The sequence below is a fragment of the Notamacropus eugenii genome, chromosome 7 (assembly GCF_028372415.1).
Source record: "Notamacropus eugenii isolate mMacEug1 chromosome 7, mMacEug1.pri_v2, whole genome shotgun sequence".
NCBI lineage: Eukaryota > Metazoa > Chordata > Mammalia > Diprotodontia > Macropodidae > Notamacropus > Notamacropus eugenii.
Window position 1 is genome coordinate 136635224 of NC_092878.1, and position 69861 is coordinate 136705084.

At 37.9% G+C, this 69861-nt stretch overlaps 2 protein-coding genes across 4 annotated transcripts; one reads left to right on the plus strand and one right to left on the minus strand.

Moving 5' to 3' along the window:
- Nucleotides 1–6627: 6627 nt before the first annotated feature.
- On the minus strand, nt 6628–52766 carry EIF4E (eukaryotic translation initiation factor 4E). Of its 3 annotated transcripts, none has more exons than XM_072624220.1 (7): nt 52590–52766; nt 23175–23281; nt 19928–20023; nt 11571–11634; nt 11090–11203; nt 10098–10237; nt 6628–7753 (listed from the first exon to the last, which is right to left on the minus strand). In XM_072624220.1, the coding sequence occupies exons 1-7, from the start codon at nt 52605–52607 to the stop codon at nt 7639–7641; spliced, it is 654 nt and encodes a 217-aa protein (XP_072480321.1). In that variant the 5' UTR covers nt 52608–52766; the 3' UTR covers nt 6628–7638. The 3 variants fall into 3 exon arrangements, with proteins under 3 accessions (XP_072480321.1, XP_072480322.1, XP_072480323.1); XM_072624221.1 differs by lacking the exon at nt 52590–52766 and adding an exon at nt 52089–52190; XM_072624222.1 differs by lacking the exon at nt 52590–52766 and adding an exon at nt 51703–51783.
- Nucleotides 52767–52798: 32 nt separating this feature from the next.
- On the plus strand, nt 52799–59756 carry LOC140514141 (malignant T-cell-amplified sequence 1). The gene is made up of 2 exons (XM_072624223.1): nt 52799–52886; nt 58761–59756. Exon 2 carries the CDS (start codon nt 59108–59110, stop codon nt 59651–59653), a length of 546 nt encoding a protein of 181 aa, XP_072480324.1. The 5' UTR covers nt 52799–52886; nt 58761–59107; the 3' UTR covers nt 59654–59756.
- Nucleotides 59757–69861: the final 10105 nt, after the last annotated feature.

A 69861-nucleotide genomic window follows, 5' to 3' on the forward strand; every position in this document is an offset into this window, starting at 1 on the left:
GCCAGAAAAAAAAAATACATAGCTGTGCCCCTAATACAATCCCTCCAACAAAGAATTAAAAATGTGCTAGACTTGAACCATGGTTGGGTAATCGAGGTAGGGAAAATATCCTAGGGAATCATTTCCCAGTCCAGGTCAGCATAAAAAAGAGCAGCAGAGAGAGCTGGGGAAGAGGTCTGGACAGAAGCACCTACACAGAATTCCAGCACCCAGGGACTGACTGAAAATGTACTGGACAGAAAGGTCCCAGAGACTCCCAGGCTCTAATGCAAGGTGTACGAACAGATGCCAAATGACATCTCTATTGCTAACCACTAGTTTCTGGGTCACAGATCTAAGGCACACTGAGGAAGGGGTCTGTGCCTGGCAGGGTTCAGAGTGTACTGAGCAAGGAATAAGTTAGGAACAAGCCACAGCTATGGTTCAAGGGACAGAGTAAGAGACTCAGTTCCATCCTCCAGTCCAAGCTAAAGACTCAGCAAAATAACCAGGGTTATTCTGCTCAGATAGCACAGACCCCACCCCCCTCCTACAGGTAATAGAGCCCGCCCTAACAAAACATCTGAAGTCTGGAACCGGGTTGGAATAATGAGCCAAGAATGCCACCATAAAAAGCAATTATTGTGAAAGGAGCATTCAAAACGAGAATGACTCCAAACATGGACAAGAAAGCCTCAAAGAAAGCATGGCTTGGATACATACAGATTCAACCAGAATTTCTGGGACAGACAAGACAAGAGTTTTTAAAAAGTTATAGAAACTTGTGTAAAAGCCTTACACAATAAATCCCTGAAATTTGAGAACTGATCAAATAAAAGCTAGTGACTCCAGAATATATCAAGAAATTTCAAGATAAAGCCAAAAGACTGAAAACATATAAGAAAATGTACAGCAGCTTGGAGAAAAAACAATAGAACTGGAAAACATCAAGGAGATAATTTAAGAATTGGGCTACATGAAAGCAATGACCAAAGAATGAGTGCAGACATTGTATTTCAAGAAATTCTAAAAGAAAACTGTCCAGAACTCTTAGAATCAGAGGCCAAAAGGGAGAGTAAGAATCTAGCAATCACCTCCTAAATTTTCAGAATGAAAATTCTCAAGATGATAACCAAAATACAGAGCAGCTTTCTGTGCAAAGAAAAAATATAGCAAGCAACTAGAAAGAAAAAATTGAGCCAGGACCACGCAAGACTCAGGAACCACTGCAAAAAGGAGCAAAGAGCTTGGAACACAATATTCCAGAAGGCAAAAGATCCATGCTTACAGCCAAAAGCAACTTACCAGCAAAAATGAAAATCCTACAGGGGGGAAAAGTTACTTTTAATGAAACAGGACTTCCAAGCATTCCTGCTAAGAAGACCAGAACTGCAGAGAAATTCTGAAACGCAAACATATGATGTCAGGAGAAGCAGAAGATAAATAAGAAGCTAGCACAAGGATAAACTATTTACCCTCTTCTATGGGGAGATATTTGTCCCACAAATTATCATGAGGAGTCATGGAGGAGTTTACTTACAGGAAGTGTTATAAATCTCTTGGATTCTGACAATCTTAAAAGAATGAAGAGAAGAGAAATATGGTAAGGGGGGAGGAAAATGAAGAAGAAGGTTGGAGAAATTATCTTATAAAATTGGGGTTTCCACATAAAAGTCTGTATACTGAGGTGTGGGGTGCAGATGACACAAACCTCACTCTCATATAAACTGGTCAAAGGGAGGGGAAAATATGCGTACACATATACGTGCAGACACACCTACAGAAATACATTCCACAGGAAGGAAAGAGGGGAAACAAAAGGAGTGTAGATAGATTAAGGCAGGGATTAGTCAGAAGCAAACTCATAAAGAGGGGCCAAGGTAACAAAGAGAAATGTAAGAGAACAGGATGGAAAAACATAATTAACAATCAGAAATATGAATATGAATGGGAGGAATTCACCTCTAAAAAAGAGGGTAGCAGAAATCAGAATGCAACAATGTTGTTTACAATAAACACACTTGAAACAAAAATATACAAGCTTTTTTTTTTTAAAGAAGCTACAGCAAAAATCTATAATGCTTCAGCTGAAGTAAAAAAGGCACAGGTTGCAATTATATCAGACAAAGCAACGGCAAAAGTAATCTTATTAGAACAGAGAAACAGGAGTACTATAGTCTACTGAGAGGTACCACAGGCAATGTTAACATAAATACTAAACATGTAAGCACCAAATGGCACAGTACCTAAATTTTCAGAAGAGTTACAGGGATAAAGACAGCGGAACCTCAATTTACTCTTTTAAGACTTTGATAAATCTAACCCAAAAAAATAAGCACTCAAAAAATGAAGTATCTGAACAGAATTTTAGAAGTTAGCTATGTACAAAATGGACTAAAAATCAAAATCAAAGTAAGCTCCACAAAGAAGGAAAAGATGAGAAGACATTTGAACTAAAGAAACTCCATCCTGATTTAAGCAAACAGCTGAAAAGAGGGAAATACTTGAGAGTACTTACTGACAGATATCTTCTAAAGAAATGTGAAAAGCCTAGAAACCACCTGAGCCAAATACAATCTCTTTGCCAAGTGGCAAAATATGGCAGCCAAGGGCAATATCAGTTTAGAACATAAGCTCTCTTTGAAAACAATGGTAGTAATATAATAGCATCATCTTGTAAAATAACAAAAAACAGTGAAGGGAAAACCAGGTTTTTGGTTGGCTAAGAGACACCAGTAAGCATAATCACCCCAAGGGCATTTAACTGAAAGAGGAACAGATGAAAAACAGAAAAAATCTATAAATATTTCTTTAACTCTTTACCCATCAAGGACAACAGAACTACATTTAGAGTCTAGAATCCATCTCCAATGTAGTACATGTATTGATAACATTAAAGAAAAAAATGAGGAGAGGTTAACTAGATAAAAGTATACATAAAGGCTGTGAGGAGGTGACAGAAGAAAGCGTCAAGGGTTGTTGCACTGGAGGTGGAGGATCACAGTACAAATCCTATCAACCTATGCCACTTAACATCTTTGGCCTCAGTTTCCTCATTTTCAAAATGAAGGTGTTGGATTAGATGACTAAGGTCCCTTCCCTTTTCAAGCTGAAAATTTATGATCCAATTCTGTTAACTGTAAAAGGCACACACACACACACAAATCTAAAAACGAATAACTATCAGCCCACATTGCCACATTCCTATATGCATGTGTGGAGGCTATGATAATGGGAAGAGAAAGTCAAAAGCAAGTTTTCGCAATCATTATTCTATAGCAGACCACATCTTTAAAATAAAAATAATTCGAAGGTGAATTGAAAACTACGTGCTCATTATTTGAATTAAAAAAGAGATTTGGTAGAGCAAATGCTACCTTAAAGGCTTTTCAACAAAGCAAAATCATAAACACTCCTAAAAATATGCAATAGTAGTAAATAATGAGCTAAGCCATATAACAGAAGATGTGTTAGCCAAAGGAGTTTGCTGCTGTCACGGAGTGTCTAGGGCAGAGTATAAACATGTCTCCACAATCTCCTTTTGGTAGATGATATTGTATTAATTGCATCAAGACTGGAAACACAAATGAGCTTCCTAAATAAGACCCATAGTGACTCAACAGTTTTTTTATTAAGCCTCCTTTATAAAATCCACAGCAACTCAAAAAATGTTTTTGTTCAACTATTCATATAGGAAAAACCAAGGGAATAAAGACCTACTGTATACATATGATAAAGTTTAACAGACCTTGGACAGACATGCAAAAGATAATGAGCTGTGTCCCAAATCATAGAACAGGCGCCTTTGGGAAAATGTATGTTTTTTTTTTTAAATGATCTCAACCTCTTTCCTGAAACAAAGGCTTAACACTAATATCCCAATACTAATATATCCCTGTATTTTGGAACACTACAAGCCCCAAAGAATTAAAGTTAACGCTTAACCAAAGGACAATAAAGAGGTGTATGTGGGGCTGTTACCATTACCAATCAAGAACTAAGTAAGAGAAACAACACAGAATCAAAACAATGGGTAGTCAGGTGTCAAGAGGGACAATCGTCACACAACTTCCATACTCCATTAGTATTCATGAAAATGTCATCTCTCTAAGAGTAAGGCCCATGAAACACGAGGTGGAACCCTGTAGTAAATTCACAACAGAACACGTCACCCATCACTGAGAGAGTTTTGATGAGTTGCAATCTGCATTGTTGGATCTACCAAATCAGAGATTCATCAAAATAAATGAATTACCAGCAATAATTCTTCTGCAAATCAGGTATAGGTGTGAAAAATAAAAACTTAATTTCATCTCGGCTTGATGCATGCCCTTATTCTTACTGGTGAATGTAGATAACAAGCAGAGACAATGTCTTGTGTGAAGTTCATTGATGTATGTTCACCATTTTAAAAAATGTGCCAACAAGGCAGATTCAATGTTCTATATCAAAGGTTGTAACTTAGAACTGACTTTTTAGAGGTGTCTTTTTTCCCAAATGACACCTTAACCTTAGTAAGGGAATTCAACTACTCACTCCCTACTCCTAAGTTTGTAATGGGAAAGAAACATTAGCTATGCATTAAAATGCACTATCCTAAGTTATTTGGGTTTGAAATACTGCTGGGTTTGATAGAAGCATGAATATAGTAACAAGAAGGGGCATAAAATAATTAAATACTGAACAACAATTTCAATGAGAAGGCAAAATTTTGCAGCTACTTCTGACAGGATATTTTTTGCTATATCTCATTTTCAAAAGGTAACATACGCAATCCTCATAAATTCTCATTATCAACTCAGATGCTTCTTTTTAAATTCAACTGTACTTTTAACATTGTCACAACTGTTCTTAGAATGTTACAACTGTTCTTACTCTGCATCAACTTTAAAAAGTCTGTTTCTACTTTATATCATGGGACATAAGACAATTCAACAAATAGCTTAATACATCTGAAATAGCATACAAAAAACTTAACTCATCAACCTATACTTCTTGTGAAAGTGCCTATCTATTAAAACTAAGCAACCAGTTGCTAGTAGACTATCCACTTATGCTGGAATCTAGATGAAATCTCAGCAGCAGTAAGTGCCATTATATAACAACTTTTTCCCCCTAACTTTAAAGGCTTGCAATAATGGGTCAATAACTGCCACTATAAATGTTGCTTCTCAATTCCCCTAAAAAGAATGATTACTTCAAGTAAGAGCTGAGCAATTCAGTCCTAAGTGGCATCAGGATTTCAGCATTCCCATACACTCAGCCTAACCTTTTAAACAACTTACTCAGCATTTCTGATATATCATATTAAAACACTGAAGAATAAGCTAAGATCACCTATGACCCTATGAGGGTCACAGTCCATAATAATCTGAACTTTGACCATTATGGTAAAAGTCCATAATAAACTTCAATGCTAACAAGATATTTAACTAAGTTTTACATATAAAAGAATATAGGGATCCAGAACTGGAAGAAATCGCAGAGGTCATCAAGTCCAACTTCTTTATTTTATGAAGAAACTAAAGCCCAGAGGTTAAACGACTTGCCAAGGCAACACAGGTAGCAAATTGGAAGAGCTGGGATTTGGACTCAGGCCTACTGCCTTGAGATACAAGGCTGTTTCTATTGAACCCAGCAAGTCTAGAACAGAAGCTAAGTTTGAGGCACTGGCATAATTTTTCTAGCATACATTATTGGAACCATGGTCTCAAATTGTGTATCTATTATGTAGTACTCATGTATTTATGCCAGCATTATTTAAATTCTTTGTTTATCTTCACAAAGAAGTCTTAATTTTGAAAATTATATATTTGTCTGAACAAGGGGATGCAAACTGGTATGACCCTGGGTTTGAGATCCCTAATCCACAGTATTCTTTAAAATCTTGAAACATTTTTAAAAAATTTAAAAGGCTTATCAGTCTACTAATTTCGTATTAGTTTCAGGTATACAAGAAGGACCTTTATAAAGTCTATAAGTAATTTTATGATTTTTAACACTTTAAGTTATAAATTATACTTAAAGGAACATAATTTTTTTCATTTTAATTCAATAAAGTTTATATTCATTACTGGCAGCCATATTCAATTTCATAGGCTCAGAAATAATTGCATTACACTATCTTAACCTGTGTAATGCAATAATATTTATTTTTACAGATATTTTTTAAGTTTTCAAAGTATATAAGGATTTTACAATACTCCACGTCATCTTTTAAAAAACCAAAATCCATATATTTATTTATAATAAACTTAATGGACTGAAAAATATTCCTATGCTATCACTGTTCAACAAGTAGTCATTTTATATTAGCTACTGCCTCAAATCAATGACAATGATGCCCTTAAGATTCAAAATATTCATACAAATTAAGTGCTAAACAAATAGCATCAAAATATACTGAGTTAGTTCTGAAAATTACCTTGATTAAAAAAAAGATAAGCCACATCAATTTAATTCCATATATATGGTACTACCTATTGGATTTATTAAAATGTTTAATAAACATAATAATCAAACTAGAGCTCCAAACTTACGCTTTTTTCTTGGAAGACACAACAATAAAAGACACAGTAGAGACTGTCTTATAACAAAAAAATACAAATACTGGCTGTAAAGATGGAGAAATAAAAAGGACAAATCTAGTTGTCTAAAAGACAATTCACTGTACACATTTTATTTACAGTTTTGTACACTGTCTTAATATGAATGGGACCGCTTTTCTATTTGAGCCATTTTTTAACCAAAGCAAAATATAACCTAAGTAATACAAAGTGTTAAAATACAGCATAAGATACAAAAACAGACACACTATATCTAGTTAGGAATGTAATTATGATGTTACATTTTTTAAAATCCACAATTATGTTTAGGAAATCACACAAACATAGATCACTGATTTGACTGAAATGCATAAATTTGTAGCAAAGCTCTAATGTTACAAAAAAACAAAAAAATTACCAAAGAATGCACAAAATTAATGTTTATTCCACCTTTATGTCATATACCCAGATCCTTCACCAATGTTACATGAGCAAAAAAAAAAAAAATAATAAAACAAACAAAAAACCAAAACAAAACAAAAAAAACCAAATGAAATCAGAATCACTAATGTTATCAAGTAGGGAAACAAATAAATTAAATCTAGCAGCCATCAGCATAGATTACAGCAATAAAATAATGCTGTAAAAAAGAAACAAAGAAAATTGCTAGAAAATGGTATGCATCATACTCTTCCAAACCAGTAAAATATGTTACTGCATACAATGCAATGTACAACAAAAGTAATTCTCTGTAAGGTAAAGAAATGCAAGTTCTTTTCTGAATATTGTGGATAGATACATGTTTTTGTAATAGTAATGCTTCTACTGAAAGCTATTACAGAGTGGGCCAGGAACACATTCATGGATTCTGGGGATGATGTGTACTGTAAATTCTTTGATTGGGATAATAGTTACTCTAGTCAAAATAGAAAAAAATTTGAACACAGAAGTACAAGACAAAGGCGAATGAGACTTCTCATATATCTTAGCAACATTTAGATGGAAATCAAATTTAAATGCAGTCCACTCTGCTTTTGAAGAGGCTTTGGTTCAGCTCCCAAATCTCGATTGCTTGACGCAGTCTCCTATGAAAGAATACTCAGAAGGTGTCTTCTTAAACAACAAACCTATTTTTAGTGGTGGAGCCGCTCTTAGTAGCTGTGTCTGCATGGGACTGATAACCAATCACTATCTTTGGAGGAAGTCCTAACCTTTCCTTGTATACCTTCCTGAAAAGGGGAAAAAAAAAAAAGGATGTCATTACTTTTGTATCCACAGACAGGCATTTTATGTATCATTATTCTTCCAGGCAAGAATATATACTAAAAACAGAGAATAAAACAGACAAATGCATGCATTTTCTTCTTTCATTTATTGATTCATGTTTATACTTTAACTTCTCATGCTGATTATTTCTGTTTCATATCAATCTGCTCAATTTTATCAATAGGTAAGAACAAGCAAGCAAAATCACAGTGCCCTGGAAGATGTACAGAGTGCTTTTTCCTCACAATAATCTTGTAAAGCAGGTAGCCCAAGTATTATTATCCCTCTTTCACAAAAGAGGAAAATAAGGCAGCTAATAAGTGACCAAATTTAAACCCAGTTTCTTGTCTCCAAATTTAGTGCTATGATAAACACATCAGCAGAGTAAGCAATACTCTAGACAAGAATTTATTTGTATGAAAATGATCTATCAGGGAAAAATGGACAGACAAAACAGCACAAAGAAAAAATACATATGAGCCATCAAGTGCTTTATATGTGGTTCAAAATACAAAAATTCTTAAAATATTGCTCCTTGACAAAGCACCTTCTGAAGAACTAGATTAATAATTTTGTAAAACATTTTGTTGAAACAAAGGTCTTTTTCATTGCCATATGGTATGACACCCATCTTCTTGAGAAAAGGTGTATCTCTTGAGAAAATGTGGCTATTTGGAGTATTGTTCCACCATACCATACCTCTCATATTTAAGGTTCTTTAGCTACAGAAGAAATATATGTCTTAGGTTTTACTAAATTTATTAATGTATCAATAAAAAAGAATACCATCAAACAATGAAAGATGAAGAACAAAATCTTTCCTTGGAAAACTAAACTAAGAAGTTCATATATAATCAGTTGAATTTCTAGGCAACTTGAAGGATCAAGAATTGGGGGAGAGGGGAAGCGTCACAATTATTCAGTTTCAAAAAAGCCAAACTGAGACGTCAGGAGGTTTAAAAAAAAAAAAAACCCAAACAAATAAAACAAAACAACCCAACTACTGCCATTTATTCAATTGTGATGGGACTTAATTATTTGTGAGAAACTTAACATCATTTACTAGGCATGACTGAGGAGGATGAAGGATTGTTACATTTTTAGGTTACTTTTACAGGATGGGAATAAAAAGTTTTTTGCTTATAAAATTTGAAAATTTCTGGAATCCATGAGGTCAATTTAAACTAAGTGAAAAAAATTTACACACTAAAAGTATAAATAATATGCACAAATACAAAATACTTCAATGATACTACCACAATTTTTAACAAGATATATGTATAAAAACAAAAACTAAGACATATTCAATACACATGCAGCAAATACATTTATTATAAGGAGAATGTGGAGCTATGATTCTTTCAGTGTATGGAATGACTTGCATGGGAAGTGCCTTCACCTACGCAGAATGGCAAGTTGTTTATAACTTAGAATCTAAGAAAGGTGCATGAGAAACCAACTTGAACAGCTAGTGTGAGTCAGAAGCATAGCTCAAACCCAGGCCCATCTCACTTCAAGGCCTCTATGCATCAAGCCATACTGCATCTCATTTACTTATTACTGGCTGTAAATATAAAAGGCTAGCCTAAATAAATATTCTTATTGAATTTTTAAAAGCTAATAGTAATAAATTTAGTAATATAATAAATAGCAATATTCAATATTTAATAAAGTAATAATAGTATTACTTTAAATGTGTCTATAACACAGAATGCCCAAAGAGATAGTTATCATCAATCTATAGCAACAATCAAAACTGAAAGTAATAAGCATTCTGAAGGAAAATCTAGCATGAAACCTGTCCATATTTTGGTCTCCTTGATTACCCCCCTTACTTTCCCCTCTCATTCACCCTTAAATACCCCCAAACTAAGAATCATGTTTTGTGTGTGTGTGTGTATGATTTTTTCAGAATATCAAGAGTCACTGACTTTAAAAGCATAATAACTGATACTAAATATAAGTGTGGAAAAGCATTGGTGAACAAAATTTTGTTATAACAGCACTCCACACAGTGGCAGAACATTATAGTGAATCAAAGTGAAAGATTAATGTTTTATTACTGGACACAGAGAAACACTACTTATAAGAGTCAGAACAGTCAAGAGTGAGAATAGAGCCATGTACTAGTGAAAACAAGAATGCAAATTCTTAAAAATTTAAATGAAAATTGTTCATGAAAGCCAATGGAAAGCACTGACATACTCCAAGGTCACATATCTAAGTTAATTCTCAAGGGACAGATAAAAATTTGCTTCCTCATCCTTTAATAACCTAGCAATATTAATATTTTGAAATGTGGCTTACCCTATATGTGTAACAGCATCTCTGTTTTCACACTCAGTAGTCCATATTGCTATCTTATCGCCTTTAGCTCTAACATTAACAACAGCTCCACACACATCATCACTGTAGTCATCAAATGACTCCCCAATAAGGCACAGCAGCTAACAAAGAAAAAAAGTCCATAACAAATTACGCCAAGATCAATAGGTCTTCAAACTTTAAGCCAACTTTTACCAAGTGTCTGCCCTGTAAAGAGCAAAGCTCACTTGATAGATACTCTGATACTCCACTGCTGTTAAATTAGTCCTTAATTTTGTCATTCAGTGTAATTCTTCAGATGACTAAGAAACAGATGAAATTCAACTCGCATGAAAACCTGTTACAGATAAACTACTAGTTTCTCTGACTCTTTAAGGAAGAGTCAAGAACATTTATATTTATGTAGCAGGCAAGATAGTTAACATGTTTCAAAACTTTTACTAGGTAGGTTACAAATTAACATAAGAATATGCTATTCCCGTGATGTTAGAAAAAGTAAAAAGTTTGTTTTTTTTTAAACTGGGGTTTAAACTGCTTTCAATTGATAAGACTCTTGGCTATCTCAACTACGTAACAAAGAAATAATTAGACTATGAAGTGAAAAGCCAAGAGCTAAGACCAAAATGTCTAAATATGCAAATTACCTATCATGACGCCCTAACTACATCTCTTAGAAAAAAAAAAAGATAAGCTATCTTTGTTAAAGGCAAAGTATATTCTCATCACTTAGAATACTTAGGGTGATTCACTAATCAAGCAAACATACTTCCTAAAATGTATTAGCTCCAAGGATTATATTAGCCAATATACTGGTATATTAGCAATTACTCACATTTTCCCACATGCATGTTTCTTATTATCTTTTCAAGCAAGGGAAAGACACAATTTAATGAAAATATTGTTTCCAAAGCATTGAATATCACCAGTACTCTAAACTGCCTCTTGAAAAATTATCTGTAATTTAAAAATCTTACTGTCTCTAGCCAAAAGCGATCAAGGTCACTTCGTCTCTGCTGTTTGTTTAATGTAATTAGCCATCGTCCTCCTCGTTTGTTTTTTTCATCTTCCCACATAGGCTCGATCCCATCCTGTGAAATTAAAGGACAGATTATCAGACACTATTTCAAAAAATGATTACTGGAGTTCAAACCAAAAATAGCAACTCCCTGCCATGTAGTTTTGCAAACAAAACCTCCTTTTGTCTCAATCTCAGTAATCTCCATAAATATTCCCATCCATTAATGCACAATCCCTTGAAACTGTAGCACCATTATATACTACCATTTAGGATAAAGATATTAGTTCCTTATTTCTAAACTATACCTATAAAAACCACGTGGCAACGCATATGTGCATAATATCAGCATATTGTCAGGTCAGGTTTCAAAGGAGTTCTTAGCTTAAAAAATGATTCATGTCCACTTAATTTTAAAGTCAGCAATTAATAAGTCATACCTTAAACAGTGAGTAGTCACAGCCAGGCATTAAATTACTAGACAGCTGGATATGGTTGTATAAACTATGTAAAAGAAAATGACAGTTATGAACAAAAGAAAATGATACATAGTTAAGTTTTAAGTACCACCTTTATAGACTATGATGAAAACACAGGACAAAAAGACAGATATTTAAAAATTCATACTTATCCATTTAAATGGGTTTATTAATCAGATTTTCATTTCTGAATGAAGTTCAAGAATTTTCTTTTGATAGTATGAACCGTTCTTGATGTAAAGTGTCTAATGTTTCTTTAACACCAAATATCAACTTATCACAACTAACCTAACTTGATTTACTGTTATAGGAACAGTGGGGTATATGAGTTTATATGACTATGAAGGCTTAAAGATTTAAGTAAAATGAACTATTTAGCTTGGAGCAGAAGAGAGTCACACAGTGCCTTAATTCCTGTTTTTAAATGTGTGATGTAGAATCAAACTCTCACCAGATGAAAGAGATCTCAGAGCCCATCTAATTCACAGATGTCTAGCTGGGAACCCCTGCTACAATAGCCCTAACAAATAGTCACCCAGATTTTGCTTTGAAAACCACCCCTTTGCTGAATGCCCCTTCACACCTGCCAAATCATCTAATTACACCTCTGAATAGTCTTACTTGTTAAGAAGTTTTCTCTTTGAAAAATGAGACATTAATGCACTATTATTGGTGGGGTTGTGACCTGATTCAACAATTCTGTACGACAATTTGGAACTATACCCAAAGGGCTATAAAACCTTGCACGCCCTTTTACCTAACAATATGACTTCCTAGGGCTGTATCTAAGAAGATAAAAAGCAAATAGGAAAAGGACCTTTACATACAAAAACATGTATAGCAGCTTTTTTTCTGTTGACAAAGAATTGGAAATAGAGGGGATGTCATCAATTGGTGTAATATGTGATTGTGATAGAATATTATTGTGCTATAAGAAATGATAAGCAGGATATTCTCAGAAAAACCTGGAAAGACTGAAGCAAAGTGGCATGTATTGTGTACAAAGTAACAGCAATAGTGTACGATGATCAGCTGTGAATGACTTAGCTATTTCAGCAATGCAAGGACTTAGGATGAGAATGCTGCCCACTCTCAGAGAAAGAACTGGTGGTGTCTGAATATGGACTGAAGCATTTTTTTTTACTTTATTTTTCTTAGGTTTTTTTTTTTTAGAACAACATGACTAATGCACATAGCTGGTGTGCATGACTACACATTTATCACCTATATGAAATTGCTTGCCTTCTCAATGGGGGGAGGGCAGATGGAAGGGGAGAGAATCGGGAACTCAAAAGTTTTAAAAACAAATGTGTTTTTACATGTAACTGAGGAAAAACAAAACACTAAACATGAAGGCTTGTTTCTAAATTTGTTTCCGCAGCATTCACAAATTGTTCCGAGCTCTTTCCTGATGCCTGGACAAATCTGTCCACAATCTCCTTCCATATGGCAGTCTTGCAAATACTTAAAGTCATTTCCTGACCAAATCTTCTCTACTTCAGGCTAAATATGTTCAGATTCTTCAACTGATCCTTTATACAGAGTAATCTCTAGGCCCCTCACCATCCTTCTCAACCTTTTGTAGATGCTCTCTAGGCTCTGTCCACGTTCATCCCAAAATGTGCCACATGGAAGTGAAAATGATCATTTCTACGTAGCCTGACCAATGGGACATAACAGAACTGTAGGTAATCTGCATTATTCTGGACACTGGTGCTCTTCATGTAGCCTAAGTCTGCATTCCTTTTTGCCTGTCACGTCATACTGCTGAGATAAGGATTAACTTTACAAGAGGACGCTGAGTCCTAATTTAGCAATACTCTATGTTAGGAGAAAGCGCAAGAAATAGGACACAAAATGAGGTATTTTGATGGACATAAGGAAAATTATCTTGAAAGTAAGGCAATAAGAACACCGAAATAGCACTCAATTCCCAAGGATATCCCAAACCAGAATAGAGAGTAGCCATCTGCGATGATGCAGGTACTCACTTCACTGGGAAAGAGGGGTTGGACTATATGATCTCCTGACATCCCCCTTTCAATTTTACGATCCTGTCAATTATGGACTCCTACATGACAGTTTTGGGGAGGACATATTTCACACAAATTAAAAATACAAGTTATGCAGAAATGATGACTATAATATTAGGTTCATAACTTGATCTTAAGGTGGAAACTCTACATAAAGCTTTCAAACACTTAAATAACCTAAAATTTTATTAGTGGAGACAGTCAACTCCCTCCACCGACAGAAACTGATCGGATGGTTGCTACGGCCTTAAATGACTCTTTGGTAAAACTGTTCAAGCATCTCTCTACCCCAGACAGGCTGGTCCATGAATGAGGGACAGAAACGGTCTGTCACCAGGCCTGTATTTTCCACCTTAATGGAGTCTGCTGGAACTTGCCCCTGCCAAATGAATCAAGGTTACCTCCATGTCAGGATGAGCCAGCACTGAAGAATCAGTTTCAGGTGGGTTTCCTCCAAAAATTTAACTTAGAGGAAAATGCCTCCAGGAAAGAAGGAACAGACACTGTTCTATTTGTTTCTCTAGACAGTTTAGACAAGTCTAAGACAAGAGTTTTGGCAATTTATGGTTCCTATGTCACTTCTGGGTGAGATGTTGTCCTGGAAGTGATAGGGCCCTTGTAACTGTGACAGGCATAAACACTGCTACGCTTTCTAACAACCTCTATCCTTTTTCCTCTGCCACACGAACTGAGCAATAAAGTGTTATCAGAGCACTGTGTCCAAATTAACACTCTACCTTTCTAAGTAAAGAACTACATTACTTGCTACAGTGGCGCTCCTCAAGTAGCTTAAGGGAATAAAATATATTCCCCTTTCTTCTACCTGCCCATTCATGAGTATGAACCTTCTTACTTAAAGGAATCTTGGAAAACCCACCACAATCTGAGAAAGTCAACTGCTTGGTCCCAACAATACATGGCCCTACGGCCACACCTGCTGGCCTCTCCAGTTGAGTAAATTAATGAAAAGCAGAGAAGGAAAACTATGTGGTTAACAGATAAGTCATCAAAGGATATAAAAGTTTCCAAAAGAAGAAATATAAACTATCAACAGCCACATAAAAAAATGCTTCAAATCTAGCAGAAATTAAAACTCTTTGGATATCCATCAAAATGGCAAAGATGACAACACACAGAAATAGTCAATACTTAATAAATACAAGTTAGTGAAACTGTGGTTTGGTCCCAAAGTTTTGGGGGGGAGAAAAAACTGAAATTATGAAAAAACAGGCACTGAATTTTGACTTTCACTCAGTATTTTTATTCCTAGGTACATACCCTAAAGGAAGTCACGAACCAAAAGAAAAGTTCATATACACACACATCTATATATATATGCAAGTATATGTATGTATATCTCAAAATATTTGTAGTAGAATTTTTGTGACTGTGTGGTAAGTGAGGAAAAAAAAAATCAGAAAGTGTTAATAAATAGAGGAAAGTGAACATGGAGGAGGACTGCACCAAGAGAAACCCCTCAGTAGCTAAATTCCTCCAGAAGACCATTTACTTGCTCCCTCTCCTCTCCCTTTTTAAAAAATTTATTTGACTTTTCCTCTCACTTTCTTAACTCTCAGCATTCTGGCTTCTGACCTCATCATTAAACTTTAAATTGCTCCCTCCAAAATTATCAAAGATCTTTAACTAACACATCTAGAAGTCTTTTCTCAATGCTGATTCCTCCTCTTCTTGTTTTCTTGATACTGCTCTACCTTGGCATGCCTTCTATCTGTCTGACTGCTCCTTCTCAGTCTCCTTTGTAGGATCTTCATCCAGGTCACACCTGTGAATGGTGAATGTCCCCTAGGGTTCGGTCCTGGGCTCTCTTCTCCCTCTATATTATTTCAGATCCCATCAGCTTCCATGGATTCAATTATCATTTCTGTTCAGGTGATTTTCAAATCTCTATCTCTAGTCCTAACTCTTGTCCTAACCTCCAGTCTCTCACCTCCAAATATCTATTAGACATGTCCACAGTTGGAAGTCCCACAGATATCTTGAACTCTCAACATGTCCAAAACTGAACTCATTATCTTTTCCATTTCAAATGTTTCTCTTTTCCTAACTTCATCATTGTCGCCCAGACTTAAAGCCTGACTCTCATCCAATCAGCTGTCAAAACCTGTCAATTCTGCTTTTGCAAAACTTCTGCTATAAGCCTGCTCTGCCATTGTTGCCATCTTGGCATAGGTCCTCAGCATTTCATGCCTGGACTACTCTACCAGCCCTACCTCAAGTCTCCTTGACTCAGTCTATCTTCTACTCATGTCCCTATTCAATAAACTCCAATAGCTCTCCATAGCTTCCTGGATCAAATACAAAATCCTGTTTCACATTCAGAGTTCTTCCAAACCTGGCTGCCTCTTACCTTTCCAGCCTTTTTATACCTTACTCCCACACACTCCGTGATTCAGTGTCACTGGATCCTTGCTGTTTCTCACACAAGACACTTCAGCTCCCAAGTCTGTTATTTTCACTGACTGTCCAATGACATAAAATGTTCTCCACCTTCATCTCTGCTGACTGTCTTCCTCTAATCCCGGCTAAAAGCCCATCTTCTACAGGAAGCTTTTCTGATGCCCTTTTAACTCTAGTGTCTTCCTTCTGTTGTTAAATTTATCTTTTTCATATGTAGTTGTCTGCACATTATCTCCTCTTCAGACTGAGCTTCCTGACAGCAGGGACTATCTTTTGTCTTTCTTTGTATCTCAACACTTACCATAGTATCTAGCACATACAGGCATTCAATAAATGCTTGTGGTAGAAGGGGAGGGTCAATGGAGTGGATTGTCAAGAAATAAAGAAGATTTAACATAAGACTTGGCTTAAAGAGAAAATGATGATAAACAGTTCATTTTCAAAATTGTTTTATATACTGAAAATGGAATGTTGCTTTCTATGCAGATATGGATCTGAGGAAAACTTTGGTTACAGCTTCAGAAAAATTGTATACTTGCACTGAACAGGTCAAAATATGAAAATAAGTTTAAAGGCTCTTATTTAAGATGCTCTGTAGTTTACAAAGATTTTCCTCAACAATTCAGTGAAATATTTAGGGAAAGTATTCTCACATTAAAGATAAAAAAGCTAAAACTCAAAAAGGCTAAGTATTTTGCCTAGTCAAACAGGATGCAGGTGGCAGAACAGGGCCTAGCACCAGGTCTTCAGGCTCCTGTACTTCTTCCATTATGCCACGATGAGGAGAGAGAACAGTGAGATAAAAAAGACGCTGAGTTTATTTGGAATAAATGGTATAATAGCAACATGGTATAATAGCAGCGAACTTTTCAAATACTTTTTTTGTTTTCTCTGCATAAGTAGAAAGAGCCTTTCAGGCTAGGAAAGACAGAATACAAATAAATGGTTAGCAGAGAGAGAAGAATAGTGGTTAGGTGGGTTAAGAACTGTGTCACAAACACAAAATTTTGACCTCTCCAGATGGTGGAAGTAACACAGGGATTTTCCTTGTCCAAAATTTTAAACAATGACTTGGATGACAGCATGTGTGACGTGCTCATCAAATCTGAACATGACAAGTTGTGACTAAAAGGTATCATTTCAAATGAGGCAATCAAGAGAGAAAAAAACATCCTGACAGGCTAAAATGACAGGATGACGATAACATGTGAAGACATGGTTAAAGAGTGAAATCCAGTATCTGGATAAAAACAGTAACTGTACACTATAACAGCAAGATAGTTAGAAAGCACTATGTGAAAAAATACCTAACTGAATAAAAGAGAAATACTATACATCCACCAAGAATTGTAGAAAATATGTCCTTGATAAATCAAAAGAAAACAGGATAAAGGGATTATTATTTACTACATAAACCTTGAATGTGTCTAAGCAATTTGTTGGGAAACTTATTTAAAAGGGGAAGTAAAAGGAATAAGCATTTACATAGCACTCACTAGGGGCAAAGCAATGTGCCAAACACTTTATCAATTCCATCTCATTTCATTCTCACACAACAATGTAGGAGGCAAATACTGCTAAGTTCATTTCACATTTGAGCAAACTGAAGAAAATGGAAATCAAATGCGTTTCCCAGGGTCACAAAACTAGTAAATACTGGAGGTCAGATTTAAACTCAGGTCTTCCTGATTCCAGGTCAGTGTTCTAAACCTACAGCTCCTCACCTTAAAACAAAAACAACAAACTACATAAAGGAAAGAAAATGGACTAGGGATTAATTATGGACAGATTACTTTATTCTACTGAACAAACAGAGGAAAAGTAATAAGGAATGTATCAAAATAAATCTGTTTTAAAACAATCCAATGGAAAGAAAACTAACAAATGGTGAAAAGTTTATGGTAAATGTCAGATTAAAAATTGGGCAACTAACACAAAAGAATTATTAAAAATATGCAAAGGTAAATTTCTTTAAATTTTTTAAAATAAATTAATTCTTTAGGTAGTCAAATGATATAAATGAAATGATCAATCACTCAAGAGAATACAAATTTTTAACAGTCATTTGAAAACATACACAATCTCAAAAATAATCAGGAGACAATTAGACTTCTGACATTCTATCTTACACATCAAATTATATGAAATATAATGCTGGCAGGGTTATAGCCTTATACATTCATCCACTAAGAGTACAACTGAAAATCAATATTAATCTTTTGGGGGAAAAAAGTTGTTATAAAAAAAGGCATAAAAGTTATAATTAATCTAATAATTTTATTGCTTAAACTATTGTTAAGATCCTGAGTTTTAACAAAATCAAAACAAAAAGGAGTTGCTACAAAATTTTCACAGGCATATTATTTCTAACTGCAAGAAAATTAGAAGAAATATACTATAAAATTATTATTTTCAAATACAAGGAATTGAGCTATGAAATACTACAAAATGGAAAATCAAAACCAAATGAACTATACATAAGATTAGGTATGACTATTAAAAAGGGGGCGGGGAGCAATAGAGGAACTATCCTGATAGTCTTAAAAAACATGACTGAGAAAACTTATGAAACTGATACTAAATTAATTTCACAATAATAAACATTTAGGAAATATTTATTTTTAAAAATGTTCATTTACATTAACTTATCTAAATGTAAATAGTTGTGCCTCACACATAACCCCCATGGAATTATTAAGAAAAAAAGAAAATATCTAAGGATTTTAATGGACTATAAGCTCAAAGAGTTAACAGGGTCACAGGGCATTTAAAAGAGCTATCTGATATTAGAAGCACTCAAAGAATACAGCAGTACAGTTAACAAGGGTCACTGACAAGTTAGAAATTGTTCCTGGGTGAGGGATGACCAGGATCCTGAAGGAGTCAAAATATCCCACATGAGCTTGATGGAGCTGAGAATGTTAAGCCTCAATAAAGATGAGAAGACTTGGGAGGAAAAGGAAAGCTGTCTTCAAACATGTGAAACATTATTGTGTAGAAAACAGATGAGGCTTATTTTTGCCTGGGACAAGAAGGTGAATTGTGTAATTTAAAGTGAGTAAGGCTTTAGTTTAACCTAAAGACTGAATTGTCTGGAGTGCAGATGGACATCTGTCACAAATGGGGTAGATGAGATTCTGGATCTGAGTAGGGATTGAATTCTATGTCCGGGACAAGGTTCTTTCCAATGCTAGGTTCCTTAGGGACCACATACAATTCCAAGGTGATAAGAATTCTTGATGTATTGATTAGTAGTAAACTAAAGTCCTACTCCAGTTTTATTTTGCTCAGTTGTTTGGCTTACAGTGAAAAGAATCAAGAAATATTTCATCATCTTTACCAGAATCTATACACAAGTACAAAAGAGAAAAAAAAATTATGGTCATTAACTTGGCTTCTCTAACAAGCTCGATCATTATTTTTCACTGAGGCAAAAAACAGGAATATATAAAGGATTGTAGATGAAGGGCAGCAGCACATGAGAAGGATTACAAGGGTGATTCAAACCACTAGGCATCCCCCACTTTGTTTCCCTCCTCTCCTTCCTAGAACTCCTAGTCATGAGGCAATATAGTGACAGGTTTTAATTACCATTGTCAAATATTTTCAGGTGCAGGAGGGAAAATGGTATAATACTCTTGTCAGGGGCTGAAAGTTTGCCAAGAAGGGAAGATTCCCAGGACTTCCATGTATAATTCTTAGGAAAGTAGGAAGGAGTTTTAATATTCACATTATTCAGATTACAAGACTGATTTAACTAATGGCTAATGACTCCAAACTACATAAAAATATGACCTATGATTATCATCATCATAAAAGCAAACTAATCTGTAATTTAAAAACTCCAAAATGAAAAAGATTACTTACGCCCAGAAGTCCTCAACAGTATCAAACTTAGAGATCAGACGAAGGTTTGCTTGCCAAGTTTTGCTCTTATCATTTTTAAAAAACCAGAGCGCCCATCTACAAATTAAGAAAAAAAAATTAACTCTGGAATTAGAGGTGAATGTAGTAAGGAAGATATACTTTTATTCCAAAAAGAGAATCTAATAGAGGAATTTTTTACAAGAGTTACGGAAAATGAGATGTTGACTTTTGCACTAGAGATTAAGAATAAAGAGTTCTAGTCTATCCTAGAAATAGTGGCAATCTATCAAATTTCACAAATATATGTTTATATATCATATAGCCTGTACCAAGACTATAATACAGCAATATTCTCAAACGTACAAAGAGCCATATTTTCCTTCAACTGTCCTTTTCTAGCTGACATTTCACAACTGATTCCCTCAATATAGAGGATCACGACATCATAGAATTGGTGTTAGCTCTCTTTCCATTCCAGCTTCTAATCTGTAATACATCATAAAGAACAGTTAAGGAAAAGCTGATAGACAAATGAAGTGTGATTAATCAAGAACCTTAACTGTAAGCATAACAAGAAATACAACTCATTAAGAGTTTTTCTTCTGGTCATTCTGAGGCCCTTTTCAACGGGCTTTAAAGGTTTCCTGGATGTGCTTCACAGTCATCTGTAACTCGGAGGCAATTCTTTTTAGTCAAGACTAGTCTTTGAAAGGTGCTCCTTATGAAAGGGTTGGGACCAGCTATAGCTGAGACTGCCAGTAAATTATTTTAGAAAAATTACTACTACTTTACATTTCATTACTAAAAATTGTGTTAACTAAATTATTACAAGAGGGAAAAAAAGCTTATGGGAAAATGGGATTCAGTATGTGGAAGTTGTATAGGTGTACTACAAAGAGGCAGCATTTTAAGATTAATAGAGGTCCAGCCTTAGATTCAGCAAGACATCTGGGTTTAGGTCCTATCTCTTACATATAGATTACTAGCTGTATGGCCACAAGGCAAGTAACTTTAATCACTCCGTGATACAAAGAACTTTGCCAGACACACAATTTGATGATCTGCATCAACACTAATAGAAATCACAAATAAATCCTGTCCACAAAAGCATCAGCCTCACATTAATTAGGTGTCATTAAGTATTAAGAGCCTCTCATTAATGATACAAAGACTACTCTGACAGAGGTCATTAACCTGAAGTCATCATTCTTGAGTTTGACATACTCTTAGATTCAAGAGGCCTGGATTCAAGAAGTGTCAATCCTGACAGGAACAATTCTAAGTGAATGACCAGTTCCCTTCACCTCTCTGACTTATTTCCTCATCTATGAAATGGGGATAAAATGACCTACTTCAAAGAATTGCACCATATAATAAGGTGCAACATATGCAATTTATCAAGTCAGTTAGCTGATCCACAAATGTAAATAAACTCCCCATTCTCATTGAGTGTAGGAGAGTGGTATGTTATTATACATAAAAATTTCCCCATTCTTTTGAAGATACATTATAATTGAGGATCGGCAAAGACTACTTGATTTAGAACCTTGAATTAGGCATCTCATATTAAGGAACTGATGATACAAGGTGGACATGACTTTGAGGCCTAGACTCCATAAGAAATTGGATGTAATAGTAACAACACTGATAGTATTCCTTTTGTACTACCTTCAACAAATTATCAGTGACTTAAATAACACACACATCGCCTGTTAAATAATAATAAATGCACGCTGACTTATTTGACTATACCACACTATCTCTTATCTTCCCAAATAACTAGTTCACTTCTAGATAAAAGGAGATGATACTTGTAGAATATATAGCACAGGTCCTGGCACATAGCAGGTGTTTAAAACACATTGCTTCCCCTGAATTACACCTTCCTTTGACTATCAGCTGTACATTGTTTTTTGTCTTTATCATAGTTTACCATATGGCATTTTTAATTGAATACCATCAACCGCTGAAATGTATGCTCTTTAAAGGCAAAATCAGTGCATTTTAAAAAATATTTGTATTTCCAACACTGCCAAAGTTAAAAAATGGGAAGAGTCAATCAACACTGGAGGGTACATGTGGAAAGACACATCACTAACACATTGTTAGAGGGTTGTTAACTTGTAAAAACCGTTCTGGAAAGCAATTTGGAACTATGCCACTAAAGGTCCTTTGATCCAGAGACTACATTAGCAGGCATATATATCAAAGAGGTCATTAACAAAAAGGCTCCATAAATACCAAAATATGCACAGCAGCAACATTTTGGAACAATACAGAATTGTAAACAAAGAAAATAGTCACTGGGAAATTGCATGCAAATCGTTATACTTGAGTATAGTAGAAAAACGAGGAATACTTGTAAAGTGAAATAAGGGTGGAAAACCATACATACCTATGGGCTAAAAAATAAACACAAAACAAATGAAACTGAATGCTATGAAATTATGACAAACAAGCATGGCCTCAAAGATGACATATACAAAGATATACAGCTTCCACTCTTCTCCTACTTGCTTAGGTTTGCAAGTATAAAAAATTGCATAAAATGTTCTTTTTAAAATATGTTGATTTTTATCTCTTCTTGTGTGGGTTTTTTGTTTTTGTTGTTATAACAGATGGCTTCTGTTATAAGACACAACTTTATGAAAAACACAGAAATGAAAATTTATTTTTAAAAATTGTGTTTCTAGTGCCTAGCAGGGGTACATAGTTCAGCTGAAAAATATTATGCACTATTTAAAATTAGCCATTTAAATGCATGTTCCACTGCACTCAAGTTATACATGGATCATGCAGAATGTCCTATATTGCAGCCAGAGCCATTTAACCTAAAATCTTTTAAGTTCAAGTAACTTAATGGACAACTGTATGACCTTATTAACGTACATGAATTACTTATGGAGTAGAAGGGAGATGACAGGAGGTATATATGCACAAAAGATTCAGGACTAAAAGATTATGTAGTATCTTTGTAGTGGTTATAAACTTCTAGGAGGCATACAAATATAATATTGTTGTTTGTCCTTCATTCTCAAAAAGGACGATGCCATGACATGCAAATGGCTAGGAAGACCTAGGTTCAAGCCTTTCTTCTGAAATACTCTAGGTAATTCTCTTACGATTATAAATTACAGACAAGTAGAGTGAGTGACCACATCAGGTCTTTCCTACGCTGAGGAAATCACAGCTCTGAAACTTTGTACAAAGCAAATTAAACCTTCTGGGACATGCTCAAAAGGTTTACCTGTTCTGTAGTGGATGTTTAACGTAGTGTTCAGGGTTGGCAACCTCCTGATTGGTTTCAGTTTTTTCTTCTTCTGCAGGTGGGGGATTAGGAGTGGTGGTGGTTTCCTACAGGAAAATAACAAAATATATGATTAAAATCTGGTCTACAATAAGTTTCATTTAACTTAATCTTCAAATGTCAACTCCATTTTACAAGCAGACGTCTCACATAATTCTTTTTTCACAAAAAATTTTAACATCATTTTTCTAAGTTCCAAATTCTCTCTATCTCTCCCCCACCCATCAAGGCAAGCAAAACTTCATTACTCATGAAATTACGCAAAACATTTCTATGTTAGCAATGTTGCCTCTCTTTCCCCGCAAAAGGCAAGAAAAACAATGAGTCAATCTGCATTTTCCAGTCTTTTGGAACTGTCTTGGACCACAGTAGCTAGATCTTTCACAGCTGATCACTGTTACAATATTGCCGCTACTGTATACAACGTTCTCCTGGTTCTACTCACTTCACTTTGTTTGCATTAGTCATGTAAGTCATTGTAGGTTTTTTCTTCCTCATTATTTCTATATAGCACAATAATATTCCATCACAATCACATCAACAATTCATTCAGTCATTTCCCAGTTCAGAGGCATCCCTTCAATTTCCAGTTCTTTGAAGTAGATCACATATTATTTTAGCAAGTGGCATGGTCCAAGTAAAGTCATCATTAGAATACAAGGATTTAAATTTTTCACAAGTGTAATGTTACATTAATCTAAATTCACCAGACAATTATTAAATAGCTGTTAGATACAAGTCTTTTTTTCTAGATTCTCATTACCAAGAAAATAGATTACTATTAATTCTATTATCAGGTTAACTACTCCTTATGAACGATTGGTACCTTTCCTCTCCATGTGAAAATCTTACATATCATTAAGGATATATACAAACTTTGAGATAAAAATTTGAAAAATCTACTATTTTAACAGTTATACTAAAAAAAAAAACACCAAAACCTCTGTACTAAGAAAGTCAAAATCATTTAGAAATTTAGTAAATTTTGTCATTATAATCACCAAAGCAAAGAAAGGAAATGAATGATGTTATTATTTCAAGGACTACGGAAGATATAGTGGCCTCCTTACTACTGATATAATCAATGAATCAGTGATTAAAATATGTTCCCAATGACTTTGGCTCCTTCTCCCGAACCTCTTGGATGTGAGAATTATTTCCTAATGAAGATATTATACTATGTCTAAAAAAAAAAAAAAAAAAAGATTAACTTGTTTACTGCTCAAAAATAAGCAATGGGACATAAACACATTTTAAGAAAATATTAATGGAAATATAGGAATCTTAGATGGGAAAATGTGTTTCTGAACTTAATTCTAGCATATGAATATCACAAAAACAATCAGGAAGAAACCTAGTAACTCTAAGGCCTACGTCACACATGCAGTCTCCGTCCTCTTCTTCCAAGTTCTTTCCAAGACAGACTTCACAGACATTCAGCACAGGAGAATATAACAGAGAAATTGAGGAGTTAGAATACATGGGCATTAGTTATAGTGCTGCAAGCAGTCTTTCATGTGGCCACAGAACGCAAACTGGGAAGAGAGTTGGCCAGAGGAAGAGCGATGGCAGCTCCACACTAAGGGGAGGCCATGCCAAGGTAGTTTTACTTTAGCAATTTCCCTTTTTCCAGAATTTCCAAGAGAACAAGCCCATTTAAACAATGAAGTTGAATCTGGGCTTGTGTATTCTTCTCACCCTTAATTTTTTTTCTAATTTGTTTACCTTTATTCTAACTGGACATGACTTGACTTTACATACAAAAGCTAAAACTGAAATTGCGTTCTATCAGTAACTAGTTTTTCCTGCCTTAAGACACATTCATTTTCCTTTTGTATATTATTCAATGGTTTATCCAAGTTCTCAGAAAGAACTATCATTGAAGTCTCATGCTTGAGTTAACTATTGACCCCCAGGCCACATTCATTTCTTTATAACTAGCTCTAAATTATTTTTTCCTGTGTCCACCATTAAAGTCACAAAGTATCAGGCTATGCTGACTTAACCTGGAAGATATGGTTTAGATCTTCACAAAGTTTCTCAAGGTCTTCACCCTGAAAAAGATGTTTTGGGGCAGTAACTTTCATCATAGCTTTCTTGCTATTTGTCATGCTCACCAAGAGCACTTAAAAGGGAGAAGACAAAGAGAAACAGATTCTTTTGGTCCTTGGGTATACAATGAAACCAACTTGGCCACTAAACTTTATTTGTGTAACTCTTAAGAGGTCATTAACCTTCCATTCATCAGCAACTTTTGTGTTTTATTTCATTTATATGATGAATGTGCTCAAAATCAATGTTTTAGACCTTCAATACTATTTCCAACCTAGTCACTGTATAAAGGTCATATATTTACAAGTAAACATCAATTACAAGACTTCAGTGTTGAGATTTCTAAGAACTGTGTCAATTCTTACAACCTAGGACCTGCCAAAGTATGTGTCCAGCTGACATAACTTTCAAAGACCTAAGGGTTACTTCCATGCAGGAGGCATCAGATTTTGTGATAGAATGGCCATAAATGATCAATAAGTGAAAAGCCACACCAGAGCTTACTTCCAACTGTCATCCACTCAAATTTCACTTTACTTTCCTTAAAGAAAGATCAGGGAAAAAAGAAGCAATAAGATGGAAAAAAAATCAAATATTAGTAATTAATAATTTTGACCCTCAGAAATAAATATATATTAACTGAGTCAAAATGTAAAGACATCTAAAACATCAAGATTGAGACTTATCAAAGTATCAAAATGTTACTCCATTTCTACCATGGTAGCTTACTACTATCAGTCTTTTCCGTATTTTCTGCTGATCTAAATATGAATGGGACAAAATGACAAAAAGCAGGATATAGGTGATGGGCCAGCTGGTCTTTCTGTACCTTAGGGGGTTAGAAATGAGTGTGATTACCCCTCAAAGAAGGTATTAAATGCCTCAAAAGTTTTGGTTTCTTAAAATTCAAGCTGTATACATAGGTTTCAATTAATTTAATTTAATTAATCTAAAATTAATTTATCTAAAATTAAATTAAAATCTAAAATTAATTTAAAATTGATCTAAAATTAATTTAAAAAAAAAAATAACCATTTTGGCAAAAAAGTAAAGTTACTTTTCTGTATCACACATTTGCCCTGAGAGAAGCAGTGGATTCCAGTCATGTTTTTGAAGTCTTCAAACAGAGGCTGAATGACTGCGTGAAAAGAGATGAGAGAATGGACTTCTTTCATGAATGAACTAAATGGACCATGGAAGTCCCCAGCAACTACCAAATTCCGTGATTCAAACTGCATTCACGTTAACATAAATGTATTAATTAATGGAACTTTAACAAATACCACGGAAACAACAGAATAATAACATGGAAACATCACCCACCCTCACACGTGACACTTTTGCTAGTACCTCAACAACCACCCTGTCAGTAGTAAAAGAATTACACTAACTTAACTGAGGACACACACCGATAAAGTAAATGTCTACACTTGGTGTCACATAGCTTAGAAAAGGGAGGACTAGAATTGGAACCTAGGTTTCTTATGAAATTCAAAACTTAGACCCCTTATTTACTTATTTTTGCCTCTGCCCAATAACATTCCGGCCTCCGTTTAAAAAGCATATTAAAAAGAGTAAAATGCTCAAATTTGATATTTTCCATTACTCTTTAAAGTCAACCTTTAGGAAACAAATTTTCTTTTGTCTTTAGTAAGTTTTAATCACTGTTCGGTGAAACTAAGCTTAGGACTGACTGCCAGTATAGTTTACCACCTACTCAATTCAGCTAGCTGGCACAGTAGATACAGCAGAGAACCTGCAGTCAGAAAACTCGAGTTTCGATGTGGCTCTAACCAGTGAAAAATAAGCTCCCAGGCTAGGTGCAATAGCACAGGCTAGCAATATCTTTCTACCACAAAGATTGAGGCCAATGGATGTGTCAGAGCTACATACAGCGGGGCTAAGGTTCACCTGGTACCTGTATTAATGACACCAAGGTGAGTCCCTAGGAGCAGTGGGCCAGTAGGTCTCCTAAGAAGGGGCAACAAAGCTTTGGGGCCAATCAACGGGGTCAGGGAGTGGTTGTTAACTTTTCTAGCCTGGGTGAGGTAGGGAGACCTAGTCACACAGAGATATACAGCTGTTAACTGACACATTAAGTCACTTGTCAAGGGCAAGACAATATAAAGACTGGTGTGCTGGAAGAGTGGACAAGTAATTTTTACTGATGGAATTTCAATTTTTCATTTAAGGCTATATCCAAACTGGTGACAGAAGAAATTCAGGTAAAAATGGTAAGATCTTGGAATATTTATACAGTAAGATATCTAACATAAAATATTATTTGGAGATTTTTCACTGGATAGTTTTTCTCACTGAGGAAATGATAAACCAATACAGAGATAAACTGAAAAACAGAATTCTGAATCCCAAATGGAGGTGAAATACTTCAAACCATGCATTATGCCACATGTCATAAAACGGTTAAGAAATGTAGCTTGTGAGATGGAGATTTTAAATATGCTTCAATGTCCCAGGACCTTGCTTGACTTTAACCGTTGAAAATTTATGGGCTATAATCAAGGTTAGACAAAAATGGATTGTTCATCAAAAGTCACAAAGCCAACTCTGTGAGATGAAAAGATTTGAACCCAAGTTCTCCTAGCTTTAAGGCTGGCCCTCTTTACCACAATGCCTGTCATAATAAAATAAAGAGTATACAGAGTGATAGCTCAGAAGCATCTTCAAAGAAAAATTATATTCAGTATACAGAACAAACAATAGCTCCCAAGGATTCAATTATCTCTATGCAAATAATTAGAATTTATTTCTTTCCAGTTTCCCATGTCCAAATACCTACTGAGCATCTCTCAACCTGGATGTCCCAAAGGCAGGCCAGGACCTCACCAGCTCATGCCAGGATACCTGATGATTGGTCTCCCTCCCTCAAGTTTCTCCCCATTCCAGTCCATACTCCACTCCCACCCACCAGATGTCAAATTGATCTTCCGGAAGTACAGGTCAGAACATGCCAAGACCTATATTCAATAAACTCCTGTGGCTCTCCTCCTCCTATCACTTCCAAGATCGAATATAAAATCCTATTTGATTTTAAAAGTCCTTCACAACCTGGTTACCTTCGACCTGTCAGTCTTTTTGTATCTTACTCATCCCTCACATAATTTGCAATACAGTAATGCTGGTCTCCTTGAAATTTTTCCATCTCTAAACTCTGCATTTTCATTGACTGTCCCCCATGAATGGAATGCTCTCCCTCTTCATTCTTGGATCTCCTGACTTGCCTGGCTTCCTTCAAGTCCCAGCTAAAATCCCATTGTCTTCCTAAAAGAAAACCCTTCCTATTCCTTTCTCCTCCTTCTCCTCTGCTGGTAATCTCCAATCTTTCCTGTATACACTGGTTTTTACATAGTTGTTTGTATGTTGTCTCCCCTATTAGACTGGGTTCCTTGAGAGCAAGGATTGCTTTTGCCTTTCTTTGTATCCCTGGCGCATAGTAAGTGCTTGTTGACTTCACATACGGCAAAAAGTTTGCTAACAAAGCCTTTCAACGAAGTTTAGGGGTATTTTTTTTTTATTTGCTTGTTATAGTTAAGCAAAAAACTAAATTAGCCAGAATCTTCACAACAATTCTGAGTTTACTGTGCTGTGTGCACTTTATATCTTGATTTTTATGCCTGATGATTAATAATGAATCATTTTTTAAAATACTCAATCTTTCAAAATGTTTCATATGAAGATTTTTTAAAAGACCCCTCCTCTTCTTTCCCCCTCTAGTTCTCAAAGATTTAAAACCAGAAAGGATCTTAGAGATATCAATTCTAAATCGCTTATTTTTAAATAAGTGAATGGAAACCCATATCTTGCCCAAAATAAATACAGACAGCAAATGGCAGAGAGATGATTTCAGCCCTGTTCCTAACACTCCAAATTCCCTTCTCCTACCTCCTATACCACAATGCCTTTTTAATACTTAAGTTTTAATATATGTATAAGTTAATAAGTTAAATAAATAAGTTAAAATATATTCGCACACACACATATATACATATATGCGTACATATGTATGTACAGAAAGAAAGACAGGTCACAGGACCTGTAACTATTGGCAATGGGAGCCATGGTGAGAAAATCCAATCAAAGCAAAAGCTGATTGGTACTTGCTTATCAATGAAGTCTTCAAATTGCCTAGGGCCCCAAGAAATTAAATGACTTGACTGGCACTGCTCAGCCAGGCTGTGTCAGAGGCAAGACTTGAACTAGGGCTTCCAGAGTCCTATCTAAACATCAGTCTCTCTGACAGGATTTTTTTTTTTAGGAAAAGCAATCTTCTGGAAGGAAAATGACCTGAGAGTTGTGAGATTTATTCGATACTTATAAAGTTCCTGCTACATACCAGGCACCACATTAAGTTGATAGTCCACTGTTCTATAGAAACAAAGGCAAAATCTAAACAGTTCTGGCACTCAAGGTACTTCGAATCTACCAGGGAGATCTCTAATCAGAGAAGGGTACTGATACAAGGTTAGAAAAGAATGCAGCACACCTAACCTGAGCTTTGAAGGGAGGAAATCTGGAAGGCAGAAGTGGGGGGTGGAAGGTGGCAATGGAGAAAATGGGAATGCATTCAAGTGGTCAATGGCTACTTCCATTTCATAGGATGACTAGGAAGTAACCCGATTTGGCTAGAATACACTACATAAAGGTAACAATATGAAATAAAAGTGAGTTGGGACCAGATTATGAAGGGTTAAAGTACAGTCTGGAGGCAAAAGGGAGCCACTGAAAGTTTTTGAAGATGGAAATGGGAGTTGTGAAAGAAGTGATTAGAACAAGCAGAGAAACCAGTAAGGAGACTATTATAGCAGCCTAGCAAGGGGCTGTGAATGGATACATGAGTACAATCAAGAGGATGTAAAGGGTTAAGGAAAAGTCCAAGATGACTTTGAGATTTTCAGGCTGAGGAACTGGTGTGCCCTTCGCAAAAACAGGAAAGAGTATGAAGATGGGGACTTGTTTGCAGTTTTGGTCATGTTTAGTTTAAGGTATTGGTAGGACTTTCAGAAAGGGAGGTCCATGAGATATTTGATAATGTGGTTATTAAAGTTCAAGAGAAATCTAGATTGTACATATAAATTTAGTGGCTATTTGCACAAAAGGTGATAAGTGAACCCATGGGAAATCATCAGGGTTGAGGATAAATAAAGAAAAAAAATACGTTAGTGGATACTCACAATTAGGATACTCAGCAAATAGAACTGGAACAAACAGTAAGTAGAATAGGTAAGTAAAACCTCAAGAAGATGGAGACTGACAATAAGTCCTGAAATTTAGCTAAGGTGCCAAAAGAAATCACTGGAGGCATTTGGTAGGAAGCCTGTAGATATGAGACACAGAGAGAGACTGATGCTCCTGAATAAGACAAGATGGGATGGGGGGAAAATAGTGAAACATTTGATCACAGCAAGAACAGAATTAAGGTTTCTAAGAAAATGGAAACCAATTGGTCACCCATTAATTCAGGGAATGGTTCAACAAACCACATGACATACATTTAATGGATTATTGGGTCCTAAGAAATAACAATTATAAGGAACTCAGAGAAACATGGCAAAGGCTTATATGAACTGATGCAGAGTGAAATAAGGAGAAAAAAGAAAACAATATGCAATGCCAACTATAAAGAAAAAGCAGTTCAATTCTGAGTGATTAAGGTAATTAATCTTGGTCCCTGAAAACAGAAAATGAAACCTTCCTTACCCCTCTCAATAGAGAGGTGGGAAAGCAGGAGCACAGAATATTGGCTCATATTTGCTGAGGGGAAAGGGGCCACATATGACTCTAAGAGTCTTTACTGCAAGCTAAAGAAGTGGCTGAATCCCTAGATGAGAAAGTCTAATGACTCCAGTATATAGTTCCTCACCTTACAATTCAATCAGTTATCAATACCTCATCCACTCTCTAAGTGCTCTATTAGAATCACATGGGCAAAATTCAGGTGTCATTTTTTCCCTAGGTCATGTCCAGTAGATCAGGGTAAGATATTGAGATGACTAATGTAAATAACTATATTTAACTGCTTAGGCCTTCTGTCCCACAACCATAAAGTAGGAGCCAGTAAAAAAAAGACTAAAGAGACAGCATTGCCTGGCCAGTCACATCCAAGACAAGGGAACTAAAACTGCATTAATATTAATACCAAAATAATACAAGAAAGTTTGAAGAATGTGGAACATATTACTTATCAGACTTATGGATAGGTGAACAATTTACAAATAAATAAGAGATAGAGAGTAGAGTAAGATGTAAAATTGATAATTTTGGTTACATTACAAAGTTTTTGTAAAAATAAAAACAAGTGTAGCCAAGATCAGAAAGAAGGCAGAAAAATGGGGGAGGGGGGAAACGGAGAAGGGGAATTTTATAGACAGATTCTCAGATAAAGGTCTCATATCTCAAACATATAAAGAACTCTGTCAAATCTATAAGAATGTGAGTCATTCCCCAATTAATAAATGGTCTAAGGATATGAACAGGCAGTTTTTAGATAAAGAAATCAAAATTTATAATCACATGCTCTAATCAAATTTATAATCTAATGCTCTAAATCATTACTGATTACAGAAACCTAAGTTGAAATCTTGAACTATCATTTTACACCTACCAGACTGGCTAAAATGATTGAAGGGGAAAGCAACAAATGTTCGAGGGAATGTGGAAAACTTGGGACACTAATTCATTATTGGTGGTACTGTGAACTAATCCAATCATTCTGAAGAGCAATCTAGAAATGTGCCCAAAAATTTATTAAACTACCTATATGTTCTAAATATTTATAGCAGCTTTCTTGGTGGTGGCAAAGGCCTGGAAATTGTGGGCACACCCATCAATTAAGGGCTCAACAAGTTGGGGAATGAGTGTGATGGAATACTACCTGTGCTACAGAAAATGATGGGCTCAATGATTCTAGAAAAACATGGCCAGATCTGCATGAAATGAGGAGCAAAATGAGCAGAACCAAGAGAATGCTATATCCAGTAACAGCAACTATTTTAAGAACAACTTTGATAAAATAAGTCATTCTATTATAAATACCTAAATTAACTACAAAGGGCATTTTAAGAAGTCATTATCTACATCCAAAGAACTGATAAAAAAGAAGTTATGTGTAGAATGATTTTACATACACACACACACACACACACATAAACATATACACATGAACATAATGGTAGCCATCTCTGGGGCTGGAAGAGAGCAGGGATGAAAAAATAGGAAAAAAGAAATTATTATATATTAAAAAGGAATAGCAAGCTGTATGTAACAGATTTGCAGTTTTGTGTATAGTCATCTTTTTCATTATACTAGGTTATGCAAAAGCTTGTTTTATTCTATAAATTAAAAAATTTTATGCATACAAATTATAAATTAAAATATGAAATTAAAAACATAAATTTTATGTATATATAAATAATATATATAAAAATATAAAATTTATGTAAATACCAACATTTGGAAGTATCATAGAAGTTTAAAGAAAGGAGAATGCCAATAACTGGTGCTAGGAACCAGAAGTAAACTGAAAGGATGTTTATAGATTAAACTGTCACATTTAACATTATTTAATACCAAACTCTCCAAAGTGCTTTATAAAAAGTAATCCCTTTTTTAACCCTGCTCCCTTCCCCAAATGAGAAAATGAAGAGGAAAGAATAAAACCTTGCGGCCTTCTTCCTACAGTGAGGAAGTATTACCTAAACAGGAGTCTCATCTGTTTTTAAGTACTACCAAATACATTCTTCTTATAGCCGTGACAAGTAGTTATCCAGGATCTGCTTAGCTGCTTCCTGTGACAGGGGCCCACCCCAATGACCTCTCAAATTTCCTATCTTTGTTCCTAATTCCTAATGCAGTCCTCTGGAGCAATACAGAAAACACAATTTCTCTTCTACATACAAGACAGCTTTTCAAACGCCCAAGGTCATTTGACCCACTCAGACATATATTTTCTCCTCTCCAAGCTAACCTCCCCAATTCCCTCAACCAAATATCATATGGCATGGTTTCTAGTCATCTTGGAAGACTTGAAGACTCTAATCTATCAATAAACATTCTAATGTGTGTTCTGTTTTGGGTGTCACACTACTCCAGCAGTTGCCTGATCTGGGTAGAGTGGAGAGAAACTATTCACGTCTCTGGTTCTGGACACTATCTCTCTTCTCTTAATGCAGTCCCAGATTAAGTTAGCTTTTTGGACCACCATATTACACTGTTGATGCACTGATCATTATCCAGGGAAAAGTATATTCGGTTAAGGCTCTCCCATATTACCTTTGTGCAGGATTTCCCAATGTTACCTATTAAATTTCATTTTATTATATTCAAATCATACTACCAATTAAGATACTCAGCTTTTCATTGTCATCCAACAAACATCACCTGCAAACTACGTAATTTTATGTAATCATACAAGTTGTCAACAAAAATTCTAAATATCACAGGGCCAAAAAAAGATCTCTGAGGCACTGTACACTAGGCAATCGTATAAATTCATAATGAAGTCATTAATGACTATTCTTTAGGTATCTGGTCAATTGTTCAATCTGAATTAATTTCAATGTACTAGTATATTTATTCCACATCTGACCATCATCTCTACAAGGATAATATGTTTGAAACACATTTAGCATATGCTTTTCTGAAATCTAGGTAAACTATTAAACTTACAATATTCTCCTGACCTACCAGAAATTTAACTCAGTTAAATTCCCTTGGAAAGGGATGATAATTTAGCTTGACTTGTTCTTGATAAAATCAAGTAAATCTTGGTGACCCATGATTCCATTCTAAATGCTTACAAATCTCTCCTAAATAATAAATTTTACAATTCTGCCAGGAATATAGAGTTCAAGTTCACCAGTTTATTAAGACAGATAATCCACTAGCTTTTATTAATTACCTACTACATGCCAGACAATGTCAAGTGCTAGGGAAACAAAGAAAGGCAAAAACACAGCTCCCACTATTAAAGGATCTCACAGCCTAAAAACAACTATGTATAAACGATATATAAAAGATAAATTGAGGGTTGTCTCAAAGGGAGGGCACTAAGATTAAGGACTAGGAAAAGCTTTCTGCAAAAGATGGGCCTTTGCTGAAACTTGAAACAAGGAAGCCAGATTTCCAGATACAGAAGTATATGGAAACACCTCCTTAGAGGAATTAGGATAGTATCTTGCTTGAGGAACAGCAAGGAGGCCTGTGTCACTCAATCACAGAGGGAAAGTAAACTCTAAGATTAAAAAGGTAAGAAAGGGGCAGGGGAAGAAAGACACCATCAAATCAGAACATCTGCTCACTTTTAGAGAGTCAGTGAGACACAGCAGATCAAACTCTGGTAGTGAAGTCATTAAGAACTGGGTTCAGGTCCCGGCTCAGACACTCAAGAACTGTATAATCTTGAGTAAGTCACAAGCTGGGGAGTCAGGGAGGGAGGAATGAGGTAAGAGAACCAGGCACTGTGCTAAGTGCTTTACAGACACATCACTTCTGATCCTCACAACAACTCTACTAATAATGCCATTACTATCCCCATTTTACAGCTGATATCATGATATAAGCCTGAGCCTCCTTACGGGGACAATAATGGCACCTAATTCAGAGCTGTTGCTGAGAACTGAGTCACACAGTGTAAACCCTTTGGAAATGGAAACTATTCTTAGTAGTATTCAGCAATTTCACGAGGCACGGTATTGAGGGGTATTGACCCTTTCCAGGTCCAAGTCATGACAGCCACATTAGGTTACCAGAAGTTTTGTCTGCAAAAGAAATAGAAACTTCAAAAAACCTCCTATTTTGAGGCAGCATGATGTATTAGAAGAAAATTCAACTTGAAATCAGATCAGGTCTGTGTAATGGCTGACACCGGCTGTGTGTCACTCCAACTCTGAGACTGTCTCTTCATCTGTCTAGTGAAGCCATTATCATGTGCACTATCTCTCTCATAGAGCTACTATGGACAAAGCTTTACAAACCATTAGAGGAGCTATTTCGTATGTTCCCCTACACCTGATGACACAGCATAACATTTCATTACAGAGTAACTAATTTTAATTACATGCCATGTATTATAGGCATACTCTGCCTAACATCTCTAACTGTCCATGAAAAAAATGTATGAGGCAAAAGAATATTACATAAAACAGTTCCAAAGGAACAAGACTCCAAAATGGAAAAATCAAGTGATTATTACAGCAAAATCTCTTTTCTTTTAGATGAGGTATGAATTACTACAAGTTACGTTATACCAGATATGCCTGCTCAAACATTATACGCATTCTAAGAAATGGTGGTAATATCACAGAAAGAAAAGCTGTATCATTTCAGTCCAACTGATTTTTACATCCTAAATATGCTAAGTGTTTGCTTGGATAGTACTCTGTATATCATCCTGCTGCTGAGCAAAAGGAAAATTGTCCCAAATACAATCCATATATATCAAAGCACACAAACCCATTAGCATCTAAACAGAGGGATATAAGGTCAAATTAACTAGATCCTATGAGCGCCTATACTAACTAAACACTAGACAATGTCTACAGGACATGTAAAGATACACACAAATTAAATAAACACACTGGGGGAAAAAGTATATTACATATAAGCCTCAAACTTACTGGTGGTATTCATACTAAGAGGTACTGCCAAACTGTCTCTCTCCCAGTCCCAATAACAATAAAATCCTAATATCTACTCCACATTGTCATCAAAGTCAAACTTCCAGGCATCATCTATACAAGCAAGAGCAGCTCAGTTGACTCAGGATTGTGTACACACACACACACACACACACACACACACACACACACACACACTGAAAAACCAATTAATAACAAAGATTCATCATTATAACTTAAAAACCTAGCACATGTCTCACTGATGGTGTGTGAGTTCATACATGAAGAATAACAACATGATGGACCACTGGCTCAACTGTGTATTTTAGAAAAACTCTCAGAATCACTAGGCATGGTTAGTCAATGCTTCTTTTTTTCTATTTAAAAAAAAAAACCTCCCTTCTTCTAGGAGAGCATGGTAAAAAAAATAATGGATCTAAAGTAAAAGAACTTGGGTTTCAAATGATAACTTTCCTATTTATTAGATGTGTGACCTCAAAGTATGAACAAAATTCCCAAATGTGGATTATTTAATACCTACCTCAGGAGGTAAAGATAAATTAGATAAACATAAAATAGGTAATAATATAACTATTGTATGGGTTCAAAACAAAATAGGTGGCTATAAAGTTAATCTATTATTTCTTTCTGAAAGCAGTAAGGAACTGTAAGCATTTGGAGAGGGAAGGTACCTAGCAATCAAGGCAATCAGAAAAGAGTTCATGTAGAAGGTGATTTGTGAACTGTCTTGAACAAGAGGTATTCACCATGAGACAGAGACAAGGAAAAGAGAGAAGGCCAGTTTGGATGGACTGAAGGAGGGAGGGAGAAGATGGTTGTTGGTAGGAACCAAAGAAATTAAAAAGTAAACAAAAGAGTTTATACTTGATATTAGAAGGAAAAAAGGACCCACTGAAACTGAGTTGAAAAATGACTTCCGTTCAAGTTTCCCCTCTGATACTGGTTGTATCAGCAAGTCACAAGCTCTAGACAGCTCTCCAAGACTATAAATTGGAGAAGAAACACTGAGTGTGCTTCCTCATCAAGGAGGAGATCCTTGTACCAATTAACATCACAGGTTCAAACCTTACCCCTATCCCTATTCCATGAACCATTCGCAAAGCATAAAAGCTTATTATTCCCCTCAGAGTCTGGCACACTGCTTGGCAAACAACAAGACAGAATCTCAAAATTGTAAAGGAACTTGAAAAGTTTCCAGTTTTACCAGTACCTTAAACAAAAATGTCCCTAAGTCATCCCTGACAATTGTCATCTAGTCTTTACTTAAAGACTTCTAGTGAGGGGAAACATGATCATTCTGCTTCTGGACAGCTCCTGTTTGGTTATTTTTCTTTATATCTAGTCCAAACCTGACTCTCTACTGTGTGCACTTGATAAATGTTGAATGAATCTGGGAAAGGATTAATTTTATGTCATTATCTTAAGTACTTCATGAAATTGGATGAAGGTCTTAAGATAGAGGATTAAAGACACACAGGAAAATAATACACTATTGGGCAATTATCACTAATAAAATGGCATAAAGGAAAGTATGCAAACTATAATAATAAAGAGTTCAACAAGGTTAATATCAATTCTGCTGAGCCAAGTTACAACTAATCACTTTCAAGCTATTTCTGAAAATAAGAGAACATCGTTTTTAAACCTGGAAGCTTCCAAGCCACCAAATGAAGAGACATAAACAGGTACCAAACTTGGAAAGACCAAAAAGCAACCCAGAATTAATATTAAGGTAAATAAGAACTATTAAGAAATATGAGTATCAAATGGCTAATATTCACATTTCCATTTCAATGATTCCTAAAAATTCTGGAAGAATAACGTAAGAAGCAAAGAAGCAAGTTTGAGTTTAATAACAATTTAACAGAAGTTCTAAATTTTATTTATTTTTTTAAAAACAAATTTAGCTTCTTTTCAAATTACATTTTGAAACGTGAAATAACTAAAACCAATGGCTGCTACAACTAAATTCTCTTACCACAGATGTGGTTTAAAATCACACATGCTTTAACAGAAAGTTTAGTAACTGCAAATAAATTTCACAAAAAATCTAGTAGTTTTTCATGTAGGTCCATATACTAAAAATTCAAGATTGCAATTTTTAATCAAGAAATTTAACACAAACTTCTATAAACCAGAAATATTTAAACTCAACCTACAGGTCTAATGGTGAAGTGACATGGTTTCAGTAAATATAGTTTCAATAATTTATAATATAGTTATAATATAATAGTTTTATCAATTTATATTAGTTATATTGTATTAATAACATAATTGACAAAATTTTATACTCAGAGGATATCATGGTATTATTAAGCCTAAATTAATCAAGCCTGGTCTGACAATACAGTGTAACATACATTTCCTATTCAGCAGGATCCATATGTAAACATACACAAGTATGTAAGAGTGTAGCAGAGCTTCAATCCTCACAGTTAGCTTCACAAATAAAATATTGTTCTATGGTCACAGACTGGACCCTTTAATCATGGCCTTCAGTCACCAAGACTGAGCTGGGAAGTGAAATCCAACCCAGCAAGTTACTAGAAAAAAAGAAAAACTAATCACCTACTGAGAGTGGGTCAGGAACATCATCTTTGCATATGAAGGACAGCAGCACATGAATAGAGGACTCTAAGTGGAAAATGTGTATCAAGAAGGCTTCTTTCTATACACTTTAAAGCAAGAATTACTCTTATCTGACAAATTAACTAATAAGATATTCCGGAGCCTCTAATCCATTCTCATAAGCAGTAGTTACACTTGTATAAAAAGCTTACAAATTTACATATGACAATAAGCTTTTATCTTATCCTCACCATCACTTTGAAACAGGCTAGAATCTCCAAACTGGAAAGGAACTTGAACAGTTTCTGGTATCATCTTCATTTTAGATGACAAAATAAGAGATTCACATAAGCTGATCTGTCCAAAGCTACAAAAGCCATCAATGAGGGGGCCAATACTTCTTTGCAAACCACTTCTCCACTGGAGAGTCCAAAAACAAATTACACCCACTATAAAAGCTATTTTATTTAGGATGTTGGGGGAAAAGTGCTTTCTTAAACTTGGAAAAAGTTTATCTGCATTAATCCCAAATGGCAGAAGTCTCACAGATTCTATCACTGTCCATAGGAAAAGACAAATAAATAGCATTTACAGATGAAGCCAAAATTTGCAAAGTACCTACAATTCAGAACTTGGCCCAATGGAATACAAAAAGCATTGATCTAGGAGAAATCACACTATTCCCAATCTGCCACTAATTAGCCATGTGACCTTAGACAAGTCTGTCCAAGTGTCAGTTTCCTCATTTGTAAAATGTAGAGTTTTAAGTGGGATAATTTATAAGGGCCTTTTCTTGTTCTAAAATTACCAGATTCTTAGTCTTACTGGCTAGAAAATCCCTGCCCCCCCCTCTGCCAAGTCTAGTCCAATTAGGTTTTTTGGTTAAATGTTAGTTTATTATTGGACTGAAAATTTTTATTAGTATACCAGGCTAACAGTTTCTGTTATATGGATAATACACTGGAAATTATCTTTCATTTTACAGGTGTGTGTATGTGTGCACATGCACGCATGTGTGTGTACCTGCAAAGTTGTATGTATCTAAAGAGGGAAATATCAAAAGCACAGAAAAACTCTGACTCTTTTAATATCAAAAATAGACAACTGAGAGACAAAATCAATAACTACAAAGCCACATGCACTCGCTATTCCATGTAGACAAAATCTATGGGTCTACTATATAGAAATTGAGGGAATCCTCAACAAGAAGGGAATAAGCAGGCTTTTGCAAGCAATATTCAACAATGGATATCTTTACCATCTCAAAACTGAAAGCTGTAAAGCATGTATAAATGAGTGATGTTTAACATACAAAACACCACTGATTTAGTAGAACAAAACAATGCCATACAAGTTTATAAGTTCTTTTATGGTAGCAAAATATTTCCAAAATAATTCAAAAGAATCATTTGAAGACATAAATATCCCTAAGGGGGGGTGCCTGATCAAAATACTGTACGGTGTATGAATGCAATGCAAAACTATCATAATGCTGGTAAGAAATGATCAGAAGTATAAGCTTCAGAGAAGCCTGAAAAGACTTTTATGAACTGATACAAAATAATATAAGCAACATTTTTCAGACCAATTTTCAATAGTCATAAAATTGAAAGAGGCAAAGACTACAAGGTCTCACTTGTGCTCAGTGTTTAAAGCCTATTTTAACAACTCCAATATATGAAAGCTCTTTCCCTGTAAGTTACTTCCTAAGCATTTGTTCAAAAAAATTCATATAAAATTCCTTACAAGATATAATGGAAACAACTTTTAACAACTCTATTATCATAAACACTAAAAGTGTTTGTCATTATCTCAGTAGCTGTTGTTGCTACTGGATTTTTACACTGAGAAATGCTATATTCCAGCACAATAGTTGAGGGATTGGGGGAACAGCCAACGACTTGGGAATGAGGGGAGGGGAGAGGGTGCTGCTCCTAGGTCTCTCAGATTTACCATATGTGGCAGTTAAGCAATTTTAGTGGTACTGGTGAGGATGGAGAGACCTTTCTCCAAAGGTTGCTTCACTGAATGATGACTATAGTGACCAATCTGGTAGCAAAACTGTTGGTCTTGGGAGCGTTGCTATTCTCTGGGAAGGTAGAAGACTGCAGGTTGGATTTCTGGAAATAATAAAACTTTTTTAATAACCTCAAGATTCCCATAAAAACAAAGGCCTATCATTTTAATACTAACATTTTGCAGGTTTTGCTACATGAAAGAGATGCAGAATATCTCTAAAGAGCTAAAAATGAGTATCATACAGAAGACAACTGAGAGAAAGTAAGGCCTTCTTGCCTAGATGAATACTGAAATGGGAAGCAGACCTGCCCAGCTCCCACATACTTACTTACTGCAGCAAAACTCTGAAATCCACTTTACATCAGGCTAAATAATGAACAAATTTATCCAATGTGAAACTATATTAAACAACTTCTTCAACCACAAACTACAAAAAAATCAGCCATAAGTCAACAGGTAATAACAAAGGGGTACTCTCCAGCACAACTAAAGTTACCCAGTGCTGGGTAGCCCTGAAGACCACAGACTAGGTACTTATATATAGCCTGGCAAGGTTCAGTGGCTTGAGGCAGTAATAAGGAATTCCCAAAGAAACCAAGGAGTGGGGACCTTAGCCAAACCCTAACGGAGCCCTTGCCACAGAAATGACAGCCTAATAAAGCTCAAGCAAAGTGGGATATTTTTTTTGGTTGTTTTCATTCTGAAGGTCAGTTTCCCCAGGGTCACTGAAAACATCTGAAGGACCGATTGCCTTTGAACCCTGATAATTCACAGCTGTGCTAAGTTTCATGCCTACTGACTGAGCCAATCAGGGAAGGAGGCTTTGATATATATTCTAGGAGGTTGGCATTTTGCTTTCGGGAAAGAAATTTTGCTTATGAGAAGGACCTTTTGATTACCTGGATGGGACAAGGTCTCCCTCCCCCCACTCAGATGTTGTTGGTGCTCCCCTATCTGGTGGTGTATGTAGGTGGTTGTATTATTTTGTTCAGACAGTAGGAGCCCTGTCTGTTGATCTTTGTACAAATTTCTGTTTGTATTTTCTCCACGTTCAAGGCACTGACCTTTCCCCTGAACAAGGGAACGTAATTCAAGTAAGATTGTTGACCCACTTCCCTTTAGAAAAGCAGATCAAAGAACCTGCACTAGCAGGCCATTCTGGCTATGCTAGGGTGCCTGCTACTACACAGCCCCAGACCAAGGAGTTCTGAGGTTTGAAGATGACAGAGAGCAGTTAAGCTTGCCCCAGATTAAGAGCTCCAAATCTGGAAGTAAATAAAGCCAGAGAAGTCAACATCAAAAATTAGTACAAATCAGTAAGGCCTCAAAAAGACTTAAATCTGTAAAAACTGCAAGCAAAAAATCAAAGGGAAAAAAAAGATTTTCCATAAGGACTGCATGAATAACTAAAAGAAATGATGAAGCCAGAGATAAAATATGAAATAAGAGTTCTCAAAGAAAGGTCTGGAAGGAAAACATCTCAGTAGAAAACCTAGCCCAACTAATCCTGAAAACTAGAACAAAACTAGAAATCAATGACTTCATGAGACAGCAAGAACTAGACAAACTCAATTTCATAAATATTACCTTCCATGTCAAATAAAAATGCTACAGGCAGCCAGAAAGCAGTAGTTCAAACATTATGAACTACAGTCAGAATTACCAAAGACTTAACACCTACTACTTCGAATACAGTATCTCAAAAAGATATAGACCAAAAGATTTGCCCTGCACAGCTGGCTAAGTGAACCATTAACAGATTAGACACTTTCAAAAATTTCTGATGAAATGACGAGAGCCCGGTGGGAACCTAGAAAGGTAAAGCTATCTGAGCAATTGTAATGATGGTGTATGTGGTGTTAACATTTTAATGAAGGGGGCGGGGAGAAGAGAGAAACAAGCACACCACCAGAACTTTAGATCTTCAGAGGGTACTGAGGGAGTTGTAAATAAGAAAAACAGATTCTGCTGTTTGTTTGGTTCAATTCTATGAGTTTGAAGAGGGACAAGAAAAGGTAACAGGGACAAACTGGTACAGAAAGGAAGAAGACAGAACTTGCTGTTTCTCATAATAGGTTGCATGAGAAGAATATACAAACGTAGTAGGAAATCAGAAGTCAACTGAACATTCTCATCTGAAATGGACAAAGAATCAAATATATTAAACTCAATGAAAATAACAGGGATAAGAAAAGGGTTATTTATCAAGAGGGAGGGATAACACTAAGAAAGGAACAGTCAAAAGAAACAGCAAAAGAAACTTCCTGATGCTGAAGGGGAGAGGAAAAAAGAAAATCAAAGAGCTACAAACTAAAAAGGGTGTGGGTGTGGTAGATGAATGAGTGTATGTAAATATTGTGCCATAAGAAATGTCAGAGAGATGATTTTAGGGAATCCTGGGTAAAATGAAGCAGAAACAATACAACACTTCCTACAAGGACAGCAACACTGCAAAGAAAAACAATTTTGAAAGAATGCAGAACTCTAATTTGATGCCCAGCATCTTTTGTGTATGTCTCTTGTTCACTGATCACACAGCTGCCACCTCATGTGGCAAGCCTTCATCACTTCACGGGTTTTCCAGCTTTAAGTCTTTACCCATTTCAATCCATCTTTCACTCAGCTCCCAGTGATCTTCCTATGAAGCATAGGTCCGACCATATCACCCTTCTACTCAATAAACTCCACTAACTCCCTATTATTCCCCAGCATCCAATATAAAATCCTGTCTGGCTTTTAAAGCTTTTCATAACCTCATCCCCTCCCAGCTCTCTAGTCTGCCCCCCTAGCCCCCAATACAGTCTGCAAACCCTTTATCTCTGAACTTGGTGGACTTACCTTTCTGGAGTTATTAAGCTTCACACCCCTCCACTCACCGTGAAAAGGACACAACGGCCTCCGAGTCATTCTTCAAACATTCCATCTCCTAAATTCCTCTTCATGGGGTGTCCCCCAAGCCTAAAATACTCTCCCCTCTGGACTTCCTCCTTTAAGACAGCTCAATTCCCACTTTCACTAAAAGGCCTTTTTCTTGGCACCCCCCATCTCTCCACTGATACTCTAAGATTACCTCCTTTTTATACTATATAATCTTAAACATCCATCACTGATTTCATGTTGTCACCTCCATTAGCATGCGAAATCCTTTACAGCAGGGATCCAGTTCTTGACTTTCTTTGTATCCTGAGCACTTAATACACAGCCTGGCATATGATTAATACACAGCACTACCACCTCCAGATTAAGTCTTCCAGAGGAACTCTGACGACACCTGTCACCTCACTGCCTGACAAGGAGGATAGACAGGGTCACTATGTAGATTTGTTTTGCTCAACTGTATTTCCTTGTTACAAAGGAGTTGGTTCATTTTTTTTTCTCTCAGTTTCTAATGGGGGATAAGGAGATGAGGGGTTATCGAGAGAGATACAAAAAGGAGGCCTCTAGAACTTTTTAAATGAACAAAAAGAAACAGAAGGAAGCTCAGGGGACAAAAAGGAGACAAGGCAAGACGGTTTTGAAATGAACATGAAGTAGATTTAAGTTTCTTACAGAATCTTTTTTCTGCTGTGTGTATGGAAAGGTCTTTTAAGTAGACTTTTTTAAATTTTTAATTAAATTGAATTTGAAATTAAATTAAATTTCAAATTAATTTTTAATTTTCAAAAAAAGTCAATGGAGATGAATATAATGGACATAAGATAACGTGTAGCACATAAGCACCAAAAAACTCCAAAGAAGAAATGAAGAACTGCTTCATATTCATTTCAAAATTGTCTTGCTTGTCTGTGCTTCCTTCTGAACTTCTTTCTTTTGGATTAAATTAAATCCGTTTGGATTAAAATTCAATAAAAAGCTTAGCATTTTTTCCCAAAGACAACAGGGATACATTCAATCATCAAAATGATGATTCCTCAGATTCCCTGTCAAGGAAGGACCTAGGTGACAGAACTTCAGACAGCCCTGGTAGAAGACACTTGTGTCCAGGAAGCCCAATCTTCTTCCTCCAGGAAAGCAAAAATCTCTTCCCAATCAACAGTCTTCTGATAACATGAATAACACTTTGCATGTGGATAACTTTATACGTTTCTATTTACTTTCACATAACATAAATCTTACCCGGTCTCATCCAAACATATTTTTTAGCCTTGCAAAGAACAAAAATTTTACAAGAGTTTATACAATACAACCTAATGGCATATGCCATTGTATTGAATAAAACTGGTATTGAATAAATTTGGTATTGAATAAACTCCTCTAAAATTTTGTATGTTAAAGAGGGAAAAGACAGTTTCTGTGGCAGCTAATAGTGACCTAATCCAAGTATTATCATGATCCATTTACTTACTGCCTAGGAAAACCAGAAGAGAGACTAGAAAAGCTATGCAACAGCCTAGAAATTAAGGCTGAAGGAGGAATATTAAAAAGAAATGCATTAATGTATAATACAATCAATACTGATTTTACCTTTCTTGTCTAAATTGATGATAAACTATCAAACTATGACACATGTAAGATTAAGAGTTCAAAACATCAAAAATTGAATGCTAAGGCAAAACACTAAACACAAATCTTGCAAATAAAAATATACAACAAATCACAGAAGTAAATACTCTTCTTGTAGTATTTCAGATCTACCACTAAACTTAAGCACTAGTTATTTGGCAACACAAAAATCATCTAAATACAGTAACATATTTCAGTTCTAACTCAAGTGCATAAAGAGATTTCCTAATGTCTTTAAGGACAGTTCATTTTCAGCAATATCAACTTTATTCCTAAGGTTGGAGTGTTATTTTATGCATAAATCCTTCCTGAGAATTACCTACTTGGTATTAAAGCACTGACAAAATAAAGATACTTTACTATCTTTTAGTTGTTATCACTATTATCTCCCCATTATTGCCTACAATTGTACATTACAGGAAACCAGCACATTAATGGTGAAAGCTATAGAATCGAAATTCTACTTAGATGACCATTTGAGAAGGATTTCTTAATAAAAATAGTACCAGTCTTTATAGCCACCTTGATGACTGCCATTAAGTACAGCATTTAAAACTACAACTCCCGCAAATATAAATGGCTAACTTTGATTTTAAAGATTTCCTATTCACATGCAACAAGTAATTGTTATGCTCTTTTACAAGTTCCCCAAACAGTAGGAAATTTTACCAATCACCATGTATCTATTTACCAAACAATGTAATTTTATTAACAATTAATAGCCTAGGGAAATTACTTTTTTATTTTTTCACATGAAAACTGCAAATCTATTACGTACAACTTGCTTTCTCTTTTAAATACATAATCAAGTCATTATGTAACTTTCATCCCTCCCAACCCCTGTGGCTACAATTAGGCCCAAATGTGTGTATACATATATATAAATCCATACTATACATATTTCCATTTATCAGTTTTTTTCTCTGGATGCAGATAGCATCTTCCATCATAACTCCTTTGTAGTTAATCTGAGTATGAAATTGTTCTTTACAAATAAATTCTTTCTGGTTTGCACCACCTTCACTGGGCAAAGTGCTATTTTCACCACCAACAAATCTCAATTACAGTCAACTCAAGTAGAATGGGGAAGCAAAAATTTATTTCCTTTTAAGACACAATAAAATTTTTGACCAATTATTAATGCATGCTTTCTCGAGTTTATTTGGTCCCCAAACTGAGTGCCATTTTCTTGAGTTTCTTCTACATTATTTAGAAAATCATTTATTACTGAATATAGGACAATGGCATAGCTTCAAAAATAAGAATAGTTGGGCTTTAAAAAAAAAATCACAAATGTTAACATCAAGTACCAACTTAATCAGATGTTGTAAATAGTACCACCCAATAGTATACATTCATTCAAATTAAGAAATATGAATTAGTTATATATTGCAAGTAGAGGAAATATATAAATGGTAAGCATTCTAGTATTTCAAAGGTTCATTCACAGAATATCAACAGATTTTCTCAGAATACAGCTATCTTTAGGTTACTAGCATTAAAAAAAAAGTAGGGGAATAAAATGGATTTTAATATGATAAGCATTTGGGGGAGTGGGTGGGAAGACTGGACTCAAGTGATTTCATTAGCATTAGCTACTCCAGATAAAGAAATCCCTTGGTCAGTTGAGATTAGTACATATCTGCTCCACAATTTGAAGTTGCCTCGGGCCCAGGGATATTAAGTGACTGGCCTAGGTTCACACCGACAGTATGTCTGACTTGAATGAGGCCTCTTTCCTTATTCCAGATCTGCTGTATCCACTATGTCCCTCTGTAGTCTTGTAAACAATATCTACCCTAAACTATCATTTTTTTGTAAAGGAGGAACACTAGAAGACATTCCAATAACATCAGAGATAAGGCAAAGATGTCTATTATCACTATTATTTCATATAGTACCAGAACTAGCCATAGCAAATAAGACAAAGAGGAAGAAATAAAGAGAATAAACAAAATTATCAATTATTTCTACTGAGATGATATGAAGTTAGAGAATCTCAGTGATGTGATAAAAAATAACTGGTAAAATAGCAGGATATAAAATTTGCTCACAAAAATCGACATATAAAATAAAAACACACGTAACATACTCCAAGGGGGAAGAGAGATTCCATGTAAAATAACTACAACATGCATAAAACACAACAGTTAACCTACCCAAAAATATTCATCACTATTAACTACAAAACACCTTATATTAAATCAAGGAAAACTGAATTGGAAAAATATTCATTGCTTACTTTGCCAATACATATTTTTAAGTGACACTAATGTAGTTAATATGCTACCAAACAACCAAAAGGTTACTCAAGAGAACTAAACAAAATAAAAAACAAAAGTGTCAAAGTGATCATAGAAGATGAGATGACTGATCATACATAAAATTTGCTTCTGCAAGAAAAAATCAATACAGCTACAATAAGAGAAGCAGGTGGTTGGGAAAATTACAGCAAACATTCAAATCAATACAAAACACTGATAAAGCAATTCTTGAGGACAAAAGAGACATTAAAATATATGAAAATAGACCCTTCTCTGAACGAGACTACATTCTATTAGTGAAAGGGTGTGTTCATCCTTCCTTGCCAAAGAAGACCATGCCATCAGAGAAATGATGACATGACTTGCACTTGACTTTGTTTTGAGTGAGGGAGGGCTGTGCAGGTCACCAGCTTCACTTCTCCTCCAGAGCCATCTGAATCCAGTGACCAGATATTCATCAGGATGACTGGACATGACTCAGGATGAGGCAATTGGAGTTAAGTGACTTGCCCAAGGTCACACTGCTAGTGAGTGTCTGAGGTGACATTTGAACTCAGGTCCTCCTGACTCTTGCACTGGTGCTCTATCCACTGCACCACCTAGCTGCCCCTAGTGAAAGGGAGAGAGGGGAAGAACAGGAACAAGGGAAAAGACAACTCAAATATTAGTAAGTAAATACAAAACATATCAGCCAACAAATATTTGAATAGGTGCTTAAGTGCCAGGCGCTGTGACACAGACAAAAATGCAAGAATTCCTGCCCTCGTTAGTTTACATCCTATCAATAAGATGCCATGTAGAAGGAAAAAAGGAGGAGGACAGGATCAGGAAAATCTGTGTCTTGAGCTGGGATTTGAAGTGACCAAAGTAAGAAGAAAATGCTTTCCAGGAATAATGAACAGCCAGTGCAAAGAAATGGGCAACGGAATGTTGAATATAAGGAACAGTAAAGCCAATATAGAATACCAAAAAAATGATACCAGAGAAGGGGAGCAGGGATTTACATCAGCAACAGGGGGATCAGGAGTAGCCTGGACAAGACGCCAGAGATGAACACGACGCCAGAGATGAACACTTATGGAGAGAAAACAGCTGGGAGGTCAGCTGGCTGGCACGTAAGAGTACACGGTAGAAGTAATGGAAAGTCAGTGTAAAAAGATAGGATGGAGCCAGACTGTAAAGGGCTTGAAATGCCACCCAGACAAGGGATTCATGTTTTATCCTAAATACAATCAGAGAGGCACTAAAGCTTTTTAAGAGTAACTTGGTCAGGTCTGTGCTTTAGGAACATCAATCTGACAACTGTGTGGAAACTAATTAGGCAGCTACTGCAGTAGAACAGTCCAGAAGTGGTGATGGCTGAATAACTAGAGAGGAGATTACAATAAGATGTTTGTGGAAATAGACCAAGAGAAGAACAGTGATTGGACGTTCAGAATGAAGAGCAGAGGATGACTAAGGTTGTGAGCTTCAGTGACTGGAAAATTGGTGGAACCTTTGACAAAGGGAAAGAGATGCTGGGGGTGTAGGAGGGGATAAATTCAATCTTGTACAAGTCAAGTGTAAGAAGCCTATGGGGGGGGATAGCCAAGATATGTTCTGCAGAGGGTTTATGACAGGGGCACGGGGCTCAGGAGAGCCATGAAGGCTGGATATGGAGATATGTGAGACTCAGCAATATATATATGGAACTGATACAAACAAGCAGTTTTAAAGAGGAATGCAAACTATCAACAATCATATGAATGACAGCAATCACTAATAAACTAGAATTGGACCTGTGACCTCTTTTGTATAGGAAACAAGCAGAGGAGCAAACTTGCTCTCCATCAATGCAAGTTAGCACCTTCCTTGCAATTTAAGAGTCTTAGGGAACTGCCCACAGCACATGTTAAGACAAAGTGATTTGACCAGGGCCACTATACAGCAGACTAAGGACTAAATTTGCTTTTCTAAATACCACAAAAAATGAAAAAAATCAAAGAAAAGTTTCTCTAAATAACAGGTTCATGGTATATTAACATACAGTTAGGGCTGAAAGACAACCCAAAGGAAGAGGTTAATAAGCAGCCAATTCAACTCAAAATCTGAAATTATACATAAGAACTCTGAGTTCCTTAACCATATAGGTCCCACCCCCAAGAAACCCAGAAATGTATCCAACAAGAATTTCTTAAGCACCTATAATGTATCATACCTTGTTAGGCACTTAGCATTTCAGTCAAAGAGAATCATAAAAACCACATGTCAATGGCTTATATCACTATGTAATTTTAACATGATATGAAATGTCACGCATTATTTACATTATATAATATTATTGGAAAATCTCACAAAAAAGGAAAACCGTCAAATACACCTATCACCCATACCAGCAATATTTAGTTGTGGCCTAGCCAAGAAATAAGTAAAAGGACAAAAGAGAAAAGTGATATTTTGCCTCAAATAATTCACTTTGACAGAAAAACTCTCAAGAAATGAGAAAATAAAATGTTCTCTTTTCACAAAGGAAAACTGAAAAAGAAAGTTTTACATATTCTGTGTCCAAGAGACAGGGACCTTAGCCTCAGGAGTAGCTGAATCATTAAGAATACAAAATGCTAGCTTAAGATTTAATCATGATGAATTTAAGATATCTATACAAAAGCTGTTTTCCTATAAAACATTATAATCAAGTCTGATTCAAACTACACTTCTGTTTACAGAGCTAAGAGATGCAGGTTGCATCATTACTAAACCAAACCAAGCCAAACTGAAACCAGGTGAACATACTTATTTGTAAAACTTTTTTTAAAATTACCTAGTAGTCTAGGAAAAAGAAGTTTTTGGTTTGAAATTAAGTTCAAAGAACAAGAATGAGAATAAAGCAACCTACATTTTAATTACACACTTTACTGAGTCATTAGATAAAACTTGAAATTGTTCTCAAATTGTTCTCAAATATTTAGATATTAATAAGTTTGTTTCAGAGTTAAAAACACTATATCCAACACATTGGTATTTTGTAAATCCTAAACCAAAAGGTTACATATTTTTTGATGTATCTATTTCCACAAGATCAAATGTTACAAAAGCAGTATCAAAACTCAAATGATTCCAGATACATAGCAGCTTTCTAAATACCTACTTGAAAAAAGGACAGGTAAAAAGAAATCATGGTAGTAAATGCTCATTGTAAGACTCCCAAGCCACCTGAATCAACATGCTAGTTTTTCAAATTATAGGCTGGTATCTGGTAGAATGCAATCCAGAACTGTTTAATCTGTTGTCTGAGTTAGTACTGGCTATGTGGTAATCAAAGCAATACTGTATAGTTTTGAAAATCCCCAAATATTAAGAATTCTTTGTGGAACTACACTACTGTTTTAAAAGTTATTTTACTTTACTCCTACTACTACTAACTTGGTTCCAGGGGTAAACTTGTATAGTGAACGCTACACAAGGTTCAATTTGACATAGACTTAAAGACCTGCAAATATTTTAAAAGTTAATGCTTTGTTCGTATGTAAAATTAAATATCCTGCCCTCTTTTTGTAGCAGAACCTTAAGAGTTCTAAAGCTAACAAATTTATTCCCCAACATTTGTACAAACCCTTTATCAACCCTTTATCAAAAAAATCAATGTAAGTGCAGAAGTAATTTAAAAAACCTACTTTGTGCAAGTCTGGGGGAATCATTCCGTAAGAAGGCCCAGAACAAAGTAATAAGGTATACTAGGAAAAGCATTGAATTTGGAGTTGATGAAGATTTTGGCTCAAATACTTAATAGGTCATAGTTTTTAACATCTCTGGACCTCATATATAAAACGAGCTCTATTTAAATCACATATATGTGTGTATAAAAAAGCAACTTTAATGAGACTACACAGGTCGGGTAAGTTTTTCAATCACCGGAAAAAAAAAACCAGAAGGCTGAATGATCAAAGTACTTTTCACAACTGTAACTACTTTTCTAAGGACATAACAAGCACGGCAGAAATGTATGGTCCCTATGAACACAACTAGGGGTGGGGAACTAAGGAAAGAATTCCTCAATGAAATGGAGAGAACTGCTAACTGTAAAAGGAAAAAGTTCTGAAGGAATTATTAAGATTTCAAGTCATTTGCTATGAAACTGTTCATTCAGTTCAAGTGTCATCGAGGTGCTTCGGAGTCTGGGTGTTTTATAGATTTAAAACTGCCACGTAGGGGCTTTGGAGGCCTCGGCCAGAAGGGCAGATGGTAAGCCCCACCAAGGGACACATGTTCCAGCCCCCTTTGGGGAGTGCAGGGCACTGCCTACCCTAGGTCTGTCTGCTTCTCCCGGTCTAAGCTGCGGCTGTCTGGACCCGACCGGGAGGGAAGAGAGACCGGCGAGAAATAAAAGCCCCAGTTCGTCACAAGTTCCGCCCAACGGGGTCAATTTACCAATCCATCTGGCCTCGGAGGGATCGAAGACTCGGGCCTCTTCCCACTGTCCAAGGCATGCGCAATGCGCACACCGGGGGCAAGGATGAATGAATGGAGGGCCGAGGGCAGTCCGAAGCCGGCCCGGCCCGGCCCCCGCCCCTCGCCATCGCTCCTCCCGCACAGTCCGGGCCGGCGCCCAGGAGGGCACGCAAGGTGCTCCCGCCCCGGCTCCCCCGGGCCGCGGTCGCGCACCGCCAGGCGGAGCCGCCCCCCGCCCTCGGCCCCCCGTGCCCCCCAACCCCGGCCGGCGGCTCGCTCGCGCGCGCTCCCCGCGCCCCGGCGGCCGGCGTGGTGCAGGCCCTCCGCGCGTGCCGCCGCCCGCCCCACCAACCCCCGACATTCACCTCGCGGACCGCCGGCGCACGTCCCCACGACGGCCGGTGGCGCCGCCGCCGACCCTCGCCGTACTCCTCGCCCCACGCGCTCGCCACCAGCCCCGACCGGAGAGCCCCGATCCCACCGCCTGCCCCCCCCCCCCCCCAGCTCGGGCCCCGGCCCCGTGTCCCGCAACTTCCCCACCCGGCCCCTAGCCCTCCTCCCTCCCTCCCTCCTCCCCCATCCGGGCACCTCGCGCTCACACCGCCGCTGGCTCCCCGCCGCCCCTCCCCCACCTCTTCTCTCGTCTCGCCTGCCCCCACTAGAATGTGTGCGCTACACGCCGCAGCCGCCTCCCCGGCGCCCCCAGTCACCGCAGTCGCCGGGAGGTCAGCGCCCGACAGAGGGGGAGGGGGCGGCGAGGAGTTTGCGTGCGCGCCGGGAGCGCAGTCCCGCGGAGTCTCCCAGGCCCCAGGGGAACCGGGCGCGGGGACCCGGTAGGGGGTGGGGGGGCCGAAGGCAACACTCACCGGTTCCACAGTCGCCATCTTAGATCGATCTGATCAGACAACCGCTCCTGAAGGGGGGGTAAGAGTAAAAAAATGAAATTCAAACCGGATTGGCCGGTCGCCCCCCACGTGACGAGCGTGTCCGTTTGGCTCGGGCAGCGCCTGCGCAAGGTGGCGGGTGCGTGGGTAACCGAGGGCTTCTGGGAAGTGGAGTCTTTTTTTCCCCCTCTCCCTCCCCTCCCCTTAAGTGAGGAGGAAGGCTGGGAAGAGGACTGATCACGTGGCTACGGAGGCGGTGCGGCGCTGAGCTGCGGGCGGGTGAGTGGGGCTAGGAAGGTGAGGCAGAGGTGGGGCTCGGTCCGGTTGCGAAAGTGAGGCTGCGGCGGGAGGGGGTCTCCTCCGTCTTGCGTTCTTCCTCCGCGTTAGAGCCGTCGGTGCGCCGCCGTCCCCCGGCTTCCCATCATCCCCGTGGGCTCAGCTCACAGGAAGAAACCTCATTGGCTGGGCGCCTCCGCAAGGCTCCCGGGGCCGCCTTCACTTGGCGTCGTTGGTTCCTCCCGCCACCCTGGTCCTCACGGCCGCCTTCATTCTCTTCTCTATTTATTAGTGAACGGAAAGGAGCAGCGGGGACGAGCGGCCGGCGGGACGGCGCGGGGCCGGGACGCGGCTAGCGCTGGCGCCTCCCGGCCATGCCTGCCCGGAGTGGGCCCTAGCAGCGGGGGCGGGAGTGGGCCTTCGGAGGCCCGGCGTTCGGTGCTCGGTGTCCAGCCGCGTCAGGCGCCTGAGGCCAGTCCCCCCCCCCGGAGCAGCACCCGGCGGCCCTGGTCACCCAGCGCCGGACTGACGGCCGGGGCTGGCGGGGCCTGGCAAACAATGAGCCCGGGCCCCCGGCCAGTGACTGCCTCGCGGGGGCCTGGGCTTTTCCCGCCTGCGGTCTCAAAGCTGCCTTACCTCACAAGGGCGCGCGGCCGCCCCGGCCTGGGGGGTGGGGTTCCCGGCCCGAGAGGGGCAGTAGCTGCGGCCTCGCCTAACCACCTCTCCGGGTGGGCCGGCTAATCATGAATCCCCCCCATAAAAAAAAAGCCCACTCCCAACCCCCTCCCAGGTAAATTCCCTCCGGCAGATGGTCAGTTTCACTGAAATTGACGGGGACTGCGTTGAAATCCGCCCCCAGCCCTGGGCGATGTGTCACCCTGGACCCCCTCCCCTCTGCTCAGTACCTAGAATGTTCCAGGTCGGTGCTATTGCACATGGTCTGTTTATTAATAAAACTGGTACAGAAAAAGAAGTCTGGTAATGCGCTACCAAGAGGGCCCTTTGAGGAACTCCCCCCCGCCACTATTTCCCATGCCTTGAAGAATGTCGTCTCAGAAAGTTACCACTATGGCATATACCTGCCTGCTGTTACTGAAGCTGATGTCCGAGGCAGTGTCATACCTATTGTTGAGTGCATAATGGAAGCTGAATTGGCTTGCACATCATTGGGGCTGCCCGTGGGCCTCAAGGTCATCATCTTTTCGTCTATAGATTGACTTTGAGTGCCCAAGGTAATGAATGTAACAGACTTTTATTTTGTATAGATGTATTAGACAAGAATTCCGACAAAATTAAAGAGGATAAAAAAGATATCTCTATAGAAAATACCATTCTTGCTTAAAATAGTCAAAAACTTTTGATTTTACTGGTATTTTCTTCTTAATAGTGGCCACCATCAGACTACCTTCTTGCAAAATTCTTAAGGCTGTTTCCATAATACCAGACTTTATTGCAGGAACCAGAGGAAAAGTGAAGCAGAAATGGAAGTCCCCTACCCATAAAATTTAAATCAGTTCACATAATAAAGTTTTTTTTTTTACAAAGACTAACCTTGTTAATCATTTCCTTCCTTGAATCCAGATCCTGTTTGCATTATGGGAAAAAAAAATTGAGTTCTTGAGAAAAAAGATCGATTTCTAATCACTCCAGCACCTTCCTGATATTTATGTATATACCAAGCATTTTACAGCTGGATTTGTTTAGTTTGAGTGTTTTCTTGGGTGTATTTTTCATCTCATCTTTCATAAATTTAAAATAATTTCAGTGGATTGTAAAGTTTGCAAAAAAACAGTTCATGCCTATTTATTTTGTTCCCCTAGTAGCATCTTCCTTATCAGTCTCTGTCAGAGTGGATATTCAAACACGTTGATTTACCAATTTTCTTTTGGTACCTCCAAACAAAAACAAGATAATACGGGTTAGGCATTCCTAGAAGCCTTGACGAAGTGCTCACAATTTGATGGACTGTATCTGCTACTGTGTTGCTCCGTAAGAGTAAAGATAATGCTTATTCTGGAGGTAGTTTCTAAAGATTTTCTAAGGGAATATCCAGCATTTCTAACTAGATCTTGCTTACTCCCTGACTGGTATTAGGTAACTAAGTCCTTTTATATAAAAGTTGTGAACAATTTCAAAAACAATAGATCAGTTGGAATATTGTGGCTGAAAGGAATCTAAGATTGTTCACTTAGATCAGTTTCTTAATTTATTTCAAACATCTTTAAATTCATCTCTAAGAGGAAGGAGTGATCCCAAAGAGTCAGCATGGCATCATCAAAAACAGGTCATGCCAGACTAACCTCATTTCCTTTTTTTGTCAGGGTTATTAAGCTGTTAAAATAGGGCAGTGCAAAAGTTTTAGCAAAGGATTTGGCATGTTGTTCTGGTGGAAAGATGGAGAGGTGTAAGCTATATGACAAAATACAGAAGAATTTATAGCTGGTTGATGGCTGAGCCCCAAGAGTCAGCATTAATGGCTTTAAGTTATTTCAGGAGGAAATCTTCAATGGTATGCCCCAGGAATTTTTAGCAGCATTTTGGATAAAGACCAGGTTGACATGTTTGTCAAATTCATAGCTGATACCAAGGTGGAGGAATACACATTGGATGACATTCAGGATTCCAAAAGACCTTGATGGGCTAGAACACTGGATTGAGACTTAATAATATGAAACAATAGGAATAAATGTAAAGTGTTACACATGTTGAAAAAGTCCCACAAATACAAGACATGGGGAAGTGTGGCCAGACAGCAATTCATGTGAAAAAGAACTAGGGAATTTATTTAACTACAGATTCAGTTAGTAGCAATTAGCAATGACATGTGGCAGCCAAGAAGCTAAATCATTCTTAAGATGCATGAAGACAGGTATGTGAGTAAGAGGGTGATTGTTTCACTGCGCTCTGCCCTGTTCAGATCACATCTGCAGGGATTGTGTTCAGTTCTGGGCATGACATTTTAGGCAGAACATAGCATAGAGTCCTACATAAAAGAACTGAGAGAGACCTTGGAGAATGCTTAGTCTAGCCCCCTTATTTTACATATGAGGAAAGTGAGGACCAGAGAAGATGTGACTTGCCCAGCTGCACAAGGGGTAGTAAGACCTAGAGCTGACAGCTGAACTCAGGACCTCTGACTGTGGCTGAAGTCTTTTTCCCCTTTCATCATTCTCCTTGAATAAATGAGGGTTCAGAGAAAGGGCAACTAAGACACTGAAAGGTTATTTGAAAAAAGGTAGGGATATCTGCTTGGAGAATAGAAGACAGGGTAAGGGCATGGCAACTACATAGAGTCCTACATAAAAGAACTGAGAGAGACCTTGGAGAATGCTTAGTCTAGCCCCCTTATTTTACATATGAGGAAAGTGAGGACCAGAGAAGATGTGACTTGCCCAGCTGCACAAGGGGTAGTAAGACCTAGAGCTGACAGCTGAACTCAGGACCTCTGACTGTGGCTGAAGTCTTTTTCCCCTTTCATCATTCTCCTTGAATAAATGAGGGTTCAGAGAAAGGGCAACTAAGACACTGAAAGGTTATTTGAAAAAAGGTAGGGATATCTGCTTGGAGAATAGAAGACAGGGTAAGGGCATGGCAACTATTGAGTATTTGAAAGGCTGTCGTGGAAAGATTAGGTTTGTTCAGAGACAGAACTAGGAGCAACCCATGAAAATTATAAAAAGACATGTTGGCTTTTGGTACAGAAAAACTTGACAATGAGAGCCAACCAGAAGTGGAATTGAGAGAAGAGCCCAGTTCCCTCCCTCCCCCATATACACACACACACACACCCCTTACCTGAAATCTTCAAACAAAAGTTGAATGATCTCTGTCAGGTATGTTGTATTGGGGATTTTTTTTTCCAGATATGGATGGGTTGGATCAGTGGTGACTGCGTTTGAAGGCCCTTCCAGTTCTGAAATTCTGTGGCTTTGAATTCAACAACTAAGTACTTACTAAAAGCAGTGCTTAAAAAAATACATTATTCTAAGCAGTGACAAGAAACAAAATATTATTTCTCATGAAGATTTTATATTCATCTGGATATATAGCCTATTTGAGAGATGTATGTTTATTGGCTCTCTAGTCCAACTCACACACAAAAGAGACCCAACGTTAAGAAAATAAGATAACCAAGTAGGGGGAGAACACTTAGCAACTAAGGGTCTCAGAAAAGGCTTTGCACATCAGTGGCCCCAGACATGAGGAAGAATGACATTCCAGACACAGAATTTGTACAAAGGCATGAGAGAAAACCTGGAATGTCAAGTTTGGAGTACATTTCGGCAGATTTTATAAAGGGAGACTAACATGAAATAAGGCTGGGAGTGGCAGGAGGCAGAGCGAGGTTATGTAAGTACCTGACAGAAGAGTTTACATGTTATTCTGGAGACTAAAAATGGGGATGGGATGGTAGTGAAGATTCTCAACGGACTTGGGCTTTAGGAAGATTACTTTTGCCAGCTCTGGGGCAAATGTATTGAAAAGGAGGGAGAGTAGGTGCTTGGAGACCAAGAAAGAGACTGTTATATAATAATGTTGCAGGCAAGAGCTGATGAAACCCAGAAACTCATGGCCTTGCAAGTTAAGAGATAGGACAGATTGAAGGGATGTTATAGAAGGGTCAGAAGAGTCATGGATGATTGAAGTGATAAACCTGGGTGACTTCAAACGTTATGGTACCCTCAACAGAAAAAAGGAAGTTTAGAGGAAGAAAAAGCTTAAAAGAAAATGCGAAAATCTGAATTTTAAGCTATTTTTGATAATTATTTGCCCAAACATAATGAGCTTTCTCTCTGAGATAGGTCTAAGAGAATCTGCTTTAGCAAGAAATGACCTTTTAACCTAGGAAATCAATTTAGATATAAACATTTTTCTTTACTCACGATTACATTATAGTATAATATTCAGTAAGTCACAGAAATTCAAATGTTCAGATTCCCTTTGTGTCTTCTGAATTTCAGTCTTGAGCATCTCCCATTCTGCCTGGTAGTAGCATTTTACTATTTGGAATCCTACGTTTCCTCCAAGCCCTTTGAATTCTGCTTTCTCATAACCTGGGGTACCTGTCAGACTATATGTAGATTTCCTCTCCACTCCTCTTCTTGAGGGTTTCCATCAGTGACTGAAGCCTTGGTTTCAGTACTGGCCCTATCCTTGTTTTTTGTCTCCTGTGTCCAATGCTCAGAGTAGAAGAATCTTTCTTGTTTGTAGTAATTCTCTATAGTATTTGACTTGGGTGTATCCATGGGCTGTTTCTCTCCCACCCTTTTTTTTTTAAGCTGAATTTACTTGAAGGGACCATTGACATCCTTACAACTTTTTTTAAGGTCTAGGTAGCCTTTGTTAGGTGAATTGGCTTCTTATTGGCACTCCCTGCTTCTTTCCATTTCAGTCCATACAGTCTGTACCAAAGTAGTTTTCTTAAAGTACAGGTGTGATCACCATCCACACTAAGTCCTTATTAAAAATTTGGCATTTAAACCTGTTCATAACCAGGGACCGTCCTACCTTTCCAGGCTTTCCTCCCCGACATCTAAAATCCTGCTACATTAAATGTATTTTCTGCATAGGATTCTCCCCCTCCCCACCCTCCCTGCCTTTGCCCCCGCCGTCTCCCCCTCCCCACCCTCCATCCCTAGGATCCCTGCGCTCCCAGACTCAGACGGGGAGCCTTTCCTCGCACACCGCCCCCACGTGGCTTGCTGGGATCCAGCTCCTGGAGCAAGGACTGGCTGCTTCGTAAGAAACGCCTAATAAATGCTTGCTGAGTGGCATCAAGAAGAAAAGCTCGTCTGTCTGAAAGTCTGTCTGTCTGTCCGTCTGTCCGTCTAACTGAGAACTCAAAAGTGTCCCCTGCAATTTCTTGGCTCTCTTTAGGTGGTCGGCTCCAGCGTCGCGGTGCAAGTGCGCAGGCGCGGAGCCCGGCTGCGCAGAGCCCCGGCGGCGGCACGCGCCCCTGCAGACTTAAGGCCGTAAAGGACTCCGTTCCGTACGGCGGGCTGCGCGCGCGGCCGTGAGCGCAGGAGCAGCCGTAAAGCGCGCGTCCGCACGCAGGCTGAGGAGGAGGCTGCGGAGGAGGCGGTGGCGTCGCAGACAGCGCGGTGCTCGGAGCTCTTCCGCTAGCCTGAGCCAGGAGGCCGCGCCGCTCGTGCCCCTGCCCGGCCTCGCTCCCCGCTCCCCGGCCCATCCGCCCGTCCGGCCTCGGCCCCCGCCCGCGAGCCGCCATGTTTAAGAAGTTCGACGAGAAGGAGAACGTGTCCAACTGCATCCAGCTGAAGACGTCCGTCATCAAGGGCATCAAGAGCCAGCTGCTGGAGCAGTTCCCGGGCATCGAGCCGTGGCTCAACCAGATCATGCCCAAGAAGGACCCGGTGAAGATCGTGCGCTGCCACGAGCACATCGAGATCCTGACGGTCAACGGCGAGCTGCTCTTCTTCCGGCAGCGCGAGGGCCCCTTCTTCCCGACGCTGCGCCTGCTGCACAAGTACCCCTTCCTGCTGCCGCACCAGCGCGTCGACAAGGGCGCCATCAAGTTCGTGCTGAGCGGCGCCAACATCATGTGCCCGGGGCTGACGTCGCCCGGCGCGCGCCTCTACCCGGCGGCGGCCGACACGGTGGTGGCCATCATGGCGGAGGGCAAGCAGCACGCGCTGTGCGTGGGCGTCATGAAGCTGGCGGCCGAGGACATCGAGCGCGTCAACAAGGGCATCGGCGTGGAGAACATCCACTACCTCAACGACGGGCTGTGGCACATGAAGACGTACAAGTGAGCGCCGGAGCCCGAGGAGGAGCCCGAGCCCGAGGAGGAGCCCGAGGACCATGACCCACCGCGACCGCGACGGGGTTAATAAAGGAGATTGCATTCCTACCCAACCCCCGAGTGGCTGTGCTTTCATCGCGTCCTCAAGGGGGGGGGGGTGAAGGGCAGGGAGGGAGAAGGGACCCCTTCCCACAGAGTGATGGGATGGGAAAATGAGCCCCCCGTGCCTTGGGGATCTGGGCCCCAAGAAGGGAAGGCCGCAGGGGGTGGGATCTGGGCCCCAAAGAGGAAAAGTCCAGGTCTTTGGGATCTGGGCCCCAAGAAGGAAAAGCCCCAGGGATGGGATCTGGGCCCCAAAGAGGAAAAGTCCATGTCTTTGGGATCTGGGCCCCAAGAAGGAAAAGCCCCAGGGATGGGATCTGGGCCCCAAAAAAGAAAAGCTCCGGTGATGGGATCCAAACCCTCAAAAGGGAAAGACTGTGTCTTTGGGATCTGGGCCCCAAGAAGGAAAAGCCCCAGGGATGGGATCTGGGCCCCAAAGAGGAAAAGTCCAGGTCTTTGGGATCTGGGCCCCAAGAAGGAAAAGCCCCAGGGATGGGATCTGGGCCCCAAAGAGGAAAAGTCCAGGTCTTTGGGATCTGGGCCCCAAGAAGGAAAAGCCCCAGGGATGGGATCTGGGCCCCAAAAAAGAAAAGCTCCGGTGATGGGATCCAAACCCTCAAAAGGGAAAGACTGTGTCTTTGGGATCTGGGCCCCAAGAAGGAAAAGCCCCAGGGATGGGATCTGGGCCCCAAAGAGGAAAAGTCCAGGTCTTTGGGATCTGGGCCCCAAGAAGGAAAAGCCCCAGGGATGGGATCTGGGCCCCAAAGAGGAAAAGTCCAGGTCTTTGGGATCTGGGCCCCAAGAAGGAAAAGCCCCAGGGATGGGATCTGGGCCCCAAAAAAGAAAAGCTCCGGTGATGGGATCCAAACCCTCAAAAGGGAAAGACTGTGTCTTTGGGATCTGGGCCCCAAGAAGGAAAAGCCCCAGGGATGGGGTCTGGGCCCCAAGAAGGAAAGACCCCAGGGATGGGATCTGGGCCCCAAGAAGGAAAGGCCCCAGGGATGGGATCTGAACTCCCAAAAGGAAAAGGCCGTGTGTTTGGGATCTGGGCCCCAAAAAGGAAGAGCCTCAGGGATGGGTTCTGAACCCCAAAAAGGGAAAGACCATGTCTTTGGGATCTGGGCCCCAAGAAGGAAAAGTCCATGTCTTTGGGATCTGGACCCCCCCAAAAAAAGCCCCAGGGATGAGATCTGAACCCTCAAAAGGAAAAGGCCATGTCTTTGGGATCTGGGCCCTAAACCCCAAAAAGGAAAAGCCCCAAGGATGGGATATGAACCCTCAAAAGGAAAAAGCCATGTCTTTGGGATCTGGGCCCCAAGAAGGAAAAGCCCCAGGGATGGGATCAACCCCAAAAAGGAAAAGGCCATGTCTTTGGGATCTGGGCCCCCCCCCAAAAAAGCCCCTGGGATGAGACCCGAACCCTCAAAAAGAAAAGGCCATGTGTTTGACATCTAGACCCCAAAAAGGAAAAGCCCCAGGAATGGGATCTGAGCCCCCAAAAAGAAAAGACCATGTCTTTGGAATCTGGACCCCCAAAAGGAAAAGTCCTAGGGATGGGATCTGAACGCCTAAAAGGAAAAGGCCATGTTTTGGGGATCTGGACACCCAAAAAGGAAAAATCCATGTCTTTGGGATCCCAAAAAGGAATCTCAAAGACATTGTCTTTTCCATTTGGGAGTTCAGATCCTATCCCCATCAAAACGACCCAGGTACTGCCTGTGGCAATGCAGTGGGAAAGTGAGGAATCAGGCCTCCAACACTTACTAGTTTTGTGACCCTGGGTAAATCACTTAGCTTCTGTCTGCCTATTTTCCTCATCTGTAAAATGGGATAGTCATAGTGCCTATCTACCAGGGTTGTGGTGAGGCAGAGTGAACATATATTTTTTTTGATCTCTTGCCCTCTGACTCTAAATCCAATGTTTCTTTTCTTTAATTGCACCAGACTGCCTGCTTTGTGATCCATTTGCTGCAGCAGAGATAAAAGCTAAAGTTAGTTCCTAGGGTCAGATCTGAATTTTGAATTTAATTATTACTGAAGGATAAATATTGATTTGCTCTCTTCTCACGTACCTATTTATTAAATTGTCAAAAGTCTCCTGAAATTGGCAGGCGAGCTACTGAACCCTGATAAAATTTATCTCACGTAACCACATAGATTTTTGTTAAGCATCAATTATGAGTATTAGTGTTTTTCTACCATTGAGGGAAGGGGTGGTTGTCCATAAGACCTTGCCTTAGCCTCCTGAAGTTTACATTCCAGTCAGGAGATAAGAATGCATTTTTAAAGTTAAGTTGCAATACAGAGAAATAGACCCATAAGTCTGATGTGAGTGCTACAGGAATTCGTGAAAAGAGATCAATATATATTAGATACCACTTTGAGGAAATGTCTCACAAAGGAAATGGAACTTAAATTGAAACCTTGAAGAATGCGTAAGATATGAATGGAGAAGGAAGAAGATTCTGGAATACTAGGTAAAGACAGGAAGTTCAAAAGCAGAAATTTTATATAATTCCAAAGTAGAAATCTGATATATATATATATGTACACATAAATATGAACATGTGCACATATGTATATATACATTATGTAATATATTATTGCTTCTGTGATAAGAATTGGGCCAGCAAGTACCACTGCAGGAAAGCACTAGTTACATAGGTTCACTATATAAAACATTTTTTTCCATTAAAGCAGTTTTTCAGAATAATATGTTTCTATGAAACATAATAAACTCTACTGAGTTATGGCTCTGTGATCTAAAAATCTACAGAGGTATTTTTCCTCCTAACAATGCAGATTGCAACTTATCCTGAATGATTTGACCATGTATATACTTCCATAAATTCACCACAGAGTATGGACTCCTACCTCAGTTTGTCTTAACAGTCTGAGGATACTAATGGAATTTATGGTCTGTCCAATAGGTACTTGTTCAAACATGATCACCCCCATCTTCTTTATTTAATCTTAAGATCATAAAATTAAAACTAGACGGAACCTTAGAGATCATCGTCTAAGTCCTTCCTTTTACAGGAAACAGGCTGAAAGAGACTGTGTGACTTGCCCAGGACCACACAGCTGGTAAGGATTGGAGGTAGAATCTGGACCCAGTCTTCCTGACTTCCAAGTATCCACCACACCGTATTACCCCTACACATCCTTAAAAGAACTTTGCAACTTCCTTTCAGCCAGTTCTCTCTATTTTAAGTTATAGACCCAATTTATTATCCATTTGCACTGTTTGTCTAAGACATAAACATGTCATAGATATGAACTAATAGTTAGCCATGTAAGCTGCTATGTGTCTGTTCTTTATCCAGCTGATTTTTCTTGTGAGAATTCTTAGGCCATACTTTTTTGAGCAATGATGGTTCTCTTTCAGAAGGCTATCCGATGTTGGAGGCTTTGGGTCTTTGGCATATGGTCATCTACAAATGAGCATCTAGATGAGTGATCACAAGACTTTCAAACAGAATTGCTCCTGCTATACCTTTCAAGGAATCTTATATATAACTTAGATATATTCATAGACTGTACATCTTACTTAATGGAGAGCCTTTAAGGTAAAAGTTCTTAACTTGGTATCTGAAAACTTGGTGGTTTTTAAAAAAATATTTTAATAACTTCATTTCAATATAATTGGTTTCCTTTGTAATTTTGTATATTTGAATACATTATTCTGAAAGAGTCCTTAAACTTTGCCAGAATCCATGACACAAAAAAGTTAAAGAACCTCTCCTTAAAGATAACCTTTTGCTCTATCAAAGGAAATACTTTTTAATATTCAAATACTAGCTAGATCTTGTAGTCTTTTTTATCTTACTGCCAATAGTGTGACAGTAAAAATGTGGTTTTACTTGTTTACAATTTCTTATATAAAACAACCTCTTCCCTTCTACAACCCTCATCAAGGATGCCCTTGATGCATATATTTTTATTCTCATAAAATTTCTCAAAAAATGCATATTTTTATTCTCATAAAATTTTTTATATGGATAGGAAGGTATTTTTTTTTCCATTTCACTGGTATTTTTCCTTCTTTCAGACACCTTGATAATCAATATCTCACTGTCTGCTACATACACATGATTTAGGTCAGTTGCTTTTTCCTCATTTATTCTCTTCTTTGTCTGGCATACACTGATAACAAAAGGCCAGCTCACTAGCTACCTCTTAGTAAATTCCCTTGGCACAATTCCATTAGCTGACTTCATTATCCTTTAACATTTCCCATTTCTTCCAGAAGTGCATAGTACAACTTTCAAGTCCCATACTTCTTGGCCAGAACTTCCCTCAGAATAGTCCAGTACCTCTTTTGGTAGCATCTGGCTAACTTCTGTTTATTTCAACATCTCTGTAATGGTGTAAACTAGGGGCAGCTAGGTGGTTCAGTGGATAAGAGCACCAGTGTAGGAGTCAGGAGGACCTGAGTTCAAATCTCACCTCAGACACTTGACACTCACTAGCTGTGTGACCTTGGGCAAGTCACTTAACCCCAATTGCCTCATCTTGGGTCATCTCCAGTCATCCTGTTGAATATCTGGTCACTGGATTCAGATGGCTGTGGAGGAGAATTGAGGCTGGTGACCTGCACAGCCCTCCCTCACTCAAAACAAAGTCAAGTGCAAATCATGTCATTATTCTCTGATGGCATGGTCTTCTTTGGCAACGAAGGACGAACAGACACAATGATGTAAACTATAGGTAACCCTCAAACCTCTCAGGCTATTCAGAAAGAGTGGATTCAATCTTGAAGACTTCTCATAATAATCTGTCTTCCCACTCCCTCCAAGTAACAAAGGTCCAATGTCTATATTAACACTAACATTTTGATGTTAGCAAAGAACTAGAAACAACTGTGTACCCATCAGTTGGAGAATCACTTTTTTTGGAGAAAGATGAAAGATTAGTATAAACTGAAGTAAAAGAAAGTAAACAATAGATGATGTGAATTAAAAAGTCACTAAAGAGAAGTTGAATCCTAAATAATGGGAAAAAAAGAATCATCTGGAGAAGAAATATCGAAATCTATTTCCTCATTGCAGAGAAGTGGACAGAGAACACAGAACAAAAAACAATACAAAACATTGTCGGACAAGATTTACGTATTTTGTGTTTTTGTGATAAGAGAGGGTTTCAATCTTGGCTAGAGAGCAGTAAATGATCTAAAAGACATAAAAACTCTTGAAAAATCTCCAACAGTCCAACAGTTAAAGAGTTCTTATACACCTACCAGGTGCCAAACATTGTGTTAAGTTCTGGGGGGGATAAAAAGATAAAAGTAAATCCAACTCATTGCCCTCTCCCTGAAATCTTTTTTGGGACCATTAGTATCCTACTGATGTCTCTCAGCGGCCCCTAAACCTCCAAACTTCAAGTTTTCAAAGCATTTCCATAAAACAGACTTATGAAAGGCATACAAAAGTAAAAAGAGGGATTTATATCTGAATATCTTTAGCAACACACTAGTTATAGCCCTTACCCATATTTCACTGAGAAAATGTGAGGCAATCACCAGTTGACAAGTCTGGGTGACATAGCCTGAGAGCAGTATTAGAATTTTATAAAATTTCCTGATCCAAGGATTCCACCTTTGGTTTTGTTTTGCCCCTTTCCCTGTCCATCCTTTCCTCATCATTCTTTACTTATCTCTTTCCCAGGCAATAAAAGTGAATTAATCCCATGGCTTGGAATCACCTGATTTCTTTTTTAAATAGTTTTTTATTGGCCTTCTGGGTTTTTTTTTACATTATCATAGTTTTTTCCCCCAATACCACTCCCTTTCCCCTCCCAGAGAGTAATTCCATATAACAAATGGGAAGAAAATTAGCATAAGTATTTTAATACATTGAAAAAGTCTGAAAACACAATGTGCAACACCTGTGGACCTCCCACCTCCACAAAGTGGCGGGTTGGAAGTATCTTCCAGTTGAGTCATGCTTCATCTTGATAATTTTATTATATTAATTTTTGATTGTGTATGTAGTTCTTTACGTTTACACTGTTGTCAAGTCATTATGTATATTGTTTTCTTGGCTCTGCTTAGCCCACTGTTAATATGCACCAATATATACATCATTTCTAACAGCACAGTAATATTCTATTACACTCATGTACCACAATTTGTTAGCCATTCCCCAGTCAGTGGACATCTGCCTAGTTTCCAAATCTTTGTCATCAAAAGAAGTGCTGCTATAAATATTTTGACATATATGAGGACTTTATTCTTATCAATAGCTTCTGTGGGGCATAAGTCCAGTGATGAACTCTCTAGTTCAAAGAGTATGAACATTTTAGACACTTTATTTGCATAATTCTAAATTGCTTTTCAAAATGGTTGTACCATTTCATAGCTCCTGTATTACTGTGCCTAAATCATCCCCCATCAGTCCCTCCAATATTGATTATTAACCATTTTTTGTCAACTTTGAAAATTTACAGGATATGAGGGAAAACCTCGGGTTTGTTTTTGATTTGTATTTCTCTTACTAATTTCTGATATGGAATATTCGTTCACATGAGTGTGAATACAATCTGGTTTCCTGTTCAGAACTTGTGAAAGTTTGTTCCCCTAGTAACAAATTTGTGTACTACTTTTCTATTTCCTCTCAAAAAACTACCATAAATACACCTAAGTTGCTGGAAGCTTTCCTTATATTCCCTTGATATCGCATAGATATCAATAGATATCAATATCGCATAGATAAATAACTGAAGCATTTCAGTTATTGCTTTGAATCAGTTTTTTCTTAAAGGCTCCAGAAAACAGATTTTTATGTTAAGTAACATTGGACCCAAAAACATTAAGGTTCATTTGTTGTCTTAGTTGTCTCTAGTATATTTTCATTAATGTAAGTACAGCTTTGCTGTATTGTATTATTCAAAATAAACACTTTCATCTCAATAAAATTCAGGCCCCAAATTCCACTTTTTTCATTCTCTTTATCCAGATTAAATCATTTGTGCTATTTAAATCATATTTAGTCAGTTTCTGTGAATTATTTTGAGTCAATCCTAATTTTTGTCATTTTTCAGGTCCTACGAATTATTAGTGATTTCCCCAGTTAGTCTACTACTCAGGATTTCAAAATTTTGCCATTTATGAAACTAGAACTTTCACAGGATAGAAGTATAGGTGTATTTTCTCATCTCTATAGATGACATTCATTGCCACTCTGAGGAAATAAGAATTTCTTGCTAAAATTCACAGGGATATCTTGGTATTCTAGTAAAGCAGTGGTTCTATAACACTGGTTAGGGGATTTCATCTAGTTTGATATAGAGAATTAAGAAAGAATGTGTATACCAATTAGCCAGTAATCACCATCAAGGATGTTTTCACCAGATACATTCGTGAATAAATGTGGAAACGTGTGTATGTCAGTGGTATCAAATTCAAATAGGAATATGGGCTACTAAACTATACATAAAGATCTCTGCATATTAATTTAATTTTTAAAATGTAACTTTATTTGTGTTTTATTATATGGCCACTCACTTGTCAGATATTTCCCAATTACATTTTAATCTGGTTTAGGCTGCACCCTGGAGTATTGTTGGTTGTGGTTTGACACCTCTGGTGTGGCTCACACACCTCTTGGATGGGTATGGAAGATAATACTAAAGGTGATAACCAACTTAAGATAGCCCTTTACTTCACTGAGACCCTCAACATAACATTCCTCAATTTTCTTCATCCCTTCCTCACACGTAAATATCATACAATCGCAAAACAAGTATCTCTGTTTCTCCTTTAGGTCAGTCCCTTTGCCCACAACCTTGATCTTCACCTAACTAAAAACCCCATCTTCTGTAGGAAGCTTTCTCCAGCTTTTCTTCATCCTAGTGTTTTCCCTCTTCTATATTTGTTATTTAGACTTGTGTGGGATGGCTCAGGTCCCTACTTAAATTAATTACTCAGAGGCCTCTCAAAGTGATGACAGAAAGTTTATTTACTAGATTCTCGAGAATCGGGACAATCCTACACCAATTCATCTGGAGTAGGAAAGTCAAAGACAAAGAAAAGGCAGTGATTTATATAGACCCTAATGCAAGTCCCTCCTCCCCCACTGACCATTATCCTCATTAGCTGAGAATATGATCTTACATTCTAGACACGAAATCTAACCAATCCCTTTTGAAATGAAGACATCGAGGAATTATGTAAGTTTTATCCAATCACTGAGACCCTAATACACTACACAGTTTTATATCCTTATATGGAACTATTCTATTCTAAAAATATTGTAACCTTGAGCCTCTAGGTCTTACCTCACCCCTGGGAGAAGAATTACAATCTGAGAAGTCTTCACTAAACCTATCCCACTCAGACTCTTCTGGGATAAATAGGTCATTGATACATTTTTATTTGCTATAGCAGGTCTTGAACTCTTTAAGGGAAGACACTTTCTTTTGCCTCTTTTTGTATCCCTTGCCTTAGCACAATGCTTGGCACATAGTAGGTGCTTAATAAATGTTCATTGACTGAATACCTGCCTGCTTACTACAGGAACTTTATTTCCTTCAGTCAAAAGATTATACACTGAAAACAGCAAATTCAGTCTAAGTCCCTCATGTTAGAGATGAGAAAACTGAAACCCAGTTTTAAATTATAGTAGTTTCTATAAAGTTCCTGTAAGTAAACAGGACTATCCAATCCAAAAAGAAAAAAAAATTATCATCATGAAACTGACAACAGATATGAACATTTCTTGTATAAGGAACAGATAAAGAACATTATACATGACACTGTATATTGTGTACCACTTGTGTGTGTGTGTGTGTGTGTGTGTGTGTGTGTGTGAAATTTAACTCAGTAGTTCCAACAGTGCCCTGCTTGGTGGTGTCCCCTTCTGACTTTCCTGGTGCACTGTTCTGGGTATTTTTTTCATGTTTTACTAATTCTCTTTTCTTTCTTTTTTCCTCCTTGACATCACTACCACTAACCTCCCATAACACCCTCAATCCAAAAAAAAAAAAAAAGACCCATCCTTGTAACAAATAAGTATAGACCTGGTCTGAAATATATATATCGTTATACCCCTCTGGTCCCGTTTCTCTGACAAGAGGTGGAAGGTGAAGTCATAAGACTGGTCATTGGATTGATCATAGTTCTGAAGTCTTTGACAATTGTATTCCTTTACAGTGTCACAGTTGTATATTTTGTAACTCTGATTCTTCTCCATTCATTCTGCATCAATAGCTGCAAATTCTCTCAGATTTCTCTGAATCCCTTCTTTTTGTCATTTCTTACATCACGATATTTCTTCACACCTTGTTGCTGGTTCTTTGCTACAACAAAAAGTAATGCTATAAATATCTTTGTATAAATGTATCCTTTCCCTCCTCATCTGATGTCCTGGGGAGGTACACCTCTAATAGTGATTAACTCTGGGTATGCAAGTTTATTGGCCTTTTGGATAGAGTTGCAAACTATTTTCCAGAATGACAGATTGATAATGTCTAACATTAGTTCATTAATATGCCAGTCCTACTGTAGGAGTAGCTAACAATTGTTCTCAAACTTGTTGTCTTTTCCAATCTAATAGGTTTTAAGTGGAATCTCTAAGCCCTTCATCTAACTTATGAGAACTCTGGGGCCCGATGACCACAGAATAATTAACATATTGAACCCAGGTCCTCTGAAATTGAATCCAGTGCTTTCTCCTCACCCTCACTTTTTGTTTTCTACTTGCATACTTAAGTAAGGGTTCAACCAATCTTTTATTTTTTAATTATTTCATTTTTATTATGGATTTAATCACCAACAAACATAATCATGTCAATATACAAATAAAAATTTTAAAAGGATTGTATATTAAACTGGAAACTTCCATTGTTTGAAGTTTGGGCTTTTCCCCCACTGTGTATAATTTGCTTTTTTAAATATAATTCAAACTTCACAGTATACTTCCAACAATTCCTAGCTTGTCTGTGTCCTCTTCTATTTTCTTTGGCTCACTTTTTATATGATGTATTGACACTTTTCTACCTTTTTTTTCTTTTTTTGGCATATTTGTTACTATTCTTTGTAATTCTTCCACTGCCCCCCCCCCAAAAAGGAAAAGAAAAGCTTTCCCTTTAACAGATAAGGACTCTGAGTCCCAAAGG

What these genes read in the sequence shown, in the direction of transcription:
- EIF4E (XM_072624220.1), bottom strand. An exon ending in ATCGCTTTTGGCTAGAGACA is followed by an intron (nt 10,238 to 11,089) that starts GTAAGATTTTTA and finishes TTTCTTTGTTAG; the next exon opens with CTGCTGTGCCTTATTGGGGA. An exon ending in GATGCTGTTACACATATAGG is followed by an intron (nt 7,754 to 10,097) that starts GTAAGCCACATT and finishes TCCCCTTTTCAG; the next exon opens with GAAGGTATACAAGGAAAGGT.
- LOC140514141 (XM_072624223.1), top strand. Translation starts at nt 59,108, where the DNA reads ATGTTTAAGAAGTTCGACGAGAAGGAGAACGTGTCCAACTGCATCCAG.